The 70,403-nt window shown below is 49.1% G+C and overlaps 3 protein-coding genes and 1 long non-coding RNA gene across 5 annotated transcripts in view; 1 reads left to right on the top strand and 3 right to left on the bottom strand.

Annotated features, from left to right (window-relative positions):
* Positions 1-11,243, bottom strand: part of ZNF783 (zinc finger protein 783) — a 15,227-nt gene extending 3,984 nt beyond the window's left edge. Inside the window, exons 1-6 of one of the 2 annotated variants that reach the window (XM_033863424.2) lie at positions 11,079-11,242; positions 8,021-8,422; positions 7,816-7,942; positions 7,524-7,652; positions 2,145-2,273; positions 955-1,065 (exon numbers count right to left, since the gene is read on the bottom strand). In XM_033863424.2, coding sequence (XP_033719315.1) covers positions 955-1,065; positions 2,145-2,273; positions 7,524-7,652; positions 7,816-7,942; positions 8,021-8,422; positions 11,079-11,102 — 922 coding nt within the window. In that variant the 5' untranslated portion in view covers positions 11,103-11,242. Of the gene's footprint in view, positions 1-954; positions 1,066-2,144; positions 2,274-7,523; positions 7,653-7,815; positions 7,943-8,020; positions 8,423-11,078 lie in introns of both variants that reach the window. The other variant, XM_033863425.2, reaches the window with a different exon arrangement.
* A 3,388-nt stretch (positions 11,244-14,631) lies between these two features.
* Positions 14,632-33,219, bottom strand: ZNF212 (zinc finger protein 212). Its single transcript, XM_033863426.2, has 5 exons — positions 33,068-33,219; positions 21,432-21,821; positions 21,173-21,299; positions 19,857-19,946; positions 14,632-19,054 (listed from the first exon to the last, which is right to left on the bottom strand). Exons 1-5 carry the CDS (start codon positions 33,089-33,091, stop codon positions 18,186-18,188), a joined length of 1,500 nt encoding a protein of 499 aa, XP_033719317.1. The 5' UTR covers positions 33,092-33,219; the 3' UTR covers positions 14,632-18,185.
* A 2,194-nt stretch (positions 33,220-35,413) lies between these two features.
* On the bottom strand, positions 35,414-63,499 carry ZNF282 (zinc finger protein 282). The gene is made up of 8 exons (XM_033863422.2): positions 63,236-63,499; positions 59,654-60,073; positions 53,028-53,154; positions 52,406-52,525; positions 50,432-50,551; positions 48,599-48,712; positions 47,357-47,470; positions 35,414-41,709 (listed from the first exon to the last, which is right to left on the bottom strand). The coding sequence occupies exons 1-8, from the start codon at positions 63,398-63,400 to the stop codon at positions 40,916-40,918; spliced, it is 1,974 nt and encodes a 657-aa protein (XP_033719313.1). The 5' UTR covers positions 63,401-63,499; the 3' UTR covers positions 35,414-40,915.
* LOC141279596 (uncharacterized) lies at positions 63,331-70,145 on the top strand. Its single transcript, XR_012334140.1, has 2 exons — positions 63,331-63,969; positions 69,725-70,145. It is a non-coding gene; the product is annotated as an uncharacterized lncRNA (long non-coding RNA).
* The last annotated feature ends 258 nt before the right edge of the window (positions 70,146-70,403 follow it).

Raw genomic sequence — 70,403 nt, 5'->3', positions numbered from 1 at the left:
CAGCCCTCATTAGGCAACTTCCAAGGTCCAAGACAAGAGTGATTTCTATTCTTGCTGAAGCCTGAGCTTAAACCGCAAGCCGGGAGGCCACTGAGGAAGAGACCCCTTAACTGGTGAACCTCCAGGGCAGCACCCGAGAGCAAGACCTTGGGTTCTCTGCTCACCGCTCACCCAGTAATCCTCACAAATTAACTCAGGGCAGAACTTTATTTCTATGTCAGAAATGACGCACTTTTTAATTTAGTCCTCCAGCTACAGAATCGTTAAGCGTCTAAGAATCCTGTAAACTTTGAGGTAAAACCTTGTTGCATTGAAGAGGCCCCCATGGTGGTCTTGGGCTTAGAAATTAGTGAGGGTCTCAGGCCCTCTTCTCTGTGAAGGCCAAGGCTCCCAGACCTCTTCATCTGCAGCCCATCTGCAGCCCCACCACAACCCCAAGGCAGGCCCAGATCTCATGCTTGCCTCCCACCGAAGGAGGTACCAGAATGGAATGGGAGGACAGCTGGATCCCTTTCTATTGGGCCAAAATTGGCAATAATCGCTTTCTTTTTTCCTGCTTATCAGGAGGTAAGCCCGGTTTATAGAAAACACACAGACTCTAAGCAGGAAGAGCTAAATTTAAATCACAGGCCTCCAGACTCCAGCTGCAAGACGCGAGAGGCTGTGGGCTGGGCCACTTCACAGGGTGGCTGTGAGGAGGCCACACCTGGTGGCACACAGCTTGTTTTAAGCAGCACCTTTCCAGCCAGACCAGACCACGATGGGGGAGGAACAGGACCATAGGTGACCTGGGTCCCCAGAGCCCCAGGGAAGTAATACTTGGGGGGTGAGGGAGGGAGCCCTCAAGAGGAAACCCCTTACCAGGTCCATCATGCAACCCCTACCCACTCCCAAAGGGCCCCCGAGTTCCTCCGAGGCTCTGCTGTGGCCACGGGGCCTCTTCCCTTCACTCACCTGGCCCCATGCCGGGCAGGATGTCCCTGGGAGGGGAGGTGGGTGACTCCCCATCTGAAGATTCTTCCTCCCGTTTAACCGAGGACAAAACGCTAGTGCTGGCTAGTGGTCCTGTGAGAGAGAGTCCCATGAGGGCCTTTCCCAACAGCAGGCTCCCACAGGGAGACCCAGCCATTCCCTAGCAGGTCCAGGACACGCTCAAGTGCCTGAGGCCCAGGAAGAGGGAGCGCTGGGTTCTGTCCCAAGGGTGGCAGGTGCCCCACCCTGCAGCCTCTGCTCAGAGGTGGGCGGAGACCGGGGAAGGCCACACCCCCAATTCCCATGCAGGTGGTGCTAACAACTGGCCCCTCTGCATCTGGGGGTCACCCTGATGGGCCTCAAAAGGACAGAGGGTTTGGGGAGGCCCCAGGGCACAGCACCAGGTTTGCAACAGAGCAAAAGGACAATGAGAAGGTCCCAGTCCTCTTACATACTGGCTGGGAAGGATGGACACAGGGAAGCGGGGTTGGGGTGTCACCTCCAACTGCAGGGGCCCATATTCAGTGGGGAAGATGCACAGAAGTAACTGGATAGAAAGCAACCCAGAGACTGAACGGTCGGGCCGGCAGGAGGGGGACGCCAAGCCAGCACAGAGCAGTCTGGAGACAGAAAACGAGGCTCTGGGTTACCTGCCAAGTGCTATGCTAAATGCCCCCTGAATATACTCTATTTTTGTGACAGGACGGGCAAGAATTTCCTTTAAACAAAAGCAGAGAACACTGGAAGTGGTGACTGGAGCTTCACCGGTCTTCAGAAGAGGACACTCACTGAGGAGCGCACGTGCTGGCACTCTGCTAGGCATACGGCACGTACTGCCCCATTAACGGGATTGTCTTAAGAACCCTGAAGAGACCCAATGTCCCCCTCCTGTGCCCTTCCCCTCACTCCAGCCCGATCAGTGTACCTGGCCCCCAACATACCTAAGTAACCCATACCTTTGCTTAGACTGTTTCCTCCCACTGAAAATACCCTGTGTTCCCAGCAAAATCTACCTCTAAGGCCCGTCTCAGGGGCCCCTTTTCCAGGAAACCTGTCCAGCCTTGCCCGGCCTGGCCCAGCCCCCAGCCACCTCTCCCCGCCTCGAGCTGCAGCACTTATGCTCAGTACCGCTTGTCTGGTCCTGTTCACACGGCTGCCCAGCGCTCACTCACCGGTGTTCGTTTCGGGTGGGGTTACTCTTGTTTCTGAGTCTTGCTGGTGCTTGGAGGCCTGACCTTCTTTTGGCTCCTTCCGGGCAGGGCTGACTGGGCTGGAGGTGTGCTCTGGGTATGGAGGAAGGCCTGGGGAATGCAAATCAGTGACACTACGGGCAACGCAGAGGTCTCCCAGGAGCCTCTGGGGAGTGGCTAAATGCAGTCACCTGGAGCATCAGGTCAAACACAGGGTATGATAATTCAGTGAACTTTACTGATCGTCTAGTAACTAGATTCTAGACTAAAACCTCCATATCTGAGAAAAGGAAATGGTATATATAGCATGTTAAGTTATCCGATAGTACCACACAGGTCATGACACAGCAGGACCAAAGGTCTGGCTTTTTAAGGACTCCTGGCTCAGAACATTTCAACGGTAGTTCCCAATCCCAGGTCCTCCACCAGGCTGGTGTATAAAGATCCCCTGGGGAGCACCCCCAAGATTCTTATCAGTTAGTTCTGGGTGGGCCTAGGAAGTATGCATTTTTAAAAAGCTTCCTAGGGGAGGGGGCTTCCCTGGTGGTGCAGTGGTTGAGAGTCCGCCTACCAATGCAGGGGACACGGATTCGAGGATTCGAGCCCTGGTCCGGGAAGATCCCACATGCCGCGGAGCAACTGGGCCTGTGCGCCACAACTACTGAACCTGCATTCCAGAGCCCACATGCCAACAGCCCGTGCTTGGCAACGAGAGAAGCCACTTCAGTGAGAGGCCCGCACACCACAACGAAGAGTAGCCCCACTCGCCACAACTGGAGAAGGCCCGCGTGCAGCAAAGAAGACCCAATGCAGCCAAAAATAAATAAATAAAATAAATTTATTTTTAAAAAAAGCTTCCTACGGGAAAAGACATGAATATTTCACAGAATAAAAAATTAAAATGGCCATAAACAAACAAAGCTACACTGTTACCAAGGCCAGACAGACACTACAAGAAAACTGCAGACCAATATCCCAATATGAACAAAATGCTAGCAAACCGAATTCAGCAGCATATTAAAAGGATCAAATATCATAACCAAGTGGAGTTTATTCCTGGAATGCAAGGATGGTTCTACATATGAAACTGGATCAATGGAATACACCACATTAAGAGAATGAAGGGGGAAAAAACCCACATGATCATCTCGGCTGATGCAGAAAAAACATTTGACAAAATTCAACACCCTTTTATAAAAAAACTACTCAAAAAACTAAGAATACAAGGAAACTACCTCAGTATAATAAAAGCCTTAATAAAGGAAATTCTGACATGTGCTACAACATAGATGAACCTTGATGATACTGTGCTAAGTGAAATAAGCCAGCCACAAAAAGACAAACAGTGTACGATTCCACTTATATGAAGTACTTAGAGTACCCAAATTCAGGGAGACAGAAAGTAGAACTGTGGCTGCCAGGGGCTGAGAACAGGGGGGGAGTGTTATTGTTTGATGGGTACAGAATTTCAGTAAAAGAATAAAAGGGATGAATGGTGGTGATGGTGGCACAGCATGGTAAATGTTAATATCACTGAACCGTATACTTAAAAAGTTAATATGCTACATTTTATGTTATATGTATTTGACTAAAATAAGAAAAAAAAATAAAGTGCTAATACACAGCTCAATATAGATGAGCCTTGAATACATTATGCTAAGTGAAAGAAGACAGACACCAAAGACCACATACTACGTGATTCCATTTACATGACATGTCCAGAATAGGCAAATCTACGGAGTCAGAAAGCAGATCTGTTGTTGCTTACGGCTGGGGGGCTGGGAAGGGGGTCAGGGTGATAGCTGAAAGACACAGAGCTTGTTTTTGAGGTGACAAAAATGCTATAAAATTGACTGTGGTGTTGGCTGCACTTATCTATGAATATGATAGAGAGCACTGAATTGTATACTTTAAATGAGTGAATTATTTCTAATAAATCTATTTTTTTAACTACACTGAAGTACTTACCTATTATGCAGACAGAAATCCGACAAGTCTGACCACATTCTCTAGTGGCAAGGCTGTGGGGAAAGAGGCCCTCTTTCACAATGCTGACGGGAATGTAAATGGTACAACCCCTATGGAGGGGGATTTGGTGATAAATTCTTTAAAAATTGCATATTCATTTACCTTTGACCCAGCAGTCCAGCTTCTGGACTGTATCCCAAAGATACACTGACAAAAATATGAACTGATTTATGCACAAGATATTTCCTACAGCATTAATTATATCAGCAATATACTGGCTATTCCCCAAATAATCCATCAGTGAAGACTGGTTAAATAAACTATGGTATATCACACCATGGAACATTCCATATTCACACAAAAAATTAGGAAGATCTCTACATACTGCTATGAGGTATTTCAAAGACAAATAGTATGGGGGAATACAAAGGTATCTATGTATTAGTGATATTTTCAAAAGGAAACACTGGAGTATAAACGAGAAGTTAATAAAAATGGTTATCTATAGGGAGAGGGAGGGGATAAGGGTGGAAGTGAGACCTCCCTGAGTGTATCCTGTTAAATCATTTTGACTTTGCAACCATGTCTTACATGTTCAAAAAGTTAAATTAAATCATAATTAAAAAGAGCCATCGCTAAAAACCTAAAATTAAGCAGGGGCTTCCCTGGTGGCACAGTGGTTACGAATCTGCCTGCAGGGGACACGGGTTTGAGCCCTGGTCCGGGAAGATCCCACATGCTGCGGAGCAACTAAACCTGTGTGTCACAACTACTGAAGCCCGCGTGCCGAGAGCCCGTGCTCCGCAACAAGAGAAGCTACCGTAATGAGAAACCCCCACAATGAGAAGCCTGTGCACCGCGATGAAGAGTAGTCCCTGCTCGTTGCAACTAGAGAAAGCCCGCACGCAGCAACGAAGACCCAACGCAGCCAAAAATAAGTAAATTAAATAAATAAGTAAAATTAAGCAGAAACAAAAAAACTTAACTGTATATCAAGTTGGTGGCATAACCACATAGAGAAAATAATTATTTCAAGCGACTTTAAAAGGCATTATTTTGTCTATTAAGTCCTGAATGAAATATGCATTCAGATGACAAAAAGAGCTGCAAAGAAATCTCAAATTTCAATTAGAAGTGTAATTGTTAGTAGTAATACAGGCTCAATTATTTGAAATGATTTCCAAATTATTATTATTCCAAATAAGATATTATAGGATAATGAAATATTAAAATTTGGATACAAAATAATGCAAATAAGTAATTATGCTAATATAGTGAGGAATTTAAGATGTCCATGTAAAAGTGACATACAAGTATAAAATCAAAGGACATTAAATTTGAATTCTAAATATCATTACGAACTCATGATTTTTTTCTTCTCAAAAATACATATTTTCTGAGAAGGTCTAGAAGTAATGCCAAAAATTAGCAACTACTAGAACTCATACTGCAGTTTCAGAATACCATTCCTTATTGAAAGAAATAAAACTTCTTGGAGAAACTCTTATTCCAGGTCTGGGGAAGGAAATATACAAGATGAAACTAGAACATCTTACGGTGTCTGAACGCCATCAAAGTTACATCAAAATGACCTATAGGTCAACTTGAAGGGGCTCCCAAGAGCTAAAAATGGGACAACTTAAGCATGAAAATAATGGCTGCAAAGGACTGCATGTATAAAATACTCAACAATCTATGAAGTCACAATAATAATAAAAAAAAAAAAGAAAGAAAAGCCCAAGTATTGGTCACTTTTGGAGGCGTCTAAGGAAGCAACTCTTCATTCTAAAAACTGATGAAGGGAAAGAATTAAGCACCTATCCTGCCTTTTCTGTACAGACTATATTTCAAGGTAACTAAAAGAGTTAGTTAGGGAAATTATTCTTTATAAAAGAATTTCAGGGCTTCCCTGGTGGCGCGGTGGTTGAGAGTCCACCTGCCGATGCAGGGGACACGGGTTCGTGCCCCAGTCCGGGAAGATCCCACATGCTGCGGAGCGGCTGGGTCCGTAAGCCATGGCTGCTGAGCCTGCGCGTCCGGAGCTTGTGCTCCGCAACGGGAGAGGCCACAACAGTGAGAGGCCCGCGTACCAAAAAAAAAAAAAAAAAAAAAAAGAATTTCAGCTATTAGGTACAAAAGTAATGACCAAATTTCACCATTTTACAACCCCTAATAAAATAATGAATCCAGGCAACAATCTTCAATGGCTAATAAAATCATTAGGTGAAAAGTTGACGGGGAACTTTATAACAGAAGGATAAGGCTCACAATCAGAAAAAGAAAGGCAATTGGGTAAGACCTGAAGCCATAGGCTCCTAGTAGAAAACACAGGCGGTAAGCTCTTTGACATCAGTCTTGGCAACGACTTTTTGGATTTGACACCAAAAGCAAATATAAACAAGAAAGAATACATCAAACTAAAAAGCTTCTGCACAGCAAAGGAAACCATCAACAAAGTGAAAATGCAACCTACTGAATGCGAGAAAATATTTGCAGGTCATACATCTGTTAAGGGGTTAACTTCCAAAATATATAAAGAACACAAACAACTCAACAGCAACAAAAATCCAATTACAAAATGGACAGAAGATCTGAATGGACATTCTTCCAAAGAAGACATACAGATGGGCAACCGGCACATGAAAAGATGCTCAACATCACTAACCATCAGGGAAATGCAAATCAAAACCACAATGAGATACCACCTCACATCTGTTAGAATGGCTATTATCAAAAAGACAAGAAATGACAAGGATGTGGAGAAAAGGGAACTCTTGTACCCTGTTGGTGGGAATGTAAATTGGTGCAGCCACTATGGAAAACACTATAGGGGTTCCTCAAAAAACTAAAAATAGAACTACCATATGATCCAGCAATCCCACTTCCAGGTATTCTTTCAAAGAAAACAGAAACACTAACTCAAAAAGATATCTGCACCCTGATGCTCACGGCAGCACTATTTATATACAATAGCCAAGATATGGAAACAACTGAAGTGTCCACTGATCAATGAATGCATAAAGAAAATGTCACATATACATACAATGGAATATTATTCAGCCACAAAAAAGAATGAAATCTTGTCATTGGCGACAACCTTGACATTATGTTACGTGAAATAAGTCAGAGAAAGACAAGCATTGTATGATCTCACTCATATGTGGAATCTATTAAAAACAAAGACACAAAAATGAGGTCATAGATACAGAGAACAGATTGGTGGTTGTCAGAGGTGAGGGGTGGAGGTAGGTGAAACGGGTGAAGGGGGCTAGGGCGCGGCCCACCCTGGGTTAAGGGCCTGCGCTCCGTCCTGGCCTCACGGCTTGGAAGCGCGGGAGGCTGGGGACATGAATGGACTGTCCCCAGCCACGTCCCCATCTTGCCCCCACTCACCAGCGCCCAGCCTCCTTGGGCGTGCTTCCTCTCTGTCACTCCCCTCCTCCCGGCCCCTCGGGCCTTCAGGGCAAGGCTCCTCTCCCCTCTCCATCCGGGTGAGGATATCCGGTTTGGAGATAGCATAATCTGCACACAGAACAGAGGCAGCTGGGTCAGGACTGCACACCCACCATGCAGTTGCCCACAGAGATGCAGAGACCCCCAGAGGAACAGAAGCCAAAGCCAAGACCCAGACCACAGGAGGCCCATCTGTGCACCGAGGCCCAGGGTGCCACCTACACAGCCTTACCCAGGGAGACCAGCGTCTCGTAGTTGCCCCGCATCACGTGCTTGTACAGCTCCTTCTGCCACTCATCCAGTTTGCCCCACTCTGGCTCAGAGAAATACACGGCCACATCATCAAAGGTCACGGGCACCTGGAACCACAGTGTCACGCACGCTCACCCGCACGCTGACGGGCACGGGCTGTCCCACCCCCGGCGCCCAGGGCTTACCTTGGGGGCCTCGCCCTTGCTGCCCGGGGGCAGCCGCAGGATCCAGAAGTTCCTGTTCCTCAGCAGGTTCTCCACGTTCTCCAGCCGCCTCTGCAGCAGCCCGTACTCCTGCAGCAGGGTCCCCAGCACTGCCCACTTGCCCTCCAGCTGGTTCCCCAACTCCACGGTCGTCTTCTCGCAGTCGGCCAGCTTCTTCTCAGCCTTCCCTGTCCGCCCCTCCAGAGTCAGCAGGCGGGCCAGGCAGGAATCCACCTTCTTCTCCAATGCCTGGATGGCGGCCACCACCGTCCACAGCGTGATCTCCGTGGAGTAGAGGTATGAGCTCTTCTCAGCAGCCAGCTGGGGTGATGGAGAAGGCGTCAAAGGCCTTTCATCCCCTATTTGCCTGTCCCTCTCTGGAGCCTGTCCACAAGAGAAAAGAGAGATGTTATCAGAATTATCCAGTCAAAATGTCCATCTCTAAAAGAAACCTCAGAATGGCACCTGCCCAGGTGAAGCCCCATCTGGGATCCTGAGGACCAGTCAGGCAGCCGGGGATGGGGAGGGGGGACATCCAGCCTCTAGGACAGGAAACACTGGCTGGACCAGGGTGTTAGCAAGTGGGAACAGGAGGAAAGGCATGGCCAAAGCAGGAAAGCATCTGTGGCCTCACACAGGTGACTTCCTTTCCGGGTCTCAGTCTCCTCCTCCGAAACTCAGAAGCTCTGCAGTCAAACAACCAGAGTGCAGCTGGCAGCTCCACTGCTCACGAGCTGGCTGACTTTGGCAAGGTTTGTTAAGCATTTCAACTTCAATCCCACATCTATAAAATGGGGATTACATGATAGGATTGTGAGAATTGATGGTACAATCTTTGTAAATAGCACATGGCAAACACTCAATAAATGTGAGCCCTGTGTTGTTGATCATGAGGGGGATGATGACGATGGTGGCTCTGGCTCAGGGATGCAGCAGTTCATATGGCCTTTGTCCTCCACCTCTTTCATTACAATGTCCTTCAGCATCTCGGAAAAGAGCTCCTGCAGTGCCTCAGCTTACCTTGGTGCCTGATGACAAAGTCTCAGTCCCAGTTCATCTCGCTGAAAGCTTTGTTGGAAAGGTGAATTGACACTTCATCCCTTCACTGCACTCATCCTCATGGTCAAATCACCATCAAGTCCTATCCGTGTAACTTCTGAAACTATCTCAAATCCATCCTCTTTTCTCCTTCTCTGCCGTGACTAGTCAAAATCCCAATCATCTTTCCCCCAAACCACTGCAATCCTGCCCAGCTGGTTTCCCCAGTTCGCCCTTCTTCCCCCACAATACACTTTCCACAGGGTGATCAGTAATCTTTTAAATACACAGACTAGATCATTTTAGTCCCCGATCAACAGCTTCCCGTGTACCCAGAATAAAACCTAAACTTCGTATCGTATCCCAGCCTACCTCCCTGAGCTTATATCCTCCTGGCTATCAACTACACTCCAGCTACCCTGGTCTCCTTGGATTCCTATGATGCACCCAGCTCTCTCTTCCACCTTTCTGTTAGCTCTTCCCACACCTCTCTGTACACCTGGCTCCCTCTCGTATAAGGCTCCAGCTTAAACACTGCCTCAAAGAGATCTTCGCCGATGGACACATCTAACATAGGCCCCCTGCTAGTCCCTTCCTTCACAGCACTAATAATCTATGATCGTGCCATGTGTATGCCTGTGTTATGGTTTGCTTCGCCCATGAGAACATAAGCTCCATGACGACGTAAGTTTCTAAAAGACTGCCTCATTCATAGAAGACGCTCAATAAATACCTACTGAATGAGCGACTGACTAAACAATTAAACAACACATTCATCCAATAACAATTACTGAACATCTGTCATAGTAAACGAGCAATGGGGATGCAGAAAAAAATATGTGGTTCTTCCTTCTCCTGGAGAACAGTTTTGTACAAAAATAGTCATAATAAATTAAATAACAGTGTGATACCACGGGCTATCGAAAGTTGAGGGCAAATCTGTCCTGTTTGAGGAGTTTCTTGGGATCTCATGTGCTACACAAGACAGCAGAGGAAAAGGGGCGGGTGGATAAGAATGGTCAGAAAGAGTACTGAGAAAGTGGCCCTGGGCTAAGTGGGAGCTGAAAAGGTCACTTGTCCCCCTACAGAAGGGCCTTCCTGGGGGCCATAAACGCCAAGAACTCCCATCCTCTTCTGCCTCGCACTCAGAGGACCCTTAAAAAAGCACACACCAAACTCACTAGTTAAAGAGGAGAGAAAAGTTCCTCCTTAAAAATCATCCACAATAATCAGCATCCAGAAAGATCACGGCTTCAAACATTTTATTAAGATGTATTAATAATAGTAGATACCGTTTATTGAGCTCTTTACAAATGTTTTTCGAGTATGTCAAAAAAGGACAGATTATTTTCTCCGAATTGGACACACTGCACATTATCAGCCAACATTGTAACATCTGCTAAACTAATCTTAAAAACAAAAACACGAAAAACAACAACAAAAGCACCACACCTACAATCCCGTCAGTAAACAGCACTCAACACCTCTTAGGTGTCAGAAGAACACTTGGGCACCTTAATGGGGGTGTAACTCCGGAGCCCCTGGTGGGCGTCAGGCTCTGGCCTCTACTAGGTGGGCGACTTCAGACCGCTCCCCGCCCCGAGCCCCAGACTTCGGTCGTCAGAACCGAATTGGGCCGGCGCCCCTGCCCCCCTGCCTGCCTCCGGGGCCGCCGGACCTCCAGTGAGACAATGGACGGGGCGGGGAAACAGCCATTCGGTTCAAAGACGAGGGCTTGTCATCTTAAGTGTAACTAGAAAGCCCGGCCTGTCCCCCGACGTCGGGGCCTTCCGCCCGCCGCGCCCGGCCTCGCGTTTGGGCCGCCCGGCCGCTCGGACGAGGCGGACGAGGGCGGCCAGGCGGCACGAGAGGGCCCGAAGCGCGGGCCTGGACGGAGGCGGCGCGCGGGCCTCTCGGGCCGCCCGACCGAGACCCGCGCGGGCCCACGCGGCGGTGGAGTCGGCGGCCTGGCCGGGCTGGGCGTCCGCGCGGGGGCGCTTACCGGGGCAGGCGCCTCTTCGGCCATGGCTGCCCGCGTCCTTCTCTGGGCGGCTCTCCTCAGGCCCGGTTTGTCGGGCCCGGCGCGGCGCTGTGCGGCGCGGCGGCGGAGGCGGAGCTGAGCCGAGCCGCCCAGCCTCGGAGCTCTTGCCGGGCGGCCGCGAGCTGCGTCCGAGCCACGTGCCCCGCCGGCCCTTTAAACAAGAGCTGCGCTCGCGGCCCTGCCCGAGGGCGCGCACAGCGCCCCCTGCAGCCCGAAGGACCGCACGCCCGCGGCCCGCGGCCTTCTGCGCCCACCCGCCCCGGCGGCCGCGGGGGTCTCCCGGGGGGAGTGGGGTGCCCGCCCCCTCCTGGGCCGCGGTAGTCGACGCCGGGCCTCACGCGCCGCGGAGCCCTCCAGACGGGCTCCCTTCGGGCGGAGGCGACCCTCGGGCCTGGGCCGAGCGGCGCGGGCCACGCGCAGGGCCGGCACGGTGGGACCCTAACCCCGCTCCGGGGTGCTGGGGCAATCCAGTCAGGGAGCTAATAAAGGAAACGCGCAGGAAACTTCGAAGCTTTGGGGGAAGGTCCGTCATTGCCGGGTAATCTCAAGTGTATGCACTTGATTTGCCGTTTGAACACCTCTAATGGACCCAAAGTGACTATACATTTTGCCCGGGAAAAGCCAGGGGGGTGGGAGGGATCAATAAGGGTTTTTAAACTTTATTAGTTTTCCAGAACAAATAGAAAGACCTCAGGAAAATTTTATTTCCTTAAAAAAAAAAAAAGCCCCACCTCCCTCCCCAAACCTCCCTTTGGGGACCCTGGGTCTCCTCGTCCTTCCCCGGGGCCCACCTTCCCAGCAGACACGCGACTCGAGCATCCTCCGCAGAGTGCCCTGAAGCCCTCTTTGCCACGCCCAGTCTTCACTTGCGCATCAGCCACCAGCTGGGGATCCTCTGCAGCAAGAGTAAATCCATCACTAGTTCAGGCCCTGAGGCATCTTGAATAAACGACTCAATCTAGGACCTATTTTCCTCATCTGCAACCCACCGAGCCTTGCTCTGGAAAACCTGTTAATCTCTGAATATAAAGTAAAATATGCTGCATGCCATTTAACTTTTATTTTCTATCTTTTCTGCATTTCCCAATCACCTCACTCTTTGTCCAACAAGCCCGGAAATTCTTCCCACTAGAAATTACTCTGCAGTTTTGTTTCTTTGTGTGTATGCTTTGTTTTTGTTTCTTTTCTTAGTATTTTTCTCTTGGGAGGGAGGGAGAAAATGATTTGCCCATGTATTTGATCCAAGCAAAAGTGTGGTCAATCAATATAATAAGAACATAAGTAAATTGATACCTTCTCCAAGTAAGGTGCACCGGTAGAATTTGGGGCAAGGTTAGGAAGTGTTACTTTAAGGTAACAAGAAGTCAAATCAATATATGGCATTGTTTATTGTGGAAATCCTTGTTGAAGTAACCTGACCTTAAGACAGTTTGCAAACTTGTGCTGAAGACAGGAAGAGCATCCCTCGGTTCTCAGCAGGGGTAAGACCAATATATTAAGGATTATACATTTCTTATAAATTGATAAGTTGTGATCTCATAAAGTAAGAGTTAATGTCCAAGGCAAACAGAAAGAGTCCGGAAAATGGATTGGAGAGGAAGATGCTAGTATTAAACAAGCTTTGTTCAGGGAAGAGTGCTCTAATTTTTGACAGCTGGTCTGCGTTTTTTAGAAGAGTTTCTGTAAGTCAGTATTCAAACTTCAGTGTGCATCATGCTCTCTTGGAGTGCTTGTTAAAATGCAGACTGTTGGGCACCGGTCTCAGAGTTTCTAGGCCTGCGGCTGGAGTGGGTAGGAGTCCAGAATTTCATTTCTAACTAGTTGCCATGAAATGCTGCTTCTACTGGTTGAATGATCACGCTGCCCTGTGCATTAGCTCCCAGAGCTGCCTCTCATTCCCACGCTCTGACTTTATAAATATACTGAACAAAAAATACAGAAACTTGACACCATAATGTGGTTTCCACAGCAGACCAGCCTGGGTGTCAGGCCAGGTGTAGCTGTAATATAAATTAAAATTCCTTGCATCCTTCGTTATTAATCTGTCTCCTGTGGATTTGCTCTTTTTTAGATCAGGTCTCCAGGGCCTGAACACCTCTGGGTGAGTTGACAACACTGGATTTCCAAAGTAGAGGCACAGACCCTGCAGGGACAGGGGTGACTCCACCCAGGTGCAGCCCACTCTGAGACAGTTGGCCATCGGCCTGTGCTGCAGAGGGTGGGCTGGTCAGGTGAGGGCCACTAAAACAACACCTTAGGGTCACGTAGGGTTGGGGGGTGGTCAAGATACTCATGTGCTAGTGCCCTCAGCCAGGAGATGGGGCAGCTCAGAGAGAATTCCCGTGGCCCCCTCACCCTACCTTTAGATTAGAAAGTGGACCCACCCAGAATTGTAAAGTGGTAGGAGGGGAAGTATTAGAAGAGGGAGACCAGAAGTATAACCAAATCCCCCTTCCTCCACGAAGCCCTCCCTAGTTCAGACAGCACTGAGCTCCCTATCCTGTGAATTCCTGTTATACCTGTTCATTCAGTAAACGTGCTGTGACCATCTATGTGGGAAGCCCCCATGCTCAGAGCTGTGGAATCTGGATACGATTAAGACCTGGTCCCTGCCTTCAAAGAGCATCGCCTCCTGTTGACTCCACCTCGGTGATCTTGTCCATCACTCTCTTCGCGCTGAAGCGGTACCCAGTCAGATCCTCACTGGCTCTCGCTGTTCTCACTCAAAAACCTTCTAACGTATCCCCCACCCCGGCAACAACAAAAGCATGCTGTACCTCTTCTTAGGTTAATAGTCCCAAATCGCAGTTAGATTCAGGTCACCCTTTTGCTCAAAACTCTCAGCTCCCCATTACTAACTCAATACAATCCAAACTCCTTAGTCTGACCCCAACCTCTCTTTCCAACCACGTCCCCCTACTCCCCTCTCCCACCCCACCCTCCAGACAAGTCGAATGAATTGGTGTTTATTGGTACATGCCCCATAAGGTCTAGTTTGGTCATGTCTCTCCTTTTTAGAATGTCCGTCATCTCATCCTTAAAGGTCCAGCTCAAATGTCATCTCTCATAAAGCCTTTCCCAATGTCCTGCAACTTGAATGTAATTGTTCTCTTACAGAATTTTAGCTTCATTTTCTATCTTCTATTAAAGTCCCTTGACAGCCTGTGAGCCCAAGAACAAAATCTGATTTAACCTTTTATCCCTCCCTCTGTAGACTCTGCACATGGAGGCTACTCAGATATTCACGGGTGAACAACATCTAAGGTATGCAAAGGTACAGTACAAGAAGGGAACAGATTTCCACCCCACTGTTCACAGCAGTATTATTTACAATTGTCAAGATATGGAAGCAACCTAAGCGTCCATCAACAGATGAATGGATAAAGATGTGGTACATATATACAATGGAATACTACTCGGTCATAAAAAAGAATGGAATTTTGCCATTTGCAACAACATGGATGGAAGTGGAGAGTATTATGCAAGTGAAATAAGTCAGACAGAGAAAGACAAATACTGTATGATATCACTTATATGTGGAATCTAAAAATACAACAAACCAGTGAATATAACAAAAAAGAAATAGACTCACAGATATAGAGAACAAATTAGTGGTTACCAATGGGGACAGGGAAGGGGGCAGGGGCAGCACAGGGGTAGGGGATTGAGAGGTACAAACTATTAGGCATAAAATAAGCTACAAGGATATACTGTACAGCACAGGGAATATAGCCAGTATTTTATAACTATAAATGGAGTATAACCTTTAAAAACTGTGAATCACTATACTGGACACCTGTAACTTACATGTTGTACATCAACTATACTTCAATTAAAAATAATTTTTTTTAAAGGAAATGTATTTTGATCGAATGTAAACTCAGCTAGGGCAAAGACTGTTTTTCTGTACACTGACATACCCCAAGTATTTAAAACAGTACCTAAATAATAGGTGCTCAACATATATTTGTTGAATAAAAGAAATGAACAAGGGAAGCTTCCACAAAAGGGGGCCTACGAACTGAGTAGTGAAAAATAAATAGTACTTGGTTCACAGAGAAGGGCATTCCCCGGAGAGGGAAAGCCTGAGCTGAATTCAGTCGTGGGAAAGTACAGCTTATTGACTAAGTGACGGGAATCCCACTGTGGCAGCAGGAGAGAGAATTTAGTGTGAGAAGCGAACAAACCCAGAGCAGGTTAGGTTGTCCAAGTCTTGAATCTACACTTAAAAGCTTGCTCTTCATCAGTAGCGTCAGTGCACTGCAAGGCTTTGAGGAAAGCCCATGTCCAATCTGTGTTCCAGGACAATAACCCTGGTAGCAAAAAGGACGTGATTAAGGGTAGGAGACCAGTTAGGTTACTGAGTGAAAAGTAGGTGGGCGATGATTAGGCCCTTACCTGGTGGAATAGGAAGGAGAAGATTGGACAGATGAGTCTCTGATGTTTGGCATTTCACTCTTCACTATATGCTGATTTAATCTATCTTGATCATCCCTATCCTTCAGGCAGTTGCACAGTCTGTTTCCTTCTCATCACCCAGCAGAGCAGACTTTCAATGAAGGACAGTTGAAGCAGGCCAAGATTTTTTGTATCACTTAAAACAGTGTATTCTGTGTGCAGAGCATGACCTGGAGATCCTGTTAAAATGCAGATTCTGATTCAGTGAGTCTCAGAGCCTGCCCTTCTACCAAGCTCCCAGGGGGTGCCAATGCTTCTGGTGCAGAGACCACACTTTGGGTAACAAGGACTTAGAATCCAACCCAGACACGAAGTCCTTAATCGTGGTCAGCCAGAAGCAACAGAGCCTGTGGTGGAGTGTGTGAGCACTGAAGCAAGATGGCCTGGTTCACAGCCACCTCTGCTTCTGCATCACCTTTCAGGTCTCTTCCCGCATCTCACGTGGGAAATGGGGTAATAATCGTACCCACCACATAGGGTCTTGTGAGGATTAAGTTCACTTTTATGTGAAGAACTTAGAACAGTGACTAGCACATGAGTGCTCAGTAAACATTAGCCATTATCACACTAGTCTGACGGATTAAGACAATCATTTCCCTGCCTCAAGAACCACCTAACTTTGCTGGAGAAATAGGAGCCTATCTTGTACTTTTTCTCCCCATGATGCGAGGCAAAGGCTGGTCACATTAAAGCACTCACTGGGAGGTAAGAATAGTCAAGGATGGGATAGGGGGTATCTCTAATGCAAAAACCCGCAGGCAGGAGACTGGAGAAGGGATTTAGGAGAGACGCTCCAGACGTTTTCCTCCATACAATGAAGCTGAGCACCTCTCACGGCGCTGCCCTACGACAGCTTCCCTCCACATTCCGTTTCTACACCAAGATAATCCCTTACCTTACAGCGACCAAACTCATTTTTATCTATTTATTTAGTTTCTTCTCAACCCCATATCCCACTCATTCCTCCCATGGGCAACCATAATGCCTGTATGTAACTTTTCGCTTCTATGTGTTCTTACAAAGTGATTTGTTTTGTGTACATGTTTTTAATTTACAGAAATGGTATTGTGTTATAGATCTCATTCAACTTGTTACATTCGCCACTCAGCACCATGTTTAAGATGGACCCACACGGCCACATGTGTAGCTAAGCCAATACCCCTAAGTGCTCCCCAGGACTCCTGGTGCACCCACCGTGTCTCACCTGCCCTCTCTACCTCCCAACGTTCAGATGCTCAGACTGCCTGCAGCCCTCGACCACCACAGGTGTTGGTGAGTATTCCCATACACGCCTCTTCTCATCTCCCTAGGTTTAAGGAAGGATGCAGGTCAGGCTATGCCATCAGGCCTCTGGCACTGCTCCAGGTCAGGCACCGCCTCCATCTTGGCCCCAGGAGGGTATTCTTGACAAATGGAGAAAAACATCAAACAGGAGTTTTGTGGGTTTTTTTTTTTTTTTTTTGGCTAGTAGTTAAGTTTTATTCTAGGCAACTGCAAACATCAAACGGGACATTCACATAGGACCCAGGAGCCCACTCTCATCTCCCCAAACAACAGTGGGGCAGGCATTCAACACTCCTGAGAGATGGGCATCTGTGTGCTTTTTTTCCACCATTTCAGGAATAGTCAATCCCAGAGCTACTGTGGAAAGTGTGTGATCTGAACAACCTCAAGAAACAACTGGTATAATAAAAACCAACTCAAGTAACCACTGGTATAAGCTGAACAACCTTAAGTAAAAAGTAGTCTTCTATGCTGGGAGGCTGCAGAACCGCAGCAAGGATGGGATGGAAGAGCAGAGAGAAACCCAAACTCAGAGAAGCAGGACCGTATCTCAGCTCCTTTACAGGACCCTTCATTCCCAGCAGGGGTTCTGGGGTCTAACCCTACTACTCTCCTCCTCTCGGTCAGGTAGCCCTATTCCGGAGTGCCAAGCACCCGCACAAGAGGGAGCCCAGCACTACGGCCCTGACTAAATGTGGGTGGGCTAAAAGAGCCCCATAAGTGATCCCCTCCCAGAGGGCAGGCCCAGTCCCCATGTTAGGAACAACTTCTACAACTCTGGAAATCTAAAAATTGTCAGACTTTTTTTTTAACCAACTAAAATCTAACTCCAAAAAAAAAGGGTCTTCAGAGCACGGTAAGCAGTTCATTTAAATTATTTCTTCTACTTGTTATTAACAAGGAGATGACAAAAGAAGAGCAGCTAGAGGGCTTCCACGTGTCTGCTCGCTCCTTTGGCCCGACTCAACCCTCGGGAAGACCTGAATGCCGGGACGGGCCCTGGAACAGGCCACCAGCCCTGCAGGCTCAGAGAGCCAACCCCAGCCCACGACTATCAACTCGGATGGGAAAAGCAGAGACTTGACGGTGCCACAGAGATGGCAAACTCGGCAGCAGGGTGAAGACAGCAGGAGAGGCCTGGCCCCGACTCCTCCTCTTCCGTGGTTTTCAGGGCAGCCTTTGGGCTCGGCCTGGCGCCTGGTCAAGGGAAAGCAAATCAAAGTGACTCCCCTCAGAAAGAAGTCAGTCCCTGACGCTACACTGTCTCTTCAGGGGGACAGTGCCAGCCCCCTCCGCCTCCCCCAGTCGGGCGAGGGGCCGGCACCCCTAAAGCAGGCCGTTGGGCCTTCCGGGCTCCAGGGCTGGCCCACCCCGCTCCCGCTGGTGGATCTTCTGGTGCTGCAGGAGGTGCTGCTTCTGGACAAAGCTCTTCTCACACTCAGGGCAGCTGTAGGGCCGCTCGCCCGTGTGGATGCGCTGGTGCCGCACCAGGTCGGACGGGTGGCTGAAGCTCTTGCCGCAGTAACCACAGATGAGGGCACTCCGGCTTTTCCTCCAAGGGATGTGGCCGGGCAGGGCGACCAGGCTGTTGGGTGAGAACCGCTCCTGGACCCGGCGGCCGGCACCGGGCCCCTCCTGCAGGTGGCAGCGCTGGTGGGTCAGCAGGCTCACCCTGCAGCTGAAGCTCCTTGTGCACACATCACACTGGTGCAGCTTTGCCTTCCGGGGCTGGGGCTTAAGCTGGGGCCGGGGCCGGGGCCGAAGGCTCTCCTCTGGCTCCGAGGCCGTGTAAGGCTCCCATCCTGAGTGGGTCCGCAGATGTGCGGCCAGCTGCTGCTTACAGCGGAAGATGGCCTCGCACTCGGAACATTCGTAGGGGCCAGCAGTGTCCCTTTTCAGCTTCAGGCCCTGCCCACGCTGCTGACCCAGCTGCAGCTGCCTGTTAGACTTCTGCTTCGGGGGGCAGCCCAGAGTTCTGCCACTGCCAGGGTCTCTACTGCCCTCAATGGGCTCCTCTGGATTAGTGTCCCCGGGACCTGATTCCAAGAGGACAGAACGTCCTTGACCATCCCAGAGCTCAGGCTGCTCCGGGCTCAGGAAAGCGTGCTCTTCGGCAATGCCCGAGAACTCTCCAGGAAGTTCCGCAGAGCCGTCCTGCGTGTACTGTATCTCCTGCTTGATCATAACCCCTTCCGCTGCCAAGACAAAGAAGAGCCACAAAAAAGATCACATTCTAGCACCTTTGGTTTTTTCAGAGCTGAACAAACATCTGTGAATTTCAGAAGGGCTCAAATCAAAGGACCCCAGGATCAAGGGAATCAGGATAATTTGGAAGAGGATGAGACAGATTGGGCTGCAAGACCTGAAAAAGTAACCTATACTCAGGTAGAGACATACTGATCAGAAATCCGAATATGTTAGTCTTACAGAACAGTGTTATAAATCCTCTAAGCTTGTCCACAAATTTGTATTCAACTCTGTGGAAAATGGTAAAGTATACATAGGTAACACCTAAGCTAATTTAAGTGTTACAGAGTGTTAAAATAATACATGTGAATAATTGAAAAAAAACCAAACAACCGAACCTATAGCTTAAAAATTCACGTATCCAGCTCTGTTCTTCCTGCATATTCTCCCCAAATTACCTGGTTTACAACGGTTTCTCCTGCCCCTTACCCAGTTAGCTTCACTCCTGAAGATCTGACCAACCCTATTCTCAATCTCCAGTGGGTTTTGACTAAGGCCTGTTAGACACTCTACACTGTCTGCAGGGCATAGAGAAGTGTGACACGGCCGTGAACCTTAGGGACTCCACACAGCAGTTAAGGAGGTAAGATACACATATAATAGGTGAGCTGATGATAATCATGAAGGACTTTAGAACAACTAAATGCCAGGTGAGGTTACTAACAATCAGTGTCTGGCCGTTTAGCAGTGGGGCAGCTCGCTACAGGCTGCAGGGAGCGGGCCTGGGTGGAGTGTTCTGGAGCCACTCACCTGGGTGGACACCACGAGCGTCTTCCTCCTCCAAGTCACCCAGCATCTCTGTACCCAACTCCGCTTCTCCTTCTGGCTGGCCGAGCACCTCTGGGTTGGAAACGGCACAGTGTGAGCCCAGGAGACAGTACTGGTCATTTGCCGATGAACAAGGTGACCAATGTCAAGGAGCTGATATTAAAACTTCAAAAGATTCAAAGTCACTTTCCCTTAGCAGTTTGGGACAATTAGAAAATTATGGCCAATTCGAGTGATCCATTCAGCTAACTGCTGCCTTCAATGCCCCTTCTCAGCCGTTTGAGGCACAGGTGGTCAGGCTTCAGAGCCCACTGCTTTCCTTCCAACACCACCATTGCCACCCACGGACATGGGCTCCTCTCCGGGTATCTAACTTCATCTGGGCTACAGCACTGCAAGGTAAGGTCAGCACCGCTATCCCCCACTATGACAGACAAGGAAACAGCCACTAGCAGAACACGTGAGCCAGTCGAGGTCACACAGTCCCATCTCTGACCTATTTGCTACTCCCCTCCCCCTCCGCTTCGCTCCAGGCATGCTGGCCTTCTTGACAAGGCTCCACGGACCTAGGTGCTAAAAGATTTTGTCAACCAAACAAAATGCATTTATTATGTAATAGCCTACATTTTACATATAAAGATGTACATCTATCAATCGGCACTTCTCATCAACACAAAATGAACACTGGGACCACAAGGACCATCTGTAATTCCAGGTAAATGCCAAGAAACAGTGTTTGGTGAGCCCATGCTGTCTGCCCATCCCAGGCAACAAAGGATTTCCTGTCAAGCAGTCCTAAGTATTAAATGCAGCATGAGGAACCCTAGCCATGTTAAACCCTAAGGCACATGATGACATCTTATCTATTAGTAAATATTATCAAGAACTGACTGGGGGCTTCCCTGGTGGCGCAGTGGTTGAGAGTCCGCCTGCCGCTGCAGGGGACACGGGTTCGTGCCCCGGTCCGGGAAGATCCCACATGCCGCGGAGCGGCTGGGCCCGTGAGCCATGGCCACTGAGCCTGTGCATCCGGAGCCTGTGCTCCGCAACGGGACAGGCCACAGCGGTGAACCGACTACATGAGCACAGGGAAGAAATACAAAATGCACAACACCAAGACCTTTCCGAAAGTCTTCATAAATTGAGGGCCTGGAGACTCCCATTTCTCAACCTGGCTGAGGCCAAGAGAGGATCCACAGCCCACTAGAATCACAGATGCAGCCTGGGTCACAAGCTACTTGGCCAAGAACTGTAGGATGCCTAAGAGCAAATTCTAGGGAGAAAACTCTGCTACTTACTTAGAGAGACCAGAGTCTCATAGCTGCTTTTCATCGCATTTGTGTACAGCTCCTTCTGCCAGCCCTCCAGGTTCTCCCACTCCTGCTCTGAAAAACAGACTCCATCATTTTCAAGTGACCTGGACACCTGAAATCACAAATGTCACATAGTGAGTGTCTCCTACCAAAGCCACAAAGGAAAAGCCAGCCACTGAGAATCTTCACTAACAAAGGGCTGGGCCCACCCCCTCTGGTCTGACTCTCAACCCTCAAGGCTTACCTTGGGGGCCTCACCCTTGCTGCCCGGGGGCAGCCGCAGGACCCAGAAGTTCCTGTTCCTCAGCAGGTTCTCCACGTTCTCCAGCCGCCTCTGCAGCAGCCCGTACTCCTGCAGCAGGGTCCCCAGCACCGCCCACTTGCCCTCCAGCTGGTTCCCCAACTCCACGGCCGTCTTCTCGCAGTCGGCCAGCTTCTTCTCAGCCGTCCCCGTCCGGCCCTCCAGGCTCTGCAGCCGGGCAGCCTGGGACTCCATCTTCTTCTCCACAGCTTGAATAGCGGCCACCACTGTCCAGAGTGAGATATCTGTGGTCTGCAAATAGGAGCTTTCCTCTGGTGCTTGTGGGGGCAGCGTGGAGGAAGTCAAAGGGGTGGAGCGGCGCTTCCTCCTGTGCTGAAGAACCAGATACGGCGTCAGGCAGTCAGTGTCACTTCCAAACAACAGGTGAAAAAACACAATGGGTCCAGTGGGTCCAGGAGCGCTTACAGCACCTAGTTTCTACTTCTTTTCTTTCTTTTCAATTTAAAAAGCATGTGCGGGGCTTCCCTGGTGGTGCAGTGGTTAAGAATCCGCCTGCCAATGCAGGGGACACAGGTTCGAGCCCTGGCCCGGGGAAGATCTCACATGCCACGGAGCAACTAAGCCCATGTGCCACAACTACTGAGCCTGCGCTCTAGAGCCCGCAAGCTACAACTACTGAGCCCGTGTGCCACAGCTACTGAAGCCTGCGCGCCTAGAGCCCGTGCTCCACAACAAGAGAAGCCACGACGATAAGAAGCCCACGCACCGCAACAAAGAGTAGTCCCGATCACTGCAACTAGAGAAAGGCCGCGCACAGCAACGAAGACCCAACACAGCCAAAAATAAATAAATAAATTTATTTAAAAAAAAAGATTAAGAGGCATATACCACGCAGTAAACTAATAAAAGCATGAAAAACATGTAAAAATAAAAAGCAGGTGCTTTTACATTCTGATACTGCAAACTATACATCTATCCTGTAACAAGAAAACGCTGAAAAGAAGAAAGAAAGAAAAATGTATGTAAAATACCACCGTCCAGAAATAAGCTTGGAATTTTGGTGTATTTCCTATAAGTTTTTTTCATCTTTTAACTTATTTCTTTTTCAACAAAACTGCAATCATATTGTACATGTTTCGTTACCTGTGTTTCACTGTCAGCATATTCCGTAAGACTTCCCTGCATCAGTATTCAGTTTTTAAGCCCATTTCTTTCTACTTGATATTTTGGACTATTTCTAACACTTTGCTATGATAAATGATGTAACTTACATCCACATTCAACTTCACATTCCTTCTTGATTTGTAGCTGATCACGTCAGCCCTGCTAAAAACCTTTCAGTGGCTCCCCACAATCAAGACAAAATTCCTTAGCAGGACCTACAAGACTCACCTCATTCATCTTTGCACCCTAGCAACTAGTATAGTGAAAACACCTACTAAATCCTTCATAAACATTTACTTAAATGACTTGACTAAGTCCTCGGACATTGTCCTTAGACTTCACATTTTTATGGTCTGTCCCAGATAGTAGAAAAATCACTGTGGCTGAACCTCGAAATTACTAAAACCAACACCTGGGAAGTCTTCCTGAACTGCCTCTTGCCCTCACTGTCTCACTGCATGTTCATTTCAGTCCTAAACCCCTGAAACTTCATATTCTCAAGTGTAACAGCATACACTTGATTCAAGGCTGCTTCTCTAACCATAATGAGGACACTGAGAACAAGGCACTGAAAGGAAATATCTTTGAAAGAACTGCTAGGGCCAGAGCTTATGGTCTGGAGAAAGAGGGGACAAGATGAAACCAACCGGCACAGAACTGAACTCTTAAGTTTGGCCATGACCTACTCCAGTTAACCAACTCAGTTCATTATTTAGCATACAGTCAAAAGCTTAAATATCCCCCTTAAAAAAGATTTAAAGAAAAGTTTAATGTAAAAGAAAAATACAAATGAAACAAAAAACTTAGATTACTGGGTAAATTCATTTCATCACATGTTCTGCTTTTAACTTTAAGTCTCTAAGTCTCTAGTTTTTTGGAATCTCCTCTTTCCTTTCTGTGGCCAGCACTGTGTTGCTTTCTAGCACTTTTTCCAAACAGGAAGGTGGGTTGGGATCTGAGCAGAGAAATAACATCTCTCCTCTTCCACACAGTCAAAGGCTAAAAAGAGCAGGCAAGCCAAGGTTCCTCTTTTCTTTTGTTTTAAATTATCTATCATGACAGAAACAATTTGAATGTCCATCAACTGGTGAATGGATAAACAAACAAACTGTATCCATTCGTATGTTATGGGTTCAATTGTGTCTCCCCAAAAAGGTATGTGGACGTCCTAACCCCTAGTACCTCACAATGTGATTTTACTTGGAGATAGTCTTTACCGAGTAATCAGGTTAAAATGAGGTCATGACAGTGGGCTCTAATCCAATGTGACTGGTGTCCTAGTAAAGAAGGAGGAATACGGACAGAAACAAACACACAGAGAGAGAACAGACAATGTGAAGGCACATACAAGGAGAAGACAACCACGTGAAAGTGGAGGCAGAGGTTGGAGTTATGCGGCAACAAGCCAAGGAAACACCTGGCACCACCAAAAGCTGGGGGAGAGGCATGGAACAGACTCTCCCTCACAGTCCTCATAAGGAACCAACCCGGTGGACACCCTGATTGCAGACTTCTAGCCTCTGCAACTGTGAGACAATAAATTTTGTGGTTAAGCCACCTAGTTGGTGGGATTTTTTTACAGCAGCCCTAGGAAAGACATATCGTATATCAGAATACTCCTCAGCAATGAAAAGGAACAAATTATTGAGACTTGTAACAACATGGGTAAATACCAAAATCACTAGGCTACGTGAAAGAAGCCAGACACAAAATGCTACATACTGTATTCCATTTACGTGACACTGAGGAAAAGGGAAAACTATAGACACAAAACAGAGATCAGTGGTTGCCAGAGGCGGGGATTGGGGGAAATTAATTACTTAGGGGTAATTTCTGGGATGATGACAATATTCTATAACTTGGTAATATGATGGCTACACGTTTTTCAAAACTCACTTAACTACAGTTATGCCGAAGGAGTAAATTTTACTGTATGTAAATTATATCTCAGTAAGCAACACTCAGAACGTTAAGGAGAAAATATTAGCTATTATAAAAGATACCATAAACAAAGTCTAAAAACAAACTGGGAGAGAATATCTGTAAACAGGATATGAAGCGCAAAGGAAAGATAAACAATCCAAAGATAAAACTGCAACTATAAATAATTTGCGAAAGTGGAAATGCAGGTGGTCAATAAGCCAATGAAAAGACAGCCACATTAGCAGTCAGGAATGCACATACAACCAAATGAAACCACTTTTCACCCACGAGGTTGAGAAATATGAAAGAAAGGGGCAGGAACAACATTCAGAGCTGACTATGACGTGGTAAAACTGGCACTTCCATAACACTCCTGGAAGGAATGAAAAATACTACAAACTTTGAGGAAAGAAAATATCCAGGAAGTCATTAAAAACCCTTTCACCTAGTAGTACCGCTATGGGAATCTTCAAAAATAAATGGCATTACTGTTTAGTGACATACATACAAAGATGATTACTGGCAACATTCTCTGGAATAGCCAAAACTTGGAAATAATCTAGATGTCTAATATTTTTTTTGGCCACACCGCGTGGCTTGCGGTACCTTAGCTCCCCAACCAGGGATTCAACTCGGGCCATGGCAGTGAAAGCACCAAGTCCTAACCACTGGACCGCAAGGGAACTCCCTCTAGATGTCTATTAATAAGAGGATGGTTAAATAAATTATGGCACGACCAAAGATGATGTTATACAACTATTAAAAAGAATGAGTTAGATCTGTATGTATGGTTTGGAAGACTGTTCATCATACATTGATAGGCTGTCAACTTTTAGGGAAACATATTTATTCTGACTTCATTTTCCTAAAGAAGAGAAAAGATACGTGTATATGTTTCCACACACAGAAAGGTTTGGGAAGGTATTCACCAAACTATACTAACATGAGTCAGTCTCAGGATATGAGAGAGAGGAATTTTAATCTTTGATTATAAACTATTGCTTGTTTGACTTTTTCAATAAACACATATTCCTCCATAATTTTTTTCTTAAGTTCCATATATAAGAAAATTCCTGAAGGTAGTGAGAAATTTTTTAAAAGTATACTTACACTAACTGTATTTCTAGATTTTCTGGGACAGTCCTGCTTGCATATTGTATCATAGTGTCAGATCATGTATCATACATTGGGCCTGCAGCCATGGTCTGAAACCCATTAAGTACAAGACACAGCCCCTGTTGTTTAGACACCTACCATCTGCTTGAGTAAAACACTGAACAATTAAATAACGCTCTAAAGTGATACTTGCTTAAGCTGGACTAGATGATATTTAAGGTCACTTCTGAGATACCATGACTTACTGAATAGTTTAAAAAAGAATATTTACATAATACATAAAATATATAAAGTAGTGACAACAAATCTCCACGTAACCACCACTCAGTTTAAAAAATTAATTAATTAAAGTTAAATATATATGTATATACACACACATATACACATGCACACAGCATACCTCGGAGAATACTGTGGGTTCTTAAAGCAAGTATCACAATTAAGCAAGTCACATGAATTTTTTGGTTTTCTAGTACATAGAAAAAGTTATGTTTACACTGTTCTGTAGTCTAATGCAATGGCATTACATCTAAAAAAAGTATATACCTTAATTAAAAAATCAAATTTTTTCAGGTAAATAATGCTGACCATCATCTGAGCCTTCTTTCTGTAATATTAACATCAAAGTTCACAGATCACCATAACAAATATAAAAACAATGAAAAAGTTCAAAATATTTTGAGAATTACCGAAATGTGACACAGAGACACAAAGTGAGCAAACACGTTGGAAAAATGGTCGATGACAGACTTGCTCAACACAGAGTTGCCACAAACCTTCAGTGTGTAAGAAACACAGTATCTACCAAGTGCAATAAAGCAAAGCACAATACAATGAGGTATGCGTGTGCGTGTGCGTGTGCGTGCGTGTGCGTGTGCGTGTGCGTGTGTGTGTGTGTGTTTTATATATATCACCTTTACAGTCCTTTGTGCAACTCTCTGAAGTAACTACTATCCCAAATTTGGTTTTTACTATTAACTGCCCTTTTTCATGTTTGTTTTTTTTTTACGTTTGTTTCCAAAAAATATATATTCTTTAAATTTTGCATGTTTTAGGATTTTATATGAACAAGTCACTCTTCTACAACTCCTGGGAATAGCTTGTTGTTGCAGGTGGCTTTAATTCATTCATTTTCATTGCTGTATAATATTCCATCGTGTGACTATACCACAGTTTATTTTTCTATTCCACTATTGATGTTTCCCCATCTCTGTCATTACAAGCAGTGCTATGATAAATAGAATTGTGTCTGGCTTCTAGTGGACATGGGCAAGTTTCCCAAGGGTATAGTCCTAGGAGGGGAATTGTTGGCTCATAGGGTATATACACATCCTAAACTTAAGCAGATAATGTCAAATGTTTTCCAAAGCAGTCATACCAATTTCATTCTTGTCAGAAGTCTGTAAGTATTCTGGCTGTTCCACAGCTTCATCAACATTTGTTACTGTCAAACTAAAATTTGCATCCCTCTAGTAGATCTGAAATGATACCTCATCATGGTTTTAACCTGCATTTTCCTTGATTTTTAACAAGGGATAAGCATCTTTTTTATGTTTATTGGCCATTCAAACTTCCTCTGACTGAAATGTTTAATCCATTTATCTTTTGGGTTATCTGGCTTCTCATAGGATCTATGAGGTTGTCTCATACAATTTCTCTGTAAATTCTGTATACTAATCTTTATCAGTCATATGTGTTACAAATAACTTCCCTTATTTGTGCCTCATTTTAAAATTCTCTTTATTATCATTTGATTAAAAGTCCTTAGTTTTAACGTAGTTGAGTTTTATCAGCATTAATTCTTTTGTGGTTTGAACTTTTGTGTCAGGTGTAAAAAAAAAAATCTATATCCCACAATACTGTCTTCTAAACACTTGATAGTTTTGACTTTCACATTTAAGCATTTATCTCAACTAGAACTGAGACAGTATTTGTGTACAGTGCAAGCTTTGATTTTCATATGAAAGTCAATAAATAGATCTAATACTATATAATGAAAAATCCATCATTTACCCACTAATTTTTTTTTTTTTTTTTTTTTTTTGCGGTACGCGGGCCTCTCACTGTGTGGCCTCTCCCACTGCGGAGCACAGGTTCAGGACGCACAGGCTCAGCAGCCATGGCTCACAGGCCCAGCTGCTCCGCGGCATGTGGGATCTTCCCGGACCGGGGCACGAACCCGTGTCCCCTGCATTGGCAGGCGGACTCTCAACCACTGCGCCACCAGGGAAGCCCTACCCACTAATTTTTAATGCTATCTCTGTCATAAATCAAGTTTTCATACATACAGTCAGTCTGTTTCTGGCATCTCTGTTCTGTTCTATGGGTCAATTTTTCTACTGCTTTACCAAAATTACCATCTTAATGACCACAGCTTTTTGATAATTATTGATACAAGTCCCACCTCCTTATTTTACAGGAGTATCTTGACTAATTTTGGCCTGTTGATAGTTTACAAGCTCGAAAGGTTTCATAAAAATATCTTTAGAGATTTTGTTTGGCACTGCATCAAGTCCATAGATAAATTTGAGAAGTGACATCTTTAGGATAAAATGTTTCAATTCACACACACAGTATATACTCCTTTTGTAAGGTATTTTTTAACACCTTTTGGTATTTAAATATATTCCATAGGTATCTGTTCCAATCATCAATTGCTATATCATAAATAATCCCAAATTTTGTGGCTTAAGACAACAACATCTATTTTGTTCACGAATCTGCAATTGAGGGTTTGTCAGGGACAGTTTGTGTCTGCCCCACTCCATGTCAAGCAGAGCAAATCATAGGCATGTAGGTGCTGGAATCGCCTGAAGAATCCCAAGCCACATGGAGAGGGATGTTGGTGGTGGTGATGGTGATGTTCTGTTCAACAACCCTACCTAAGGTCCTGGTCTACAGTCAGCATCAGCCACCAGAACACACTTTCATTTCTAATGGGGTATTTTTGCCTTCTCTCTTTTTTCACTAATCTCTCTGAACGTTGAAATTATATATTGATATGTGGATAAAAAAATTAGTATTATCCTCTATATCTGTGCTGTCCAATATAACAGCCACTAGAAACATGTGGATGCTTAAATTTAAATTAATTAAAATTAAATTAAAAATTCAGTTCCTCAGCTATTGAGCCACATTGCAAGTGCTCAAAATAGCCACATGTACTTTGTAGCTACTACGCTGAACAGGACAGAGAGAATATTTCCATCATCTCAGAAAGTTCTGTTGAATGCACTACACCCTTACTAGTTTTTCTCTGCTTGATAAAATACTAAGGTTGTGTTAAAATTTCTACTACGATAATGGATTTTCCTTGTAGTTCTATCAATTTTTGTTTTATATATTTTGAGACAGTATAATTAGGTGCACATAAGATTAGAAATGTCCTATCAGCCTGGTAAATTGAGTCTTTTGCTATTATAAAAGTAGTAGTAGCCGTCTATCTCTAGCAATATTAATACAGTTAAGCCATTTTTCTTTTGATTAGTATTAGCCTGATACATGTTTTCATATCCTGTTATATTCAACCATTTCTATAGCTTTATCTTTCAGTTGTATCTCTTATAAGCCATTTGCTGAACTTTAACCAATCCTATCAATCTTTGCCTTTTAACTAGAACATTTAGTCCATTTACATTTACTGTAATTGTTGACCTATTTTTATTTATTTTTACCTTTTTTGTGCTATTTATCCCATCTTTTTTCTTGCCTTCTTTTAGATAATTTTTTCTTATTCTATTATCCCCCCTTTTAAATTGTAAGTTATACAGCCAATTTCTAGTCTTTTAGCAACCATCCTAGAAATTACTTACAAAGACCTTTAAATATCTGAATTCTGATCATCTCTTCCTAACGTTTACATCAATGCTGCCATGTATTTTAATTCTGCCTTTGGTTTTAACCCACAAGAGATTATTACTGTTTTATTCAGTCAATAGTTGTTTAGATTTACCCATTTTAATGGATCATCATACTTTCTTACACTTTCACTTTCCACTTAAGATAATTTTCCTTGTACCTGAAGTATATCCTTTAGAACTTCCTTTAATAAGAGTATATTGGTGAGGGAGACGCAAGTGGGAAGAGATATGGGAACATATGTATATATATAACTGATTCATTTTGTTGTGAAGCTGAAACTAACATACCATTGTAAAGCAATTATACTCCAATAAAGATGTTAAAATGAAAAAAAAAAAGAGTATATTGGTAACAAATTGTCAGTTTTAATTTGTTTGAAAATATTTTATTTTACCTTTTTTTTTTGAAAGGTACTTTTGCACAGTTTTAAAATATGGGATTACATAGTTATTTTCTTTTAGCCCTTTGATGAAACCATTCTACTGTTGGCTGGCTTCCACTGTTGCTGAGAAGCTGAACCTCATCAGCCTTACAATGGTTCATTTGAAGTTAATCTTTTTTGTTTGGCTGCTTTTAAGAATTCTCTCTGCCTTGTATTCTGTACTTTCACTATTACGTGTCTAGGTAGAGATTTCTTTATGTTTATCCTGATTGGGATCTACGGGACTTCTAAGTATTAGTATTTGCATCAGTCCTACAATATCCTCAGCCACTAGATATTCATCAAATATGTCCTCCAGTGCAGATTGTGTGTGTGCATGTGTGTGTGTGCACGCGCGCGTGCATGTGTGTGTGTGTTTCCTACTGGAATTCCAATATGTTTTTCTTCTGGAATTGCAATATCTGAAATCTCTGAAGGTCTAATTTTGTTGCCCATTAATTTTACTGGCTTTTTCTCATAGTTTTTCATCGCTTTTTGGATAACTTTTTATTGTGAATTCATTTTTCTTGGCATTTTATCTGAGAATTATCTGAAGTCTGAGTTAAGTGTAGACTCCTCTGGAGAAGATCTGTGTTTATTTCTTATAGACGGCTGGAGGCTCTACTTTAAACTAAATTCTTGGCTTAAGGTTTCCCAGACACCAAGGTTGTGTGAATTCAGGCAATAAACCCACTTGAGAGTCAACATGAATTTTCAAGGGGCACCTTGCACCCATCTCCCAGCACCAAGGTTTGACATGATTTTCTTTGCAATCACTCCTTGGGGGTAAGAGCTTACTTCCAGTTCACACTGAACGTTGCCCTTTGAAGTCTCAGTTTTATGAGACTGGAGTAGGAGGCGTCTTAGACTCCCCACCGTAGGCTCTGAGTTTTGTCTTCTATTTTCCAGGCCCCTTGAGGTCATAAACACTACAGATGAATGTTCAGCCAATGCCCTCAAAGTTGGCTTCAGAACTCTGCTTACCTCTTAAGCACTCCATTTTCCACTTAGTCTTTGGGCTCCACTTATTCTTTATTTTTTTTAATTTATTTTATTTATTTATTTTTGGCTGTGTTGGGTCTTCGTTGCTGCGTGTAGGCTTTCTCTAGTTGCAGTGAGCGGGGGCTACTCTGCATTGCGGTGCACGGGCTTCTCATTGCAGTGGCTTCTCCTGTTGCAGACACAGGCTCCAGGTACATGGGCCTCAGTAGTTGCGTCACTTGGGCTCAGTAGCTGTGGCATGCAGGCTCTAGAACGCAGGCTCAGTAGTTGTGGTGCACGGGCTTAGTTGCTCCCTGGCATGTGGGATGTTCCCAGACCAGGTATTGAACCCGGGTCCCCCGCATTGGCAGGCGGATTCTTAACCACTGCGCCACCAGGGAAGCCCCTCCACGTATTCTTTACTAGCTACATTTCAAATATATTTGTTTTTCCCCCTCAGCATTTTTAGTTGTTTTCATCAGGGCACCCACTTGGCCATACTGTCAAATAAAAGGTACAGAATCTTCATCTCAAGATGATAAAAGAAATATGCTCAAGGACAATTTAAATACGTTCTGCAATGACAGATCCATAAATTACTTAAAGGATAGGTGGGGATTTTGGAGGATCTTTAAGACTTCTTCTTTTTTTTTTTTTTTTTTTTGCGGTACGCAGGCTTCTCACTGTTGTGGCCTCTCCCGTTGCGGAGCACAGGCTCCGGATGCGCAGGCTCATTGGCCATGGCTCACGGGCCCAGCCGCTCCGCGGCATATGGGATCTTCCCAGACCGGGGCACGAACCCACGTCTGCTGCATCGGCAGGCGAACCCTCAACCACTGCGGCACCTGGGAAACCCAAGACTTCTTTTTAACAAGGTCTGTTGTAGACATGTAGGTAACGGCGCTGACCAGTCAAGAAGTACTCTGGAAATTAGTAACTTGTCCTCCTGCCCGACTTTAGTACTACAATTTGATCTTGGGGAAAAGGCAAGTCTTTGACTGGATCACCTTAACTTAAAGGAATCAAAACGAGGTAAATATTGTGATTATCATGAACATCTGTGTCTTGTTTCCATAATTTGTTGAAAGCAAACACTGTGTTCTTTAAGTCTTCCAATCCTTCCCCTCTTAGTTCTTACCCACTTCCTACAAGAACCAAATACAATGCACCCAGCTCATGGTCAAGTTTTCACTACAGGATCTCCTTAGCCCTCTATCCTCACAAAGGTCTCACACGATTTTGAAAGTGTTTCTAGATCGAGAAATGCTGCACTAAAAACCAACTAAACTCCATCTACCCTTCCTATAACAAATCATCCTGTATCATTAAAATAACCACCACTTTGTAATAATATGAGAGTGTCAGAGCTGCCAGAAACCTTAGAGATCGTCTAGTAACTAGTCCAACACTCTCAACTTACAGCTAAGGAAAAGGAGGCTTCAAGTGAACAAAGTTGCCTAAAATCACTAAAGTGGATAGCTGAGAGCTGAGTTACGGCTGATACCTAGTTTCCCGACACCGTGCCCAAGCTCCACGTCTTGCCATTCCCTGAATGGGGACATCTGGGGAAGGGGGAGAGGGAAAGAGATCGACAGCTTCACAGACAAAAGCCAACAACTACACAGTGAGATAACACCTGTCCCAAGGAGAGGAAGCCCAGCCTGACTTCAACCTGCGGCTGCAACCCAGGGCAGAGTCTGTAGCAGGAGAGCACGGCAGAAGAAACGAGGGAAACCCATCAGCCCGAGAACGAGCTGGTCGCAGAGAGGCAGAGTCCTGGGGTCCCCGAAGCACCGGGCAAGTTCACTGGCAGTGACGGGGACCCAAGGTTTCCAATCCGCGCCCCCTCGCCAGCCTGGAAACGGGCTCTCTTAGGGCGGGACGAAAACGTGTAGGGACGGTAGCAAATCCAAGAACATGAAACAAACCTCCGAGAAGTTTCTCGGCGAAGGCGCGTGGCACTGGGGCTGTGGCCCGACGCGGAGGAAACCGACAGGGCGAGGGCAGAACTCTGGGGTTGCGCGGAGAGGTCGGCGTTGACCCACGCCAGCTGCGGACCACGGCCGCCCAGCCCCGCACCTCGAAGCCCCGCCCCGGCCGGGGCTCAGCCGTCCCGAACGCGCCCTCGGGTCCGCGCCAGGAGGACTCTTACCCGAGCAGGCGCCGACTCCGCCATGGCTGCCAGTCGCCCCCCAACACCCGGGCCCCGCCTGATACGCCTCGGGGTGCGTGCGGGTCCGCTGGGCGCCCCCGGCACCTCCTCGAAGCTGCCCCCAACGCCGTGTTGATACAAGGTGCATTATGGGAGTTCGGCCCTCCCGGGCCAATACCGGCTCCAGCCGCTCCTCCTCACCGCGCGGCATTCCCTTTGCGCCTCCATGCGGCAGGAGGGTGAACAGCACCTCGGCACTCCGAGCCCGAGAGGGACAAAAGGACTCGGTGCTTCCCAGTCAAGTGCATGTTCGGAATTTAAGGCAAACCCATGGACCTTTTTGTGTCTTCTACGTACCCAGCACTCTGGTAGGTGCTTTGAGGGATTCAAAAAAGTATAAAAATCAGACTTTGCTCTGAGGGAAGAACGTGTAATCTGGTTGGGGAAAAGAGATACGGTCCCAAATGGCAAGCAGTTTTATTCCAAAAGTACACCTGTTATTTCACTTTTTAGAAACTAGAAATACACTTCTCATACCAGCAGTGGGTTAGGTGCCCAGGCCAACCCCCTGAAGCTTATCAATGATAGTAATCATGCCTTGGAAAATCCAAGATAGCCCTGATTTCATACCCAGCCCACACGCTACACGTTAAACCATGCATTCTGCGTTTTGGATTGAAAAGCATGGTTATCTTACCATTTGAGTACGCAACACACAACACTAATGCAACGTAATTATGTAATTTGTGCCACATTTTCTCTATAGAGACAGGCGATGAATTTCCACTTCGAATGATAGGCATGAAGCAATTCCCCTGAGAGCTAAACTCTTAAGATCAACAGGAAAGTATGTTCACGTGACTGGCTCCTTAGTGTGCAGGGCTCAGTTCAGACCTTACCTCCTCCGACAGACATTCCCTGTCCACCCTGTCTACAGCGCAACACCCTCCTCCATCCCAACACTCAATCCTGTTATCCTGCCCGAAATTTTTCATAGCATTTATCACTATCTGAAATAGCCTCATTTTTTTCATTAGTTTGCATCATAATTATGTTTCACTAAAATATCTCCACTGTTATCCTCCATCTCTTGCACACAGAAATGCTCATGAATATTTTTGGATGATTGAATGGTGAATCAGAAGATAAGGATAGGAAAAGTCAGCCCCAAGAGAAGGCATGATGTCCAGGGCAACCAGACTGACAGGGGATTGGTTGAATCATTAATACACCTAAAGAAAAAATGGGACAGGCTGAGAAAATTAGTCAGCCTTGGAGATATGTCTCAGGCCAACAAAAACTTACTGTCAGATACAGAAAAGAAAAATATCATGATTGTGGAGGCAGACATATCAGGACAAAGGATTAAACGGTTCAGTTATAGAACTCACACTCTCTATTCTGTTTCTATGTCCACCAGGCAAACTTCTGATGATGCAGGTTCCCGTGTAGCTTCTGGGAGACAACATGCAGGTCAGACGGATGCAAATGTCCAGACCACCCCTGGAAATTATTAAACTGATTCTCTGCCTTATCTGTCAGTCTCTGAGAGTCAGCATGATTTAGCATCCCTGCCTGGAACTCTGGGAAAATATTTAGATCAAATTCCCAATGTGCAAGGGAGGTAGCACCAGGTGCTGGTTTGCAGCCTCACGGGCTTGCAAAGATGGTGCAGTGATTAGAAAGTGGGATGAGGAGTGAGAGCGTCTGAGTCCCTAGCCCAGCGCTGCCACTTACTAGATGTGGACCTTGGGCAAGTCATGAACTTACCAGCACCTCCATGACCTCATTATTAGTGAGGGATAATAGTAGCACGTATCTCATAGAGTTATTGTGCAGATTACATGAGTTAGTTCAAATCAAGTGCTTAGAACAGTGCCTGTCACAGGTTAGGAGCTCAAGAAGCACTTCCGATCCCTATTACTCATTGCAAGATAACAGATGGAAGTAAGGTGCTTGTGCAGCTGAATGCCTAACACAGAGCAAGCGCTCGGTAACAAGCAATTTCTCATTTGGGTTTGGTTTAGCTTTGGCAAGGTCCAAGCCTTGAACTGCAATGAATTCACCAAGATAAATGTCACCTTGTTGCATCTCTTAGATGCCACCCACTTGTCCTTTGCCAATGACACTCAGATCTTGACACATGCCTTTAAATAAATGCAGTTCACAGTTATTCCCATTGGTGGCAGTGGTATTAGAGGAATGAAGGAAATATACTCTTAGTACTTGTATCCTGTCATCTCCACATCTGTACACTATGAACGTAACATGCAGAGCTGAGAGCAAGCTTAGACATCATCTTACCCGAACTCTCCTTTTCAGTGACAGAAAAAAGTATTCTTTGAATCACAAATAATATAAAGTTTATTAATGCTGTAAAATATTTATCTCGTCCCTTTAATTTTCTATCATATGATTTATAGCATACATATTAACACATTTATGTACATATATGTATGCCCAAACATTTTTTTTAACTCAGGAACGTTTATAGACCACAGCTTTGAGACCCTTTCTAGTCTGTTCCCCTTACTACCCTGCAAGTCTCTAGATGTCTGGGACCATGTCTTTTGTGCTCCTCTCCCATCAATAACCCCCTGGGGAGCATATTCCACTCAGCTTCTGGGTCAGTGAGAACCCCAGAATGAACACTCCTTGGCTCAAGCTGACCCCCGAACCCCACTGTATATACGGATGTAGTAGGTACCTGTTAACCTTGTCAGCCTAGCACTTCTCCCTTCCTCTGGGCATATATATACCTCCTTCCCTTTGGGGATGGCTCTTTCTGGGCTCTAGCCGTGTAACTCAAACAGATGCTGCCATCTTGTGCTGTGACAATTCCAGCCTGGCCACAATGACTGAAAAGCAGCCATCTGACTCAAGCCAGCCCAATCATAGCACCCCAGCCTCCTGGCCACAGTAGTTGAGCCAGTGGTGGGCATATGACTTAAGCTCTTCCCTTGGATTCTTCTACTGGAGCTGAGGGAACAGGTTAATTTTCTGTCTGGTGAAGCTGTAGATGTGAGTCAGGAATAGTCTTGTTCCCCGTTTTTTTGGGAGTAAGTTAATTTGAAAGAATGATCCCAACACACAGAAAGGAGTAGAGATGACACATTTTTGTCTCTGTCCAGGATTGGTTATTCAAATGTTCCTTTGAGTCTGTGAATGATTCCAGGTTCCTTCCAGAAACTTCCCCTTTCTTCATGGTTGGCCAGTCAGCCTCAGGTAGGGGAACTGGGTGTCTGGGTGACAAGGAGATTTTTTTACTGCACATCCTTTTACCCATTTTGAATGTACCAGACTTGTGCAGATGGGAATTTCCTGGTGGTCCAGTGGTTAAGACTCGGCGCTTCCACTGCAGGGGGCGTGGGTTCGATCCCTGGTCTGCGAGCTAGGATCCCACACGCCACACAGCGCGGCCAAAAAAACCCAAACAAACAAACAAGAAACAGGATTTAAAAAGAAAGAAAGAAAAAAAAAAACTAGTGCAGAGTTTCTTTTAGGGAGAGAAAAGTGTTTTGTTTAGCAAAAGAGTTTTATTGGCCATTTTAATCGTGGGAAAATAGGCTCCTGGGCAGGGCTTGGAAGGCAGAAGGTGGGCAAAGATAAAACTAAATTGCTCTCCAGAGTAAATTGGGATTGGGGGGTTTCCCTGGGGAGTGAGGGACCGGAGAAGGGGAAGGGGAGCTACTCATCAGAGGTTGGCAAGGTCCTGCGCTAGGCTGAGATGAGACCCTCTCTATGAACTTCAAACTATAAAAGTCTACTACGCGTTAAGTGTCTTACCTGGGAAAGGCAAAGGAAGGGCACAGAGCTCCACCGTCTGGGTTAACGCAGAGCTGACAGGCAAGACCGGCAGTGTGAAGGAAGATATATGTGAATTGGGGAATCCAGAAAGCGCGCAGTAACTAAGGGAAACAAACCTCTCCTCACGCCCAGATCCTTGAGATGGGGGGCAGGGCTGCTGGTTTTGACACTATGTGCTGGGACTCAAGCCCCTTTACCATTAAAGGATAGCGATCCCATTGGGACGGAAGGTGTGGGGAATCCGGGTAAACAACGCTGGCTTACGCTTCTAAGACTGGATATAGGCTCTCTCCCGACTATTTAAAAAAAATTTTTTTTAAATAAATTTATTTATTTTGGCTGTGTTTGGTCTTTGATGCTGCGCGTGGGCTTTCTCTAGTTGCGGCGAGCGGGGTCTACTCTTCGTTGAGGTGCGCGGGCTTCTCATTGTAGTGGTTTCTCTTGTTGTGGAGCACGGGCTCTAGGAGCACGCAGGCTCAGTAGTTGTGGCTCGCGGGCTCTAGAGCCGAGGCTCAGTAGTTGTGGCGCACGGGCTTAGTTGCTCCGCGGCAGGTGGGATCTTTCCGGACCAAGGCTCGACCCCCTGTCCCCTGCATTGGCAGGTGGATTCTTAACCACTGCGCCACCAGGGAAGTCCCTCCCCATACTCTTAAATGGGAGTCTTCTTTTATAATAGGAGATAGTAAGCCTATAGCGATTAGAATGCTGACGAATGATATGGGTTTAAAATATGTCTAAGGAGGTTTGAGCAGAGGTTCTCAGCCTTTAGCACACACTGCCAGCATCTCACTAGATTTATAGACCTACGGGAACCTCGCTGGACGGGGTAGGGGGATGTAAGATTCTTATATCCAGGGCCCCTCTTCTCAAGAATAACCATTTTAGAGATGTCCCTCCATGACGGCTCCCTAGCGAGTCAGTGTTGGATGGAATGACGGCCATGGCCTCCCCCAAACTATTAGGGTCCCAGGATGATAAAATGCTGTTACATGTTTTTCTAACAGTAACAAACCGATGGGCCAACACTGTAAAACACGGACACAGGCTGGTTCATCTTGCGCCTGGTGTGTTTACTCATTTTTCCTTTACCCTCTGCCATCACCCAATATTCCGGGACCAGAGATCAGAGAGCCAGTTATAGCGCCCAAAGCCTTGATGGTGAGATAACTTTGTCCACCTGTGGCTCTTCATTTTCAGTGGCATCTAGCTTGAACCTGCCGTCTCAAGACTTCCTCTCTGAGGAAGCTATGCACTGTTTCTAAGGAGTTCTAAGCGGGGGGATGAGGGTGTCTGTGGCACAGCGGATCGCAGGCTAACTGGCAGCCCGTCTGTGGAAGAGTCTTGGCACTGAAGGCCCTCCGTGGCCCGGTCACGACTCACCTTACATCTACATCACCTACAACTTCATACACCCCGGCTCTAGCCAGGCCAGTCTCCGGTCTTACTGCCCCAGTTCCTGCCTCCCCGACATGTTCCATCCTCATCCCACTTTGCCTCTCCCTCCTTCCCCTGCTGCATTCAATGCATCCTTTAAGCCCCGGCTCCTCCAGGTCTAAAGGACATATAAGCTCTCAGCAGCGGATGCCTCTCAACAGGAATCTGGTAGGAAAGAGTTTTACTCTTCATTATTTTTTAAACCGATTTTTACTGCATGCATTAATCTTTTAATTAAAATACTTTTAATTAACACATTATCGGGAGGAAAATAAAAATCCACCCCCAAAGTAGGACCGCCGTCCTGCTTCGGTAAGTGGACTGCAGGGTCCACGCTGAGGATCCTCGCTGCCTGGGGGAGGTCCACACTGAGTGTCACCACCTTTGCTCAGCTCCGGGGGGGGGGGGGGGCGTTAGAGCTCACTCTAGGACTCCCCCAGGGGCTGGTGCTGGAGGCTGGGTTGACTTGCGGCATAACCGAGGGGCACTTGGTGCGTGGGGTCCACCAGACTAGGACGCGAGAAACCAGAAACTTGGCCTTGGCTCTCTCACTCATCCGTCACTAAACCTCTTTGGGAATCAGCTCCTCAAAGGTAAAATAAAGGGACAGACTCGAGCTATGGGCTCAAATGTTTCAAACCCATGTCTCAGTAGGGATTTCTCCCCCTCCTTCATACTCTTAACAGCCCAAAGAAGCAACAAACAAACAAAAAAACCTGTTGGCCTTACTTCCCACGATTTAGGTTATGAAAATGTTGATTTTCTCCACGTGCTTTTGAAAAGCAGACTACTGCTGCCTCCCAACCAGTACAATGGACTAGAGGGTCCCCTTCTGCTCCAACAGAACTCCATTGACCTTGTCTATATTTAACTTCTCATTTTCTTAAGATTTGCGTCCTTCAAAAAGCAGAATAAAGGGGGGAAAAATCTCAGTTAGCTGGATTCCAGTTCATTGAGGGTTTACTGTACGAAGCCACGCTGGAGAGCCCTCCGGCCTTGTGAACATGCAGTCTGCAATCTGGACACCTTTTATTTAATTTCAAGAATTCCCTTTGCACGGCAAAAAGGGGTCTGAGGAAAGCAGAGCGGCACAGATGAGGGGAAGGGCAGAAGCAGAGCGCTCACACACGTGCTCCCCAGCTGGGAGAGAAGTGGGATCGATGGCAGGAGCGGAAGTCATTCTTGACACAAACAAGGGTCCTGGGGCGTGCCACCCCACCCCAGTGCCTGGCCATGCAAGACGCAGATAGGGAGGCTGTGGCCCATCAGGACCACAGAGCAGATGTACTGACACGGGGAGTCCTCTGGGCGCCTCCCGAGGCGCCTGCAGGGTCTGGAGCAGAGGAGGGTCTGTGTCCATGTCCACGAGCATGGTCGGTTAACAGACAGCACCAGTTGGGAGGCTCAGGGCAGGAGAGAGACTGAGGCTCTCAGACACTAGCACCTACTGGCCCTGGCCCTCCTGGGAAGAGACTCACTTCCTTGATAGCTGCTCTTGCAGCAAGAGCCTCTCCCTCACCCCTGTGCCCTGGGAAACGAATAAATCATCAGGATGAGGTCTGAGCCAGGGTGCTAGCTGCCTCTGGAGGGCCAGGTCACTGCTGTGCAGTGGAAAGATGCTGCTGCACCAGGTAGAGGGACTGGAGGTGGGAGGGACAGGCTGGGGGCCGGCAGCCCTCCCTCCCGCCCAGCAGTGCCCACACAGGAAGAACCTTCTGGAAGCACAACCCCGGGCATTTTCTAGTCAATCTATTCCCCATTCCCAGTAACCCCATGAGTTGGCCCCTGTTGCTTCTGATTATTTTTGGTGGGTCAGGGGAAAGAGAGAGGAGAGAGACCAGGCCAGAGAGGTCTCTCACATGCCAGAGGTAGGCAGTGTGTGTGGTGGGGACACTGCGCTGGGGGCAGGGCTCTGGTCCCAGCCCTGCCACTCTCTTCTGTGTGATCTCGGGCAAACCATCTCACCTGTGTCTCACTTTCCTCAGCTATCAAGTCAGGAAAATCCTACCCCACGTACCTCAGAGGGATAGGCTAAGGGTGAAAATAGATAACGGATAGAAAACGTGTTTAAAAAAGTATAAAGCGCTATTCAAACGCGAGGCAGTGTTGTCATCACGGAGATCCATCCCTTAGCACGTCCCTCCTCTCACCAGGACACCTTCGCTTCCTTTTTAGGGTCTCTTAACTTTAGGACCTATTTCTTTATCTCAGAAGGGTTCCGAGACTCCCTGGTGGTTTCCCCTGATCACAATCTGTGACCCCAGAGGCCCAATGGGCACGCTAGGTGTCTGAGGGGGGGTGCCGGAAGAGGGACCTACCCGCTGTCCTTCCGGCACCTTCCCTGCGCCGGCCCCCTTGGTCCACCCTATGAGAAGAGCTGGGCTGTCCATTCAGGCCGGACAGGTCTAGGGTACCCCTGCCCCACACTCAGGGGACCCCATCTGGAGTGCAATTCCTGTTCCCGACTTCCAGCAGGTGGCGGGGTAGAGGGAGGGAAGGCGCCCCGAGAACCAAGGGCAGGATCGGATGGTGGGGCCTCAGGACGCCCCCAGGCTCGCCCCCGCCCCCTGCTCCTGCCGCCGGGCCCTTCCCTCCCCCGGCCCAGCCCTAGTCTCGCTCTGGCGGCGCCTGGAGGGGCCGCTGGGCCCCGAGGCCCGGTCCGCCGCCGCTGTGCACGCGCAGGTGGTCCTTGAGCGACTCCTTGTAGCGGAAGCTCTTGCCGCACTCGCCGCACGTGTAGGGCCGCTCGCCGGTGTGGATGCGCTGGTGCTTGAGCAGGTTCTGCTTGCGGATGAAGCTCTTGCCGCACAGCGCGCACTGGAAGGGCCGCTCGCCCGTGTGCAGCCGCTGGTGGTTCTGCAGGTGCTCCTTGCGGCTGTAGGTCTTCTCGCACTCGGAGCACTTGTAGGGCCGCTCGCCACGGTGCGTCATCTGGTGGCGGATGAGGCCCGAGTGGCAGTTGAAGCTCTTCTCGCACTCGGCGCACTCGTACGGCCGCTCCTTGGTGTGGCTGCGGTGGTGGATGATGAGGCTTTTGCGCACACCGAAGCTCTTGCCGCACTCCGGGCACGAGTAGGGCTTGCTGCGCGCGCCGTGCAGGAGGAGGCTCCGGCGGAGGCCGCCCGGGCAGCAGCTGCCGCAGCCCCCGCCGCCCCCGCCTGGGCCCCCGCCCGCGCCCCCGGCTGCCCCGCCGCCGCCCGCCTGGCCGTCCGCCTGCGCCCCGCCCGCGCCCCGCTCCCCAGGCAGCGCGGGGAAGCCGTCGTCCAGCAGCGCGCCCCCGCCGCGGCTCGGGGGGCCGCCCGCGTCCTCGGGGGGCGCCGGCAGCGGGGGCAGGCTCTGCGGGGCGGGCGGGGGCTGCGGCGGGGCCGGGGGCGGGTTCTTCACCATCAGCAGGCTGTCACCTGGGGGGGAGACACGAAGAAGCGACATGCTGACACTGCTCGGTCCAGGACTCACGCCGTCCCTGCAAGGGTGCCCCGGGCCTTAACTAGTTCCTCTGCGGCTTCCTGCGAGTCACAGGCTAGCCGGGCCTCAGCTTCTCTAAAGGATGAGGGGATTGAACAAGGCAAATGATCAAGTTCCCTGTGCTCGAGGGTTCCCCAACCCTCGGAGCTGCACAGAGCCACCAGCTGGAGAGCACCTGAAGCGGGTCAGGCAGGTGGCACGCAGTTAGGATAGGAAACACCCCCAGATGCCGGGAGCCGGTGGGCAGAGGAGCGGTGCTCTGCGGAAGTCCCCTTGGAAGGCGGAATCGCCTGGAAATAATAAGACTTAATTGTATTCTGGTGTTCAGTGCTAATTTACCTACGGAGAATCTCTCGACTGGAGGGAGAGAGTCTGCCAGAACCTATCCCAGGTGAAAAGCCCGTCTGAAGGCCTACAGGAGGGGAATGCAGGGGGCCGGGCGCATAACCACCCTGCGATTTGCAGTTATGTCTCCACTAAGCAGGCAGCCTTCGGCCTTGTACTGCGGCGGGGTCAGCTGGGTTGATATGAGTCCCACCCTGGCGCCTGACCCCACCTGGCCGCGGACCACACGTGACTGGCGCTCTCCTCATCCTCGTGTGGAAGTGGCTGCCCAGCCAGCCTCCCCAGGAAGCGCCTGTCTCGCTCCTGCAATGGTGCCCTTTCCTGCACCCCTGAGTCTCCAGGGTTCATGGTTCCACACGACCTTGGGGGCAGTGGGGCACAAAGCCCAGGCTCTGGGCATCGGAGCAGCGATCTGAGGCCCAGGACTCCGACTTCCAAGGCACTACTGGGTTTGCTGACTGTATTTAGGAGTCTTCTCTTTCCTTCACCCTCCATCACCTCCCCGATCCCCAGTTCACAGTCCTTTCTTCCTGCAGGAGCCCCCTCCCCATGACATGTGTTCCTTATGTGACACTCCTAGACAGACTGGGCCCAGCCTGCCCCCCTCTATCCCAACCAACACTGACCAGGCAAAGAACCATTTCCATAGGACACTGGCCAGAGGCAGGGGCCACTGTAACTCTCCTAGCCTCAATCCAGGATGTCATGCCGTCAATCCTGCAGGTTTGGCTGTGGCCTCTGTCACAGCTGCACTGTGGGCCTTGCTTCTCCCTCTACCCGATTGGCTACTCTCCCTCCTTCGTGGGTGTTATTCCCAAGAGGACCCCCAAGGAAACCACGTGTACGTAAACCTCCATCTCAGGGACTGTTTCCCAGGAAACCCAACCCCAAACAATCCTAATCCTACTCTGATCATTCTTCAAACTCGGAGTGAGCACCAGACCACTTCTGTCAACTGCCTCCCTGCTCCGCCCCGCCCCCCGCCTCTGTTCTCCCTTCCTGACCCAGCTTAGCTCCTGTGGTCCCTCTGCCCCTCTCTCCTCTGTTGGGCTTGCCTGGGGGACCCCAATGCAGTGACAGCACTCAAGTAGCTGAAGGCTGCTGGAGAAGATCACACACCTCAAACCCTGGCATCCTACCCCATGACTCAGCATGCCCCAGTTTTCCACTCTCCATGGGGATTACGTCACACCATCTCCTCCCACCTCTAACATGAGGACTTTCACTCTAGAACTCACTGGCCAGTAACTGATTCAGATACAAGCACGGGACCTTGTTCTGGCTGATGAGATGTGTTTGCTGGGAGGCTTCTGGGAAAGCATCCTCACTCCTTGGAGACAGTGCAGGCAAAAAGACGGCCTCTCCTTTCCCTCTGGGCCTGGAGGTGATACTTGGAACAGCTGTGGCCAACTTGCTCCATCCACACCAAGGATGAGCGAACAAGCAGTTGGAAAGAACCTGGGTCCTTGATAATATAGCTGCATCCTTGAGCCAACCAAGGCTAGAACTGGACTACCTCTTAGTTACGTAAGAGGATAAATGTCTTCATTCTTTAAAGCAGTTTGAATATTCAATCAATTGTACGTATGTAAAGAAATCCCAGTAAACACTCTGGACACAGAGGCTCCAGTGCGGTTCTCTGGTAGGCAGTACTGTCACTCATCGCTGTGTGGGGAGCAGGACACTCCCGACTCCACAGGGAGTAGACAACAGAAGCTTCATGCTTAGGACCCTCCCAGACCTGGTCCTGCGGATCTCCCCTTTCAGCTGGTTCTGATTTGAATCCATCCTCTTGCTCTAATAAAACTAATTGTAAGTATAGCACTTTCCTGAGTTCTGTGAGTTGTTCTAGGGAATTACTGCACCTGAGGCGTTAATGGAGACCCCTGAATTTGCAGCCAGCTGGTCAGAAGTGCGGGTGGTCTGGGGACCCTCGAACTTGCAGCTGCTGTGTAAGATGAGAGCAGTCACGTGGAGAACGAGGTGCCTCACCTGTGAAGTCTGGCCTAATCCCAGGTGGTTGGTGTCAGAAGTCCTTGCAACCTGTAACTCCCCAATCAATCTAGCCCCAGGCTCTCCAACTTCAGACTCCTATGTTCATCTGTCTACTTGACATTGCTACCTGGATGTCATCTCAAGTTGAACGGGTCCAGAGGAGAACACCTAATTTACACAGCTAACCTGCTGCTTTTCCAGGACTCACCATTTCAGCAAACAGCACCCATTCGCCCAGTGTTTCCGGATCAAAACCTAGGAGTCACTCTTGTCTCCTCATCCACCACAGACAATCTATCAGTTATATTTCCAACCATCACCTCTTGACCTGGTCTCTACCCACTACATTAGCTCCTACATGGTTTCCCTGCTTCTGGCCCTTTCTCCCCACCTGACTCCAGTCAATTCCCAAACGTACGTTTTAAAAATGTAAACCAGATCACGTCACCACTGTGTTTCAAACCCTCTGTTAGTCTCCTTTCATATTAGAATAAAATCCAGACGCTAACCTGGCCCATAGGTCATACGTGGTCAGACTCCTCCTTGTCTATTGCTCCAACCTCCTTCCCCAGATGGCCTTCCTTATGGCCTTCCCTTCCCCAGCAGCCCCGTGGTCAGCTCCTTCTCGTGATCTGGACACACTCGAGTGCTTCTTCCTTTCCTGCCCCGACTCCCGGCCCCCTGTTTTCCCTGAGTCGTCACCCTCAGAGCGTTTACCACCCTGAGTTTATCTTGTTTGCGTGATTACTGTTCATCACCGCCCCACAAAAGGAAAGGCCCCTGGCCCTTCTTCACCACTGATTCCAAGTGCCTGTAGTACTGCGTAGCATAGAGCAGGCACGAGGTAAATACTTGTTAAGTAACAGAGACTAAAAAAGGCTGGAATCACTGTTTTAACCAGTTTTAACCCAAGGCAGTACGTGGGAATTTCAGGAGGCTGCTTTCAAATCGTATCCTGTGACTTGCGAGTGTGTTTTGAGTGCTGGCGTCCAGGTAGGGTGGTCTGGCCTGAGGCTCCCCACTCTCTCCAGAAGCACCCAGTAGCCACTGAACTCCAAACCCCTATTCACACTTCCTGCTTCAGTGGAGCCCCATGCACGTTACTTCTGAGTGAACCAGACTTTTTTCCTGTCTTACACTAACTGTCAGAGAGCAGAGAGTAATATCCACTCATTAATATATAAAGCCAGGAATCCTTTTTACTAAAAGGTAACGTCCGGTTAGGCTGACGTCTGACTTTGAGTTAAGCAGGACACCGGGTCTTTCTCTCTTGTTTACGGCAGGGCCAGGGAAGGGGGTTGGCGTGAACATGCATGTATTTCTGTGTTTTACTCTCTAGCCCTGCCCCCTCCCCCCTTCCGAGCCCCCTCCAGAAGACTACCACATGATGCCATGTCTTACCGAAAGTCCACCTGGTGGTCCTTGGCAACCACAGCACTAGGTGGGTTTTAAACCTCAAAGAAATCACAGGTGAGATACTAATTTCACATCCCAACATTAATGAGCGGAAGGCAGGTTCATTTTGGGAGAAAGACAAGAGGCTCCGATACGAGGCTCTAGTGACTGGGCGGGCAGGAGAAGCGTTTCCAGATACCCCTCTCTCCCAGCTCTGGGCCTTTCTTCCCAAATGCAAACGTTCTAAGGCCTCCCAGAGACAAAACAGCACAGGGCAAACTGTTCTGCGAGCCGCTCGGCATATTCGAACTGGAGAAGGAAAGCGCTTTGGTAATTTGCAAAGCCTGGCGATTTCTGCACGAGTGTCTCACGCTGTTTTCACAACCACGCAGGTCCCAGGAAAAGGCTCCTTGAAGCCCACACGCTCTTAGCCAAGTGGGAGAAGTCGGAAGGCAGCGCCGAGGGACAAAGATTTGGGCGGAGCTTCCTGGCACAATGTTTGCTGATCTGGTACCCCTGCCTTCAGGGCCAGGGCTAGAAATGGTGGCCTGAGTGCTGCAGAGGATGGGGTGGCATCAACCGCTATCGCTTCTTCCTGCCCTCACAGGCGGTCCCCCGGATGTCCCTGTCACATCCCACCCCACCAGCAGGTTAGAAAGAGGACAACTGAAATTCTGTTTTAGACAAGGATGTGCACCGTTCCTCTGCCATCCCCTGCCCATTCCTCCGGCCCCACTCTGCTCTTCCAGACTGAACTAAGTCTGTCTCACGGAGAGTGAGATCCGCTCACCTGGGTTTTAAATGTCCCTTCAGATTCAGAAACAACCCATGTCCTCAGCTCTGACATGGATTTCGAGCTCTCAGAGGGTGTCAGGAATGTGAGCAAGGAACATATGATTAACTGTCCCTTCACCACCCCAATCACCCAGAGGACATTAAGCCAGCTGTTTCAGTGGTACTGGCCCTGGCAAGGAATGTGAGCCTGATGCGACGCGTTACCTAACCCACCAACACATGCCAGAGGTCCTCAGCCAGTCAGGGGGCTTCCAGAAAGACCCAAGAGAGCCAAGTCAGGGGAGGTATTTGGCCTCACACTTGCCGGCAGAAGAAACCCCCCTCTTCCTATCTGAGCTTCAGGAGCTTCCCAGTTACTCTGGGAGGTCAGCTGCCAGGGTGCTCTGGTGAGTGTTTCCTAGTGTGTGAGCCGCCTGCTGCCATCACCTGCTGTGACACCACTGCCTCAGCTCGCTCCCAGCCTGCTCGCCTTTCCCTGTTGTGATGGGTTCAATTATATCCCCCCAAAAGATAACATCAAAATCTGGACCCCCCAAGTACTTCAGAATGTGACCTTATTTGGAAATAGGATCTCTCCAGGTGTAGTTAAGATGAGGTCATACTGGAGGAGGGCAGGCCCCTGATCCAACGTGACTCGTGACCTTATAAGACACAGAATGTGTGAAGACAGAAGATTGGGGTGACACATCCACAGACCAAGGAACACCAAAGATCACCAACAAACACAGAAGCTAGGCAGAGGCAAGGCAGGGCTCCCCTACAGCTTTCAGAGGGAGCATGGCCGTGCCGACCCTTTGATTTCAGACTCCAGGCCTCCAGAACTATGAGAGAATAAATTTCTGCTGTTTTAGGCCACCCAGTTGGGTATTTTTGTCAAGACAGCCCTAGGAAGCTAACATACCTGCCATCCTCCAGAAGGAAAGGGGACAGTGCTTTGATACAGGCCTTCAAAAGGCTGCCATGACAGAACATCACCCTGTAAGGGGCTAGGCTGGGTGAGCAACCGTCCCAGTGGACAAAACACCCAGGGGCCCCGCTGGGTGTGCCACTCACCAGGGCCAGAATCTAATCCGAGCTCTCCTTCCATGGCGTCGCGAGGGCCCCACGGGTACGGCTGCTCCTCCTGCTTTATCCATGACAAGATGTCGTGTGCGGAGATCAGAGACTCTGTTCGGGGAAAGAAGGCAGTCTTAGAGCCTGTTGCTTTCCACCGAGCATCCCACCGGAAGTTCAAACACCGCCACGTGCAGAGGCCGCTGCTCTGCTCAGAGGGCGTGTGGCAGTTGGGGTATCCCTGTCCCCATCCCGTCAACAGCCTCCCCAGATGGGACCTCACTGGTCCTGCTGCCGGGGAGGAGGCTGTGTGGAGGCAGAGCCAGGGCCGGAACCCAGGTCTTCTGGCTCTGTCCTCGGAGCCCCAGGGCCATCTGCGGGGCCAGGCCGGAGGGGAGCCTGGCCTCTGATGGCCCACAGGACCAAGGGAGGAGAGGTCGGCCTTCCAGATCGGCAACGGCAGAAGCAGTGGGCACAGGTCATTAATAGGAACTGCCGTGGACACTGCCGCCTCTCTGTCAGGAGGGCACTGCTTCCTCTCCTGCCCTGGACCCCTTCAACTTCCCCCCTTGTGGAGCTGTGGAGTTGACAAACGACACGGAATCCTAGATCTTACAGCTGCTTCTTTTCCTGGTGTGCGGGGCTGCATGAGACTTTGGGGTCACAACCAGCAAACAAGATGACACTGGCCTCCTCCAGCTCTGCAAGCATATGTGAACACACGCGCACACACAGTGCACACGCACACAAATGCACACGCACACCCGCATGCACACACACGCCCGCGTGCACACGTACATGGGGCCTGGGCGGGCAGAGCTTCCCTATTGTTCTTTTATGCTTCCCTTTACGCCTGGACTTTCCCCAGAAGTTTCCTGGGAGACACCTAACTACTATTCACTCAAGGAAGACTCCGGAAAAAGTAAAATTACTTTCTTTCTTTCTGTCACAGAAATATATACCACTTTTAAAAGGCTTTTTAATTATATTTCAGAAATCAGTGAAGTCATATTAGTATCAGTTCACTGACAGTACAAATTATCAGTGTGATGATTCCTTTAGAGAAGTCCTCCCCACTTTGCTAATAGTTATATGCCGAAATGTGTACAAAGTCACCACCTGAGGAACACACTGTAGTTTATCCCCTGCGTCTTTCACTGGCCTTTGACCAAAGTGACTCGATCGGATAGATTTTCTGGCGGTTACAGAAGTCATCTCCACGTGCCCCGACGGCGCGCTCACCTGAGTTGGGGTCCGTTGGAATGTCCCTCTCCGCCAACTCCTGCTGAGCCCACACGCACGGGGGGTCTTCCTGTTTGATCCGGGACAGGAGGTCTTGGGCAGAAGCTGGTGAGTCTGCTTGTGGGAACAGAGCAGCAAAGGTGTCAGGGGACACGGAAACGCCCACAAGGTGGTGCTTTAAGTCTCTCGTGTCATGCAATGAGTTCTTTTCCCTAAACATCAGCAATAATTATTCTAGTTAATTAAAGCTTTAGGTCAGCTTGGCCTCAGCTGCTGGAGCTTTTGCCGCAAATAAGTGGATACTACAAGGGGTGACATAACAGTGATGTCATCGAGAGAGCTTTCCTGTCCTTCAGGAGCTTAACTCCTTCAACCGAGGTTCACGCCTGAGGCCTGAGCAACACCGTGGAAGGAGGTCTTCCTCCTGCAGGGACCGTCCAGGAAAATGACACCTTCCAGGAAGGCTTTTTTTTGCGGTACGCGGGCCTCTCACTGTTGTGGCCTCTCCTGTCGTGGAGCACAGGCTCCAGACGCGCAGGCCCAGCGGCCATGGCTCACGGGCCCGGCCGCTCCGCGGCATGTGGGATCTTCCCGGACCGGGGCACGAACCCGTGTCCCCCGCATCAGCAGGCGGACTCTCAACCACTGCGCCACCGGGGAAGCCCCAGGAAGCCTTTTATCTTAACCATCTTAATGGGGTTTTTCTAAGATGTATCCTACACCCTCTTTCCTCTGCAGAGTCTATTAAACCTCATTTACCCTTTATTGCCTTCTTATCTCTTAAAGATCCCTCTGAAGCACTGTGATGCTCTCTGAGGAACTGGCCGGATGAATTGGGAAGCGGAAAGGGCTGCTATCACTCACCTATGAGTGTGAGGCTTTGACTAAGGGGGATGAGGTTTGTGGAGCTCTAACCTGTGGATAAGTAAAGAGCTACAGTGTGTTAATATATCTTGTGACGGTTAATTTTATGTGTCAACTTGCCTAGACCACAGTACCCAGATACTGGGCCAAACATTCTTCTCGATGCTTCTGTGTTGTTTTTTTTTGTTTTGAGGAGTTCAACAAGACTTTGAGTAAGGTGGACTGCCTTCCATAATGTAGGTGGGCCCCGTCCCACCACCTGACGGCCTTAATGACAAGAGACTGACATCCCGAGGAAAAGGGAATCCTGCCGGCAGATTGCCCCGGTGCTCCAGTTGGCAGAAGCCAGCTCCTTAAATTCAATCACTCAATCAATATCTCTACACACATGCGCACACACACGCACGCACACACCCTGTTGACTGTTTGGAGAACTCTGACTAATAAATACATATCTTCTCTAACAGAGATCTCACATACAAAGTCCAGCCAGAATGCCGTCGAAGAGGAGCTATCCAGACCCCCTGACAGGACTGTGGCCGTGCGGGGCCTGACACAGAGGCAGCAGCCGTAAGTGCTTGGTTAAAACAACGAAAGCTCTTCCCACCAGTCGGGAGCAGGTCTCACGGACCCCCAGATTCCCCCACCCACGGGACCTGTAAAACGCCTCACACTCAGTACTTCTGCAGATACTGCTTTCCAAGGGAAGAAAGGAACAGTTAAAAACTGATATTACAAAGAAGAGAAAACAGAACGGCTAAGCCCAGACGTGCTGGCAACTCGTCCACGTCGTGTGCCGAGTCTGCGGCTCGTGGGAAACCCTGTCTCTCCATCCATCCTGGACCCACAATCTTCCGTTTTCAGCTCAGGCCTCTGGCCTGGCACACACGTCAGACAATGCTGGGCGCCTGCAGACCACGTTGGACTTTCCTCTGCCACCCGGCTTGGGCGGCCAGTCAGCTCACTCACCGGTGATGGACTCTGTGGGGATGGCTCTTTCCTCCAGGCCCCGCTGACCCCGGGCACACAGGGCCTCCTCCCGCTTCACCTGAGAGGACGTGTCCTGTGCAGTCACCAGGGGCTCTGCTCCTGGGGACAGAGAATCACATCGTTTGGTGCCGTTTTCATGAATGATCGTCAGCTGGACGTTCTCGGGGTCAGGAGCACGGCTGACAGCACTGGCCAGGGAAGAGCACAGGGGTCTTGGGTTTCTCTGGGCAACTATGGGGAATCCCCAGGAGCAGAAGGTCCTGGGAGCAGAGAAGCGATCGACATTCAGGACAAGGGGGTAGGCCAAGCCACAAAATGAGGTGTGGTAAGGCTGGGACAGGGTTCCAGAAACAGCCCACGCTGGGTGGGTGCTAATCAGGACAGGCCATAGGTCTCCCTCCATGTGGGAGACATTCGTCCTTGTTCTGCAGCCCAGTCAGGAAGAGTGGGCCAGACAGACAGACAGACAGAGACAGACACACACACACACACACACACACACACACACGAAGTTAGACTGGGCAAAGGGAAGCAGCCCCATCCCTTCCTGGAATGGATAAGGCACAGCATCCTTTTGCATAAAAGACAATAACATGTCTTCCATGCAGACCCCGTGATGTGACCACAGGGGCATGTTCCTCTTGTGAGGGTCTATGGTGTGATGTATAACACTAGCCCCCGCAGGAGACAGCAGGAAAGAGACTACATGAGGAAGTGGAAGACATGGATCCTGGTTTCACCTCTGCCCCCAGCCCAGAGGATGAGTCACTTGCCCTCTCTGGCTCTCAGTCTGCTTGGCCCATCCATAAAAAGGCCACAGTGGTCCCTGTTCTATCTGGCACAGGGATGGATGATAACTCAGTGAAACGGCTGAGGTTACATTGCTTTACTGTGAAAGGTTACCACAGCTGCTGACCTCACACATTTGTGGTACCTAAGACAGGGAAGGAGCCATTTAGACGAAACGTCCACAAGAGGCACATGCACAGCAACCAGGGGCTGGGCGGGGGAGGCCCAGAGAACAGAGAGCAGAACCAGGGGCTGGGCGGGGGAGGCCCAGAGAACAGGAGTGACTGCTCATGGGGGTGGGGTGCCCTATGATGAAAACGTCCTGGAATTAGATAGCGATGATGGCTGCACAACTTGGTGAACTGAATGATACACTTCACGAGTGAATTTACAGCATGCGAATTATATCTCAATAAAGACAGCAGAATGGGGGGAGGGGGCCGCCTTGAGCCACCTTCTAGGGAAGTTTCGGTGAATACACCCTCCACTGAAAAGGGAGGAAGGGCAGAGGGCCCCAACGGGTGAAGGCTCCTGGGAGAAGGCAGAGAATACAGTTCAAGGACCAGATTTCACCTGGCCCAACAGTGCTCAGGAGAGCTGAGGTCCCGAGAAGCCTCGCACCTCCCATCACCAGGTGTGACGTTCTCGGGTAACTGGATCCTCAGAACGTAAGATCTCCCTTGAATGAGAAGAAAGCTTTGGAGGGTAAGTCTGCCTGTGATGGGGCGTCTGTGAGAATGGGGCGAGGATGCTGAAGGAGACAGCCAGGCCCGAAGCAGTCGGCCACGCACCCCACGTGCGCCACGCACCCCACGTGCGCCACGCAGAGCCTCCTCTGCCCACCTCCCTAGGCTGGAGCTGCACTCGGGTCTAGGGCGCCCATCAGGGCTGGGAGGCTGCAAGGCGCCCCCACGCCCCCGCTGCTTCCTCTTCTCTCCAGCTTACCTGGGCATCTCGAGCTACACGGTTCTGACCCAAAAGACAAACATCTGTGGTGCGCTTTCTGGCCCTGAAACTCTTCCTGTAGGTGACCGCCAAATTTCAAGGGCAGCAGAACTGGCCCCACGAACAACTCGGGAGAAGCCCGCCTGGAAGTCATGCAGGGATGGCGGTGCTTCTCTCCCACCCTGCCCTGGACCTAGGGCTGTCTTCGGCTGCCATCACCTGTGTCTGGATCCATCAGGATTTCTCTCTCTTCGGGGTCACGCTGCTCCCACACGCAAGGCTCTTCCCGGGGCTCGGCCTGGGGTGGAGCATCTGGCTTGGACACTGGACCTTCCGAGTCTGGAATGAGGGGGAAGGGAAGACAGGGCTGAGTGAAGCTGATCAGTGGGCCCCGATCAAGGGCGATGTGGAGCTCTCCCCTCCCCCACCCCACCCCAGCAGTCCTCTAGGTGGTGGCCGTTATGTGAGTACGTCAGGTAATCTCTCACGAGGAACTATGAAAACAAGTCAATAGATTCCCCAGTTTCTGGTCTCTGAAAGCCAGCAGCAGAGCGACCGTGGCTTATCCAAGGCTGCTGGGAGGCAGCGCGTAGTGATGCTGTTTGGCTGTGATTCCAAAATGGTGGCAGCGCAGTGTTCAGCCCTGCGGTGATAGGCCCTGTTTTTACTTTCCATTCTGTTACAAGTCATTCTAACTTCCTAGCAGGCAAGCAAATCGTTTCTTGAGTTTCCGTGACGTATAAACATGACACCTTGCCCGGGGGTGGTGCACCACGGGTCGAGAAGCATCTCACTCCCCACTCCCAAGGTGCTCGCCACAGGGGAGGGAAGGCGCCCTTACCCAGGGACATCAGGGTTTTGTAGTTCTCCTTAACCAGGTTGTTGTAAAGCTCCTTCTGCCATTCATCCAGGTTCTTCCACTCGTCCTCAGAGAAGTAAACAGCAATGTCTACAAAAGTCACCGGAACCTGGGCCAACAAGAGTTTTAGTCTGGAACCCCCTGCTCGCTCCTCCCCCCACCAACTCCCCATCAGGGGCACGGGGCCCGCTGCACCCACGGCCCCCATCCTGCCCGGCCCGTTTCAGTGGAGTCAGTCCACTCTGTTCCTGATCATCCTGTGCCTCCAGTAACCTTTTAAAAATTAAGCATTTAGGGCTTCCCTGGTGGCGCAGTGGTTGAGAGTCCGCCAGCCGATGCAGGGGACACGGGTTCGTGCCCCAGTCCGGGAGGATCCCACGTGCCACGGAGCCGCTGGGCCCGTGAGCCATGGCCGCTGAGCCTGCGCGTCCGGAGCCTGTGCTCCGCAACGGGAGAGGCCACAGCAGTGAGAGGCCCGCGTACAGCAAAATAAATAAATAAATAAGTAAAAATTAAGCATTTAACCACATCCTTTGTAATTTCACTTTTAGGTAAACTGGGTACCTGAAGGTAAAGCTTTTGGCATTCAGGGTGACAGAGATGCAGTAGGTTCCTGGAGTGCGTATCAGCGAGCCAAGTCCAATAAAACCCTGTTATAGAACCTGTACTTCAGTCAGGTCACCCCTAGGTACACAGTCGCGTTTTTGTCACTAAAACTTGCCCGTTGCCCGTGCTAAGGCTCCGGAATCTTGATCTGTTTCGTGCACCGCTACATCCCAAGCATCTAAAAGCATGTAGTTTGGAGTCAATAAATATTTGTTGAATGTGTTGAATAGCTGTTGCCAACACTAGGAAGGTCCCACTGTGGCCTGAGTCATCCAGCATCCAGTGTCAGTCACCTGGTGTTCAAGGTCATCTAATCTGCTCCATAAAGCTGTTATTTCAGTTCGACAAGGATTCTTGTCTGTACTCATTTCAGTCACTCACCATCATGGCCTCATCTCGGACAGAATTGTTCAAGATGGTTTCACTTCCAAGACTTCAATATCTGAGCTTCACTTCTCTGACCACATAGCCTTACCTCCTACCACTTTCCCATCCCTGCTGGACCAGCCTTTCCCTCTCACTCTGAAATCCAAGCCCTCAGCTCTCCCCAAGGCCCTGACCCTAGTCCATCGGTCTCTGTACCTGACACATGGCACCTTTGTGTGAATGAAAAAAGCAGCACTCTCGGTGTCAGGCCTGCTGGCGCACTGCCTGGCGCCCTTCATTTCTCCTCCTCCTGCCTGTGAAACTCAACCCAAACCACCTTTTCCCTTTGGCATTTTCCGTCTCTCCGTCTCCCCCTTCAGGACCCCCAACCCGAGAGGAGCCCCACTCAACCCTGCCACCACAAATGAGTCTACTCTTCCCCTTCACTTGACACATCCCGAGACACACGTTCTGTGCTTTCTTCCCCATCCAGGCATCCTTAACCCCCGAAATCTGTCTATGAGCATCCTCTACTCTCTGAAACCTCATCCTGAGAGGTCATCAGCCTCCTGCTGTTAGCTTTCACCCCTTCAGACCCCTCTGAAAGGTCAGACCACCTTCCTGGAATTTCCTCCTGCTTGGTTTCCACGACCACGCTGCCTCCTGCCCACCTGGTTCACGTCTCCTGTACTGCTCCCTCTTCCTCGCCCCGGGACCATGGTTCTGCTCTCACCCTGCCCTGTTTCCTCACTTTCCCCTTGGCAGCTTCATTCTTCTCACGGGTTCAGTGGTTACTTCTTTGCAGATGACACCCTTCAGCTTTCCTTCCTCCCTTCAAAGTTCACATTTCAATAGCCTTCTGAGTGGCTTCATTTATTCATCTTTTTTTTTAAGATTTTTTTTTTGGATATGGACCATTTTTTTGAAGTCTTCATTAAATTTGTTACAATATTGCTTCTGTTTTATGTTTTGTTCTCTTGGCCACGAGGCATGTGGGATCTTAACTCCCTGACCAGGGATCAAACCCGCACCCCCTGCAATGGAAGGTGAAGTCTTAACCACTGTACCGCCAGGGAAGTCCCTATTCATCTTTTAAGTACCTCAAACTAAATGTATCCAAAACCAAGTTTGTTATCTTTTCCGACACACCAACTCCTCTGTCCCCGCTTCACCGGTCAAAATTCCAGAATCATGGTCCCACAACTGGAAATAGACATCACTCTGCAAAAACCTCACTCTGCTAGGATGCAGCAGAACTCTGAGACATGGGCCAAGATTGCAGGGAACCCACAGCCTAGCCAGACAGGAAAGAATATCCATGAATTATCCATGAACAATTAACCAATTTAATAGAACCCACGAGGCACAGAGAAGCTGAGAGACAGCAGCCTGAAATTTGAATCTGACAAAGAGAATGCATCTAGCAAGACCAAGAGTCTACAATGAACTGAAACTACTGCCAGCAACATTAATTAACATTCTCATGGTGCTGTATGGTTATGGAGGTTTTAAAATATGTCTGCAAATTCTTTGACAATCCCTTCAAAAAATAAAGCCGAATTCTCCTCCTCTTGAGCGCAGGATTGAGTGACTTGCTCCTAACAAATGAATAAAGAAGTGACGGTATACAATTTCTAAGGCTGCATCATAAAAGACATTGTAGCTTCCATCCTGGTCTCTCTTTCTGGATCACTCACTCTAGGGGAAGCCAGCGGCCATGTTGTGAGAATGCTCAAGCAGCCTTGTGGGGCAGGTCCAAGTGGTGAGGAACTAGCTAAGGCTTCCTGCCAAAACAGGCGAGTGAGCGTACTGGAAGCCGATCCTCCCGCCTCAGTCAAGCCTTCAGATGACTGCAGCCCATCAGTCATCTGCAGGTCATCAGCTTGACTGTAACTTCATGAGACTCTGAGCCAGAACCACTCAGCTAAGTGGCTCCTGAATTCTTAACCCACGAAAATTGTAAAATGATAAATGATAATTTTTTTTAGGCTGCTAAGGGTTGGGGTCATTTGTTACATGGCAATAGAGAACTACTACAATGAGCTACATAGTGTTGTCCCATCAGCGATATCAGTTAACCCTCACAACTCCACGAAGTAGGCATAGTATCATCTTCGTGTTACAGGTGAGAACACTGAAGCTCAGAGAGACTGCCTGGGAATTTACTTACTAAATTACTTATTTACACTTCACTTCTTTCCAAAGAGGAACTGAGGAGGCTCAGAGACAACACAAAACATAGCTGACCTGTGGTAGGAAAACCGGCACGTGGCAAAGCCAAGATTCAAACCCAAGCCTTCTAATTCCGGACCCCACAACCATTCCATTGTTCCGTGAGGGTAGGTGTCAACTCAAGACCCCCAACGCCTGGCCCAACACACAGAACGCGCAGCAGGGCCGGGACGCAGCACCGAGTTAAAGCAGGGCGCAGACGAGGGCAAAGGGCAGCGTGGGAGGAGATGCCACCTATGCCGCACAGCAATATGTTATATAAGCCAAACTCGACAAAAACGAGCCCCTGGGGGCTGCAGTGGTGGGGGTGGCTTAGGGAGGAACCACAGCCACTGTTAGAACTCAGCTCTGCGTGGCCTCAATGGATCACCGTTCAGCACCTCCTCCGGCGAAGCCACTGGGTCGGCTACCAGATACAAAGACCAAGAAGGCCCAGTGCCTTACGTGGAAGCGTGAGCCCTCCAGCTGGAGGGTCATTCGGCAAACATGTTTTGCTATAAGCCGGGTACTGCTGTAGACACGGAGACACTGCAGTGAACCAAGAAGAGGGAAACCAACCAAGAGACAAAAAAAAAAGTAAGTATTTAAGATGACTGATGGTGTAAGTGCTTTGGAGGAAATGAGAGCAGGGACCGAGGAAAGAGTGCGCCGGGATTGGGTGGCCAGGAAGGGACAGCGGTCCAGTGACAGCTTAGCAGAACCGCTGATGGGGGCGACGGGGCGGGGGCCCTTCAGTGGAGGAAAGTCCTTGCCATGGGACCGTGGGGAGCAACAAGTGGGCAAGAGGGGGTGAGAGGGAAAGGAGGTCGGATGGGTGGGCCAGAGGGAAGGGGCCAGTGACGAAATGGGGGCTTTTATGCTCAATAAGTTGGGGAGCCATTTGGGGGGTTTTAAGCAGAGGTGTAATATGACTGATTTGTATTTTTTCTTCCTCCTTATTGGGGGTACGGGGGCAGGGAAGAAAGCAACGAATATTTATTTTTTAGCCTCGCTGTGCAGCATGCGGAGTTTTAGTTCTCCGACCAGGGATTAAACCCATGGCCCCTGAAGTGGAAGTGCGGAGTCTTAACCACTGGACTGCACTGCCAGCGAAGTCATGACTGATTGATATTTTTAAAGGATCACTCTGGCTGCTCTGCTGAGAAGAGACTGTATGGGGTGGGGGCCCAGGATGGAGACAAGAGGACCAGGGCGGAGGCCATGGCAATAATCAGACGGGAGGCGATGACAGCTTCAACAGACGAAGGCGGGAGCGGTGGAGGCGGGGAGGAGTGGCTGGGCTGTGCATATGTTTTGAAGAAAAATCAGATGGTATTTACCAATATAGCGGAAGTTGGGTGCGAGAAAGAAAGGAGAGAAGGATGACCCTAAGGCCTGTGGCTTGAGCAGCTGGAAGGATGCTCTTGTCTTCGACGGAGAGGAGGACGACTTTGAGTAGAACAAGGTTCAGGCAGAAATCGGGGGTTCAGTTTGGTCGAGTTAAATCTAAGATACTTACTGACATCCTGATGGAGATGTTGAATTAACAGGTAGGAACGTGACTCTGCATTCAAGGAGGAAGTCTGGGCAGGATACAGAGACAGAGCGGGAGGGAAAGACTGCCTTTGAGAGCTGACAGCATCTAAAACGCTGAGCCTGGATGAAATCACGAGGGAGGGAGTGTAGAGAGTGAGCAGAAGGTCAGGACGGAGCCCTGGACCATGCCAAACACTAGAAGTCAGGAAAAGGAGGGGAAAGCAGCGAAGAAGACTGAGAAGAAGCAGGTAGTGATGCAGGAAAAGGACCAAGGGGGTGCGGGGAGCCTGGAAGGCACGCGGACAGGTGTTTCAAGGAGGGAGGGGTCTCCTGCGTGAAATGCTGCTGACAGGGCAGGGAGATGAAGACTGAGGCTTTAATACCACGGCTTTAACAACCCTTGGCTTTAATACCATGGATGTCATTAGAGCCTTGGCAAGACCACTAGGACGGAGAAGTGGCAGCAAAAGCCTCAACCACGTGGGTTCCCGGGAGAATCATCCAGTCACCAATTTACTGGAATACTGAGAACAGAGGAACACGTTAAATGTAGACCACAGAGGATGCAACAGCAGAATCCAGAGAGTGAGAAGTTCCACAGGACAGATGGCCTAGTTTCCTCCACAGATAAACTACAAGGAAAAATGAGAGAGATGAAGGAGGAACTTACAGATTGAAAAGGCTTAAGAGACACAGGAATCACAGCGTGTGGACTTATTTGAGTTCCGATTCAGGCAAACTAACAGAAAAAAATATATAATATTTTTGGAAGAACTGAAAATCTGAACACTGACTGGATATTGGAGTAGGTTGAGATCTTTGTTATGGTAGTGATAATCTTGAGATTATTACGTTAAAAAAAGAGTCCTTACCTTTTAGAGCTACCTATTGAAATATTTACAATTAAAACGCCTGCTGTCTGGGATGTGCTTCAGAATAAAATGGGAGGGGGATGTGGGTAGGGAGTTAGATGAAACAAGATTGTCCAAGAGCTGGTAACTGCAGAGGCTGGACGATGGATTCATGAGGGTTCATCACACAATTCGATCTACTTTGGTCTAGGTTTGAATTTTCTATAATAAAAAAGGCTAAAAAAGGGAGAGAGAGACAATGAAGAAAGAATTGGAGACAGCAAGTAAAGACCGCTCAAAAGAGGAGCAGAGAAATGAGGCACCGCTGGAGGGAGTTTTTTTTTATTACAGAGATGGGCGACGCTGCAGGCAGGGATGAGCTAGTGGAGAGGGAGGAGGTGACGATGCAGGGGACACAGGGCAGATGCTGCGTGACTTCCTGGAGCAAGTGAAGGGGTGGGGTGCGAGCCCACGGTAACAGGAAGGCAGAGGACACGCGGCTGCACATGGAGTCTCCGGAGGGTGACCCCATCTTCTCAGGGGCGTGCTGACCGAGCCCGCAGGCTTGATGAGCCAGGGACAGCAGGAGAGAAAACGGAACAGGAAACGGAGCATGAATTCTGAACTGTGAGGAGGGCCCACTGGAGGGCGGTGGCCACGACTCAAGTGACCCTGGTTGGCGTGGTCTGGGTCAGTCCCCAACCATTCAGAGGAGCAGACACGAAGACAACCAATGACAAAGGGTCATTTGCAGGTGCCAAGGGGAAAACCCAAGCATGAGGCGCTGTCGGAATCTGTGGACGCCCAGACGCCTGGGGAGGGACACCTGCAGGCTCCATGGGGAATGGCTGGAGGCCAGCCTCGCGGCGGTGGAACATTCCAGACGAAGTGGTTAGAGTGGAGGCAGGCTTTGGGAAGAAGACACTTTAGTCAGGCAACAGGGAGCCAGAGACGCCTGTGAGAAGGCCTGACAAAAAGAGCGCTGTCCACGTGGGCTGGTCCTCTCCGCCATCCCTGCCCCTGGGGACCGCCACTTACCTTGGGGACCTCGCCCTTGCTGCCCGGGGGCAGCCGCAGGACCCAGAAGTTCCTGTTCCTCAGCAGGTTCTCCATGTTCTCCAGCCGCCTCTGCAGCAGCCCGTACTCCTGCAGCAGGGTCCCCAGCACCGCCCACTTGCCCTCCATGTGGTTCCCGAACTCCACGGCCGTCTTCTCGCAGTCGGCCAGCTTCTTCTCGGCCGTCCCCGTCCGGCCCTCCAGGTTTAGCAGCTGGCTGGCCTGGGCATCCACCTTCCTCTCCACGGCCTGGATGGCGGCCACCACGGTCCAGAGAGAGATCTCTGCTGTGGGCAGCTGGGGCTCTCTCATCATGCGGTCGGGGAAGACGGGTGCCCTATCTGGGAAGGGTGGGAACTGAAAAGGCATTGGTCGCCGGGCGTCCATGTCCCATTCCTGAGCCTGTGCGAGGAGGGAGAAAGTGACAGCGGGGATGAGACCCTGTGTGAGGAGGCAGGGTGGCCTGAGAGCAGGGGACAACTCATCAAATGCCGCAGAGTCTCGCCCTCCTGCCAAGCGCCTGCCTCTCAGGCTATGGTGTTCCTTAACATGCCAGCAAGAGCTCGGGCAGCCACCCACCCAATCTTCCCACTTCCCACCTGCAGGAGTCAAGCTGGCCACTAGTTTATGACCCCACCTTGACCCTTGAGAGGTCAAGGCTGTGGACCCCAGCCTAAAATGTCACGAACCACTTTCCTTGGCGAGCCCATCTGTTTTCTTCGTGGGCTAGACTTAATGATGAACTCTAGAGCTGCCCAGTGTTTGCTGTTTCAAAGTAAAAATTTTCATGTCAGTCATCTGCCCCTAATCTTCCCAGCGATCTCTAAGCAGGTTAGGGCAAGAATGATTATCTATCTCTGCTTTAAAGATGATGAAATAGAGCCACAGAGAAGTGGCCGGTCATTCCACAGCATCTCGCTGCACTGTCAACTGGAGTAGTTCTAGGTGCTGCAGGTGACAAAAAACACAGTTCAGGTAACTGGGCTGCCTCCCTTCCCAGCAGGGCTGTGGCCAAGGGAGACACCAGGAGCCCGAGCAAGAGAGCAGACGAGCAGCTCTGTCTCCTTATGTAAGTACGTATTCATATTTTCCAAAATAAAAGTGGGTTTGCCAAAAAATGTCATTCACTGAGGAGAGGAGGAGGGGACATCTCTAAGAGGAAGAGAAGACCTCCCAGCCCCCTCTGCTTCCCAGGGGGGAGGGGTACCTGATGGTCCCGGCCCTCTGGTACTCCCCCAGTTCTGGGTCCTTACCCTGGAGGGCGAGGTCCCCTGGGTGCAAGTTAGGAGCTGAGCCCTGTGACCGAGAGTGGGGTGGTCACTGTGCACTGGTGACCTGGGAACTGGCCCCATACCATACCAGCTACCCAGGCCTTACTGGACAGCGGGGCTGAAATGGCATCTCCTTGCCACATGGGACAGGAGGAGGTGTCATTTTCTGTTCTCTCCGTCGCTGCTGAAGAGGCCCTCAGGCTGGGCGAAGTGGAGACCTATTACTTAGAGGTGCGCTGGGCAGGTAGGGACAGGCATGCTCACTGCCCTCTCTAACTCAGAGCAGCTGTGACAGCCACAGAGGAGCATCACCCAGCTTCCAGGGAATCACTCCTGACATGGGAGAAAGGGCAGCAGGGTCTGGGCCCCAGACCCTGCTCCATAAGAGGCAGTAATATTTCCAGCAAAGCCGCGTACTGGGGCTCATTCAGGCATCATTCCAGCCTGGCCTACAGAAGGGGGCAAGGGCTGATGGTGGAAGTTCAGAGAGTCACTGGGCCCAGTTTACTTTTTGCAGGTGTTGGGGAAGAAAAATTTTCCTTCTACCCTCCTAGGTTCTTCGGCTGCTCTAATAGGCGAATTGACATAAGACAGATTAACATGAGAAAAACGAAGTTTAAAAACATGTATTCCGGGGCTTCCCCGGTGGCGGTGGCGGCGCAGTGGATAAGAATCCGCCTGCCAATGCAGGGGACACGGGTTCGAGCCCTGGTCCAGGAAGATCCCACATGCCGCGGAGCAACTAAGCCCGTGTGCCACAACTACTGAGCCTGAGCTCTAGAGTCCTCGAGCCACAATTACTGTAGCCCTTGCCCCTAGAGCCTGTGCTCCGCAACAAGAGAAGCCACCACAATGAGAAGCCTGCACACCTCAACGAAGAGTAGCCCCCGCTTGCCACAGCTAGAGAAAGTCCGTGCACAGCAATGAAGACCCAACGCAGCCAAAATAACTAAATAAAATCAAACAAACAAACAAAAAACAGGTATACCTCCTGTATACCTGGGAGAGACCCAGAAAACTGAGTTACTCGCCAGAATGGCCCAGGCCACTACCTTAAATACCATCTTCAGCTAAAGACAGATGATGTTGGGGGGTGGAGGAGTCAGTCACAGGAGGTGACCAGGAAAAGACCAGGACACAAGGGTGTACAGGTTTATGCAGATGTACGTCCTTGCCTTCTCCGCTGGTGAGAGTTCTTAGAGCCACTGAGTCACGCTCCTCTTCCTGGTAGAGCGACGGAGATTTCTCTTTTACAGAGGGAACTCCTACTTGGTTTTCAGAGCTTCTCCTGTGCCTGCAGCTCCTCTAAAATAACCATCTTAAAATAATCCTTATGCCAAAGAGGCATATTTTGGGGCGGCAAGTTCCGCTTCCCTACACAGGTTTGGAGACCTAAAGCTGAAAAATGATCAAACAGGACACGGCAACTCCTGGCGGACTTGTCAGAACCCGGCTGGCTGAGAACCAGGCCAGGGACAGAGGAGGCTCCGCGGGGTCCAGCCCAGGGTCAGCTCCCACACTCTCCTCCGGGCAAAGCTATCCAGGCCTCTCTCAGCATCACGTCCTTGTGTTTTACACACCGCTCTAGAGCTCTGACTCCGGAACCGAGATCCTTATGGACCTTTACGAAATGACTGGTGCCTATTCTCAACCCCAGAGGCGCTGATTTAACCGGTCTGGACGAGGCTTGGGCGTCAGGAGTCTTAAGCTGCTCAGGTGCTTCTAATGTGCGACCAAGTTTGCCCACCGCTGGATGGAGGGCAGAATCGCCTCTCAGCGGCCCCTTCCCTCCATCACAGCCGGTGCCGGGGAAAGGTGAATCGCTCGTTATGCTCGGTGAAAGATGGCCATACAACGTTTAAAACATCTTTTCGTCAGAGTGGCCGCAGTGTGACCTGACGAGGTACGCTGCGCGCCCACGTCGCCGGCCCGGCGCGAGTGCGGCCGGCAAGCCCCTCGGCAAGCCCGGGCCGGGGTGGGTGACGCGGTTACGGCCCCGCCAGGGCCCGGGGACCGCGCGTTCCGGGCCCCCCGCCCCGCGGGGCCTCCCCGGGCGCCGGCTCTGGGCCCTGCCGGCACGCGGCCTCGGGCGCCCTCCGCTCCGGGGCGCGGGCGGGGCCTGCGAGGGCGCCGGGCCGGGCCTGTCGCGCGAGCCCCCGGCGCCCCGGCCCACCCGGCCTCCGTCCCCGCCCCGCGCGGCCCGGGCCCCCAGCCGCCCGGCGCCCACTGCCCTGCGCCCCGCCCCGCCCCCACGGCAGGCGGGCGGCCATGGCGCCGGCGGGGGTGCACCCACCTGCATGGGCGGCATTCCCTCGGCCATTTCCCCGCGCAGCGCCGGCTCTTGGTGGCAGACCTCCTCCGGGGGCAGAGCCTGCGCCCAGCTCCAGCTCCCGCTGTCCAGCCCCAGGCCCTGGATGCCCAGCTGCTGAGGCTGCGGCCGTGTTGACACAAACTGCATCCTGGGAGCGCTGTTCCCCGCTCGGGCCGGCCAGGGAGAAGAAGAACGTTTTCCAGGCGCCTTCCCCCTCGCCGGGGCCGGACAGCTCCATCTACAGCCCGTAGGAGCAAACAGTCCCCTTCGGCGGCGCTCCCCGCCCCTCCGCCGCCCGCGCGCCAGCCAATGGCCTCCGAGCTCCTGCCCGCCTGCGGGGACCAACGGGGCCGCTCCGGGGCCAGGGGACCACCGCCGCCCCCAAAGTGACCCTGCGCGGGTATGCCTCTCATACCTGCCTGTCCTAGAGTCCCCAACAAGGCAGGCGGGCCCTGGGGCTGGATTTCTGTTAATTCGGCTAATATTTATTGGGGATCCCATCCCAAAGGACCTGACCCTTTTGAAAAATTGGCAATTGTCTCCAGACTCTTTGTTCTGGCCTTTCCTCTTGCCTCACTCCTTTGCAGCCTTCACCTCCCCACTCTCCCTCGTCTCAATCCAAATTTACCTGGATCAACTCCAGGCCTTTGCATTGGAGTGGATGACAGAGAAGTGACCTGGTCTGTGTCAGAAGAGGGCCACACTCTTCCTCCCAGGTAAGGTGCACTCACAGCATTTTAACAGCAGCCTCTTCCAGAACCTTTAAATGTAAGTCAACGTCACTTTGAAACGTCAGGCCAAGTCAGAGGAGGAGCGGGAGAGAGGACAAGGTAGGCTGATGGAGAAGAAATGGGAAGGGGAAAACTCATTCACTCATTCCACAAATATTTACTGAGCACCTACTATGTGCCAGCTGCTGCTTGGGCAGCGGGTGGGCTTTGCAGTTTGACATACCTGAGTTTAAATTCCAAAATCACCACTCATTAGCTGTAACTGTGAGCAATTTCACTTCTCTGAGCTTCACTTGGTCTCTTTATATATAAATGAAGAAAATAATGTCTATTCCACAGTTACAAATCAAATGAGAACAGTGCTTATAGGCACCCAACAAAAGTAATTACCTCCAAAAGGTAAGTCCTTGTAATTATCCTCAAAATAGTGTCTGTCTTCCTAAATGACTAGTCCCTATCTTGTTAAGACAGAGATCTCCAAGGCTGATTATCGCCCTGGGTAGAGGCAGACCTTCCAGAGGGCCACCCCCGACTAGTACTCTTTTGTTCCACTGCATTTAGTATAAGAAAGGGCATTATTGGTCCAAGTGAGACATGTACTTAGAGCACCTGTACTCAGAAGGACAGTCATCAAGTACTTTCTCTGCTAGGCATACTTCCAGGATAAAGAATGAGTATCTCACAGACTTAATACTATTCTCAAGGAGCTTACAGGTTAGCAAAGGTTATGTTCCCAGAAGCCAGTGATTTTCTTCCCTCTGTTCCTTGGCCATAGGCTGCCCCCGATTGTAAATATCATGTCACTATTATTAGAGGAAACTGGCAAGTAAAAGCTCTGAAAAGCTCCAAGTAAACTCATTTCCACCAGTGAGACACATTTCAGAGCACACATTCTGACCTATACATCAACATCTTCCCTTGTTCCTAGAGATGGAAGAGAAGCTAGGTTAGTCCCAAGCGTTTAAGCTATCTTTTCAATATAAAGTAGTTAAAATTACTTCCCTTCCTAAGCATTAAACTACTTATAACTACTTCTCTTTTTACACAATAAGATACCACATAGTATATCCACTTTACGTTTCTCCTTCACAGAGGGTGAATTTTGCACACACAGAGCCATCGTACTTTCACCCCTGGCAGCCAGAGTTCAGTTCACTGTCATGAGATATGAGCAAAGCTACTCAGCTCAAACAGGATTTAAATGCACAGGCTTTGTGGTACTAGCATTATCTTATAACTGCCAACCCTAGCAACCACAGGTCACAAAAACCAGTAGTGGATACAGCAGATGCATGGTGACTGGGGGGATTGGGGGACACTTCCCAGAAGGAAAACAAGAAGGGCACGAGGAGGGGGCTGCTGTCCACGGACCATGGACTCCAGTGACCAACAGGCTGATGGGGCTGAGAGATGCGAGGGTGGGAGAGACCCTCACTGGGAGAGGTGTCCAGTCCTCAGACTTGTTTCTGTGAGTTACTGAGTAACTATGAGGCAGTTATCTAACTTTCTGAGGAGGAGAAAGCAACTGGATGAAGTGGATTATAGATGTCAAGTATCATTGTTAATAAACATTTCTCGTAGCGGAAGGACGCGGGGCTGGGCCCTCAGTCTCTCAGGTGGGAATGGGCTTCTTCTCATCTCCTCACCTAGGAATTAGATAGCTTCTGCTCAGGACAGGGTATTGGAGTAAAGGAGAGGCCAAAGGAGAGGGCATTCAAAAATGCCAGAACATTTATGTGTTGTGATGGTTGATTTTATGCATGAACTTGACTGAGCCACGAGATGCCCAGAGAGCTGGTAAAATGTTACTTCTGGGTGTCTGTGAGGGTGTTTCCAGAAGAAATTAGCATTTAATCCAAGACTGATTAGAGAAGATGCCCTCACCAGCGTGGATGGGCATCATCCAATCCGCGGAGGGCGTGAGTGGAACAAAAAGGCAGAGGGAGAGCAAATTTGCTCCTCCTTTGAGCGGTCACAGCCATCACCTTCTGCCCTTGGACATCGCTGCTCCTGGTTTTGGGGCTTTGGACTCGGAATGAATTATGCCACTGCTTTCCTGGCTTTCCAGCCTGCAGCTGGCAGATCATAGGACTTCTTGGCCTCCATAATTGCATGAGTTAATTCCTCTGATAAATCTCTTCTTATATATCTCTATATATCCTTTTGGTTCTGTTTCTCTGGGGAGCGCTAACACACGTGTCTGCCACTCCCTAATTCCTGGTGTTCCCTGTGCACTCCGTGTCCTTTCAACAACTACAAGCTTTATTTGAGGAAGAAATCCTCTAGATTCACGCTTAGCTAAGTGAAGAGGGTAACCAGATCTGCACTTCTACCTCAGTGTCGCTCCTTGCTTAGTTTAAAAAGCAGGCTTAAGGACTGCAATGTAATCCTCAAGCTCTCCTCACCCACTGACATGTCCATGGTTACAACTTCCTTATCTTCACTTTAGGATGCTTTACGCCAACCTCCAAGGAAGGATAACACCTTAGGTTTCAGAGTCATTGACATCCTAAGTATAACTAAAAATCAGAGGCAAGACTATGTACAGGGGAGGGTCGCTGGGGGTAAGGTGATAAAGCTCCAGGACTACTTAGAAGAGGCAGAAAGTGTTCATGTGGGGAACACAGTCAGATATTTTGTATTATACAGTTTTAAGGTCAATTTGCTCTTGCTAATGAGCTTTCAATATCCTTGCCTTTTTCAGATCCACCTTCTGCCAACATTTTAATTCAAACTTAAATGCCCAAACACACACACATGTATTTTTTTCCCTCTCTCCCTCTCCCTCTCTTTCTCAGTGACTTCTGAAAATTTCTGCTTTATACCTATGCAAAGTTTGGAGAAAATACTACTTTTTCCCTCTTGAGTTTATTCTCAGCCTACTTCAAATAGGCATTCTATCTTTGCAAGTCTTTGCAAGTCTCGACACAGTAGATGAGTGAAGTTCTCTTCAGTTCTTAATGACTCTCTGGCACTTTCCTTGACATGTGACGGCTTGGTGACTGAGTAAGCTACTCGACAGTCCTAAACACAGGCACCAGGGCTCAGAAACCCTTTATGCAGAAGACATGTTTTATGTTGGCGATAACTGCAGTACATCCTCTCCAATCTTCTCAGTGGGCAACCCTTCAACATTTAAGTGTGGGGTGACTATATATTTTTTGTTTTGTTTGTTTGTTTGGGGTTTTTTTTTCGTTTGTTTGATGTGGACCATTTTTAGAGTCTTTATTGAATTTGTTACAATACTGTTTCAGCTTTATGTTTTGGTTTTTGGCCGCGAGGAATGTGGGATCTTAGCTCCCCGACCAGGGATCGAACCCGCACCCCCTGCATTGGAAGGCGAAGTCTTAACCACTGGACCGCCAGGGAAGTCCCTGGGCTGATTATTAAAATAATCAGTGACGTCAGTGGCTGTGACGTCACCACAGTCCCTTTCGGTTCTTCAGCAAACTGCCCTTACACAGAGGTGCTGGCCTCACCACGATGGAGGTTAGGGAGGACGGCGGTGTAGGCACTGGTGCTGTTCCCACCTGTGCTCGTGCAGCGTCCTGTCCATACCAGGTCTCTGGACAGAGCCTGCAGTGGGCACAGCTGAAATGAATGCTGCCTCTGGAGCTCCTAACTTAACTACTGAGATCAGTCAGAACTTTTTCAACAACCATTCCCATAGCCTTATTTCCTTCCGAGTCCTGCCTCTAGAATCAAATTATGACTTCCCATTGTGGATTCAAAAATCCTTTTTTTCATCTTCAATCCACAGCTCCCTGTTCTGGGAAAGCAGGCTAACTGGTCATTTCCAGTCCAATAATTCACTTTCTCTTTCTATGATCTTCTAAACTTGCAGGCACTTTAGAATCACTTGGGGGAACTTTAAAAAATAAAACATCAAAAAAAACAAAAAAAAAAAAAACATCTGGGCTTCCCTGGTGGCGCAGTGGTTGAGAGTCCGCCTGCCGATGCAGGGGACGTGGGTTTGTGCCCCGGTCCGGGAGGATCCCACATGCCGCAGAGCGGCTGGGCCCATGAGCCATGGCTGCTGGGCCTGCGTGTCCGGAGCCCGTGCTCCACAACGGAAGAGGCCACAACAGTGAGAGGCCCGCATACCGCAAAAAAAAAAAAAAAAAAAAAAAAACCCAACAAAACAAAACATCTAGGCCCCATCCCAGATGAATCAAATCATGCCAGGGTGAGCCCCGACATAAATATTTTTTTTAGCTCCTCAGCCCCACAAATCTCCCTGGGGGCATAAACATCCCAAATTATTACTTACTAATAATAAAAAATGATTGACTTAACTATTCTTGTTCATTGTTTTATTCTGCTGTTACTCATTGAGGTTGGCTTGCAGATATTGTTTTTCTTGTATAATTTTTTTAAAACTATAACCTCAAAGCCAAGAACTGATTTGATGTACATAGCTTTACATACATCCTTAATTTTGAATTCTGTTTAAACCAACCTCTCCAGGAATGTGCCTGCCTTTCCAATTTGTTATAATTCCTCATATACATAAAACTGGTTATCTCACCTGAGTTGCTGATAGAAGTCAGCACATTATATAGGTCACATTATATATGTCACCCTGATATTTTCTGCATCAAACTTTTTTTCAGTCTCTGCCCACACGTACTTCTGTTCTCTCACTGCTTCCCAAATTGCAGTCTCAGGCTAGCTTCCCCCCAGCACAGGCAAGCAAACTGGAAGTGAAGAAACAGCCACTGCCCAGTCTTGACTGAAGAGAAGCATCATTTAAGTAACATCCAGGAAACTGTTTAACTGATCAACAAGAAATTCTCCTGCACCTACTACATCAACACTTTCTTAGGCTTGCAGTATGTTTCAAAGCACTTTTGAAGACCTTCCCTCATTTGAGCCTCACCACACCTTAGGTAAACTTGGTAGCCTCACACTGCGAGTGAGAAAACCAAAGCAAGAGGCTCCCTGACTTCCTTTCCAGGACCTCTTTCATTATGATAATCCTTATTCTTTTTTTTTTTTTTTTTTTTTGCGGTACGCGGGCCTCACACAGTTGTGGCCTCTCCCGTTGCAGAGGACAGGCTCCGGACGCGCAGGCTCAGCGGCCATGGCTCACGGGCCCAGCCGCTCCGCGGCACGTGGGATCCTCCCGAACCGGGGCACGAACCCGCGTCCCCTGCAACGGCAGGCAGACTCTCAACCACTGCGCCACCAGGGAAGCCCGATAATCCTTATTCTTATAAAAGCATTAGAAGTGCTATATACAAAACGTTTTACATTACACAAAATATACGGGAAAAAGTAACCACTGAATGACCCCAGTACCCTAGAACAACTATTACTTTGGTGTGTCTTCCTATGCTTAAAAGTGCAGTCAAACACATGCTGTGTTTTAAAACGAAATTTTATAGTTTTGCTAGAATTTTGTCAGTTTGTGTGGTTTTGGAGTAATCATAATATGGTTAGAATGAGACTCTTTAATCTGTAATAACGCATACCTCTCCAAGGTGTTGATTCTGCTGTGTCAAAGGAATCACTCAATAGGGCAGAATCTGGGGAGAAACCAGACAAGGAAAACAGGACCAGGAAGTAAAATCTTAAGTTCTATGATTTTAGAGTTGGAAGGGACCTTCTACTACCACCTTGTTCAATCTGCCCATTAGAATTAGGAAAATGAGATCTACACAGTCTAAGTGGCTTGCTCCGTACCAAGCAGGTAGAGAATGTTAAGCTACAACCAGAATCATTTGTAATCCCTTCGCAGGTGGTCTTCCCACTGCACGATCATTCATCGAGCATCCACGTCCCTGACAGCACGTGACACCAGAAGGAATACAAAAGAAGACATGGCCCCAGTTCTTGGGAAGCTTAATTTTTAGACCAGCTTCAAGATTTTACAGTAAATACTGGCTTTGCTAATAGCAGACACAAAGCCACGTAGCCCAATGAGGTTTTACTAAATATTTTATTTGAAATGTAACCTGGCAATTTTAAGAGCATTGCAGCGCAGTACTTCTGAGGCCTCTCTGATTGACTGTATCTCTCTGTATTCTTCAGTGGGCAGTTGGTCTTAAGGGGCAGAATTATGTTTTGTTTTGAAGAGGCAATTTGACCAAGCTGACAGAAGTCATTGTGTATGTGTGTATAAATAGAATTATGGCCAGAGTTACATATTTAAAAAGAAAGTGGAGCTGGGACAGAAAGGAGGAATAACACCCTAGAAAGTAACAAATTACTTCTTTTGCAAGATACAGAAACAGCACCTTCCAGGTCCTTTACGCAGGGGCCATGAGCTCTGGTCTAGGATGTGCTGATGAAGCAGAAGCCTTTCAAGCAAGCCTGATACAGGTGAAACAGAGTTTTCCTCTCCTCGCAGTACTAGGAATGCCCCACTGTGCCACCGTTTGCCCATTCCCATGTCAGTCTACCAGGCCCACAGATCC

This window comes from Tursiops truncatus, chromosome 9, assembly GCF_011762595.2.
Source record: "Tursiops truncatus isolate mTurTru1 chromosome 9, mTurTru1.mat.Y, whole genome shotgun sequence".
Lineage (NCBI taxonomy): Eukaryota > Metazoa > Chordata > Mammalia > Artiodactyla > Delphinidae > Tursiops > Tursiops truncatus.
This window is presented reverse-complemented; position numbering and strand designations above follow the sequence as displayed.

Bases quoted from the DNA above. Each gene is read 5' to 3' on its own strand.
- ZNF212 (XM_033863426.2), bottom strand. From the start codon at position 33,091: ATGGCGGAGTCGGCGCCTGCTCGG. The intron at 21,822-33,067 runs GTAAGAGTCCTC...CTGGTTCTTCAG, and splicing joins CGGAGTCGGCGCCTGCTCGG to CACAGGAGGAAGCGCCGCTC. The intron at 19,947-21,172 runs GTAAGTAGCAGA...TTTCCAACCCAG, and splicing joins TGAGACTCTGGTCTCTCTAA to AGGTGCTCGGCCAGCCAGAA.
- ZNF282 (XM_033863422.2), bottom strand. From the start codon at position 63,400: ATGCAGTTTGTGTCAACACGGCCGCAGCCTCAGCAGCTGGGCATCCAG. The intron at 50,552-52,405 runs GTGATGGCAGCC...CTCTGTCCCCAG, and splicing joins CCTGATGGATCCAGACACAG to GAGCAGAGCCCCTGGTGACT. The intron at 48,713-50,431 runs GTGAGTGAGCTG...TCCCACAAGCAG, and splicing joins CCCCACAGAGTCCATCACCG to ACTCACCAGCTTCTGCCCAA.